The sequence below is a fragment of the Muscardinus avellanarius genome, assembly GCF_963383645.1.
Source record: "Muscardinus avellanarius genome assembly, chromosome: 3".
Taxonomy (NCBI): Eukaryota; Metazoa; Chordata; class Mammalia; order Rodentia; family Gliridae; genus Muscardinus; species Muscardinus avellanarius.
This window is the reverse complement of record NC_137788.1, coordinates 12,482,822-12,551,829: the sequence shown is the minus strand read 5'-3', so window position 1 is coordinate 12,551,829 and position 69,008 is coordinate 12,482,822. Positions and strand designations below refer to the sequence as shown.

General features: G+C 56.1%; 3 protein-coding genes across 10 annotated transcripts; 2 read left to right on the top strand and 1 right to left on the bottom strand.

The window, feature by feature from the left end:
• Window positions 1-19,107: 19,107 nt before the first annotated feature.
• FAM131C (family with sequence similarity 131 member C) lies at window positions 19,108-37,150 on the top strand (the record flags this gene model as incomplete). Its single annotated transcript, XM_080692844.1, has 7 exons — window positions 19,108-19,129; window positions 32,505-32,620; window positions 33,129-33,164; window positions 33,405-33,498; window positions 35,760-35,942; window positions 36,121-36,231; window positions 36,867-37,150. 7 exons carry the CDS (start codon window positions 19,108-19,110, stop codon window positions 37,148-37,150), a joined length of 846 nt encoding a protein of 281 aa, XP_080548970.1.
• Window positions 37,151-38,474: 1,324 nt separating this feature from the next.
• Window positions 38,475-51,252, bottom strand: LOC308261063 (chloride channel protein ClC-Ka-like; the record flags this gene model as incomplete). Of its 3 annotated transcripts, none has more annotated exons than XM_080692748.1 (19): window positions 38,475-38,522; window positions 38,825-38,911; window positions 39,413-39,496; window positions 39,626-39,714; window positions 43,509-43,642; window positions 45,284-45,497; window positions 45,715-45,825; window positions 45,996-46,065; window positions 46,198-46,371; window positions 46,584-46,668; window positions 47,143-47,244; window positions 47,320-47,404; window positions 47,641-47,766; window positions 48,132-48,210; window positions 48,283-48,360; window positions 48,629-48,768; window positions 49,917-50,045; window positions 50,519-50,647; window positions 51,153-51,252. In XM_080692748.1, 19 exons carry the CDS (start codon window positions 51,250-51,252, stop codon window positions 38,475-38,477), a joined length of 2,064 nt encoding a protein of 687 aa, XP_080548874.1. The 3 variants fall into 3 exon arrangements, with proteins under 3 accessions (XP_080548874.1, XP_080548875.1, XP_080548876.1); XM_080692749.1 differs by having other exon boundaries at window positions 39,413-39,493; XM_080692750.1 differs by lacking the exon at window positions 49,917-50,045.
• A 7,877-nt stretch (window positions 51,253-59,129) lies between these two features.
• HSPB7 (heat shock protein family B (small) member 7) lies at window positions 59,130-61,000 on the top strand (the record flags this gene model as incomplete). Of its 6 annotated transcripts, none has more annotated exons than XM_080690495.1 (3): window positions 59,130-59,313; window positions 59,778-59,896; window positions 60,821-61,000. In XM_080690495.1, 3 exons carry the CDS (start codon window positions 59,130-59,132, stop codon window positions 60,998-61,000), a joined length of 483 nt encoding a protein of 160 aa, XP_080546621.1. The 6 variants fall into 6 exon arrangements, with proteins under 6 accessions (XP_080546621.1, XP_080546623.1, XP_080546619.1 ...); XM_080690497.1 differs by having other exon boundaries at window positions 59,778-59,911; window positions 60,863-61,000; XM_080690493.1 differs by having other exon boundaries at window positions 59,778-59,911.
• Window positions 61,001-69,008: the final 8,008 nt, after the last annotated feature.

Genomic DNA, 69,008 nt, shown 5'->3' with positions numbered 1-69,008 from the left:
GTGCTGTACAGCTGGGTGAGCGCACATTTATGTGTCCATCTGTGATGACCCACCTCAGTGGCGGGTCTGGGTGTAGAACTCAAACTGGCCTGGACTGATTCCCAGCTGAACGCTCCGGCTGTGTGACCTTGGCCGGGCCCCTTTGCCCTCTCTGAGCCCTGAATGTTTACCCTGAGATACTGCTGTGTGCCAGGGTCACACACAGCAGAGAGTCCAAGTCTTCCTGCCACTGCTGGTCTAGCCTCAGTTTTTCCATCTTTAAAGTGGGGGTACCAGGGCATCTGCTTTCTTTCCCCTTTTGGAAACCTTGGAGCTGCACAGCTTTCTCCCAGGGACACAGTTGCCAGGGCTGGGAACAGGGAACAAGAGGCCCCGGGGGCAAGATCCAGCTCCCGCACTGCCCTGCTCTGCTCTGCCGGCTCTGCCAGCGGGGCCTGGAGTGTGGGGCCAGGCAGCTGAGTGGGGTGGCCTGGGCATCCCAAGAGCCCTGGCACTTCCTCAGCCCAGCCCGGGAGAGCAGGGAGGGGGCGGGTCTGGAGGACAAAGATTCTCTGTGGCCCCCGCCGGTCGCCCCCGCACACACCCAGTGCGGGCACAGGTGTGGGGTGCAAACTCCTTCAACAAGTCGGGACACCCTCTTTCCCCGGGGCGGGCGGGGCTCCCGGGGAGGGGGCTGGGGAGCTGGCAGAGGAGGCGCCTGCCAACTCCCCACTGGGCCGCTGTTTACACCCAAGCGATTAGCTGGCTCTTGGCTTTGCTGCCCGCCCACCTGGCCAGGTGTGCCAGGACAGGCTGCCTGGCTTTTGCCTGGCTTCAGTCGGCATTCAAGGCTCCGGCCCTGCTGAATCTGGAGGCCCCCCGTTATGGCTGGCAGAGGCTGACTCCGGCCCCCACTGGGAGCAGCTGTCTGATTGCCCCTTGGGCCCATGGTAACCCCTCTGAGCGGGGCCTGCGGCTTCCTCGCAGGGCGGAGAGGATGCTGTCTTGACCCAGGGGCTGGGAGCTCTGTTTTCACTAAAGGTGGCAGCCAGCTGCCAGCGCAGAGGCAGGTGTGCAGGAAATAGGCTGTGAATAAGGCAGAAAGGACCCAGGCCTGGCCCCAGACAGTCACTGCAGCCCTGGGACAGGTGCTGGAATCAGAAAGGGCGCTCTCTGGGTGCTGGCCCCATCCCGCCTGCTGTTGGTGGGAGTGGGGGTGGGAGGAGAGGATGAGAGAGATGGGGGGGGCTGGGGTCCTCTCCCTGGAGCCCAGTGAAGGGCCTGTGGATCTGGCATTTCCTTCTGTGTTGCCAAGAACCCAGCTTTGGGAGTTAGAATTACAGGGTGATCAGCTAGGAGCTGTGTCATAGGACTGTAATCCCAGTCAGTACTTGGGAAGCTGAGCTAGGAGGATCGCAGGTTCAAGGCTAGCATTAGCAACTTAGGAAGACTCTACCTAAAAAAAAAAAGAAAAAAAATCTAGAAGCTGGGCGTGGTGGCACACACCTGTAATCCCAGTACTTGGGAGGCTAAGACAAGAAGATTGAAGGTTTCAGGACAGCCTCAGCAAATAGTGAGATTCCATCAACCTGGTGAGACCATGTTTCAAAATAAAAATAAAATAGGGCTGGGAGGGTAGCTCTGAGGTAGTATGTCCCTGGGTTCCATCCCCAGTACAAATGCATACATACATACATACATACATACATACATACAAGGGTCAGGGTATAGCTCAGTAGTAGAATACCCCTGGGTTCAATCTCTAGTACACACACACACACACACACACAACAAAGACATCAGAATTATTATTGCAAGAGCGATCATGAGCCAGGCATGGTAGTGCATGCTTGTAATCCTAGTGGGAAGCTGAGACAGGAGAATCACAGTTTCAAGGCCAGCCTCAGCAATTTAGTGAGACTCTATTTCAAAATAAAGAATAAGCCGGGCATGGTGGCGCATGCTTATAATCCCAGCATTTGGAGGCTGAGACAGGAGGATCGCGGTTCGTGGACAGCCTCGGCTACTTAGTGAGGCCCATTGCAACTCAGTGAGACACTTTGAAAATAAAGAATAAAAAGTAGTGCTGGGGGTATAGCTCGGAGGTAGAACGCCCTGAGTCCAATCCCTGGTACAAAAAAAAAAAAAAAAGGAAAAAGCCGGGCGTGGTGGCGCACACTTGTAATCCCCGCGCTTGGGAGGCAGAGACAGGAGGATCGCGCAGGGTCGTAGCCAGCCACGCTGGCTTTAGAGACCCTGTTTCCAAATAAAAATATAAAAATAGGTCTGGGAGTGTAACCCGTCGGTAGAAGGACTTCCAGGAACCCCAGTACCATAAAAAGGAAAAAGAAAAGAGAAAAGAGAATGACCATGAGAAGTCCCTGTAACCTCTGTGACCCTGTTCCCAGTTCTACATGGTGGGTACAGAGTATCTGCCTCTCAGAGTTTGTGTGAGACCAGACAGTGTCCACCAATGGCCAGATGCACTGGACACTTCATATATCCCCTCACCCCACAGAGGCTTCCTCTCTCTCTGAGCCTCTCAGTACTGGGTCTGGACCCCCAGGCTTCCTGCATGCTGGTCAAGTGCTCTACCACTGAGCGACATCCCCAGCCATTTTTATTTCATTTTTTTATTTGTTTTTTTTTTTTTTTTCCAGTACTGGGTATAGAACTCAGGGGCATTCTACCTCCAAGCTACACCCCCCAACCCTATTTTTTATTCTTTATTTTTGAAACAGGGTCTCACTGAGTTGCAAAGGGCCTCACTAAGTAGCTGAGGCTGTCCTTGAACCACCGATCCTCCAGTCTCAGCCTCCCGAATGCTGGGATTACAAGTGTGCGCCACCACACCCGGCATCATTTCTTTTTATTCTTATGGTACCAGGGATGGAACCAAGGGGCATTCTACCTCCGAGCTACATCCCCAGCCCTGTCTTTTTTTAATTCTTTATTTTGAAACAGGGTCTCACTAAGTTGCGGAGGGCCTCACTAAGTTGTTGAGGCTGGCCACAAACCTGTGATCCTCCTGTTTCAGCCTCCCAAGTGCTGATGTGCACCACTGCCCCTGGATTTTATTTCATTTTTAGACAGGGTCTCATTAAGTTTCCCCAGGCTGGCCTCACACTATGACCCTTCTGTCTTATCCTCCCAAGTAACTGGGATTACAGGTGTGTACCACCACCCTCAGCTCTGTCTTGTGTCTATCAGTCCTCTGAAGCAGGCTCCATCAGAGCCCCATTGAACAAAACATCAAGGACTTAAGGAGCCCAAGGGAGCCCCTGGGTGAGCTTGGAGACATCAGTATCCAGGTCTCTGAGAGTGTCTCTCTCTCTCTCTCTCTCTCTCTCTCTCTCTCTCTCTCTCTCTCTCTCTCTCCTTCTCTGTCTCAGAGAGCAGGAAATTGATGTGAAGTCGTAGATGAGCCAGACATACTGGCACATACCTGTAATCCCAGTATTTGGGAGGCTAAGACAGGAGGATCGCGGGTTTGAGGACAGCCTCAGCAACATAGTGAGACCCTGTTTCAAAATAAATGAAGAGCCGGGTGCGGTGGCGCACGCTTGTAATCCCAGCATTTTGAAGGCTAAAACAGGACAATCTAGGTTTGCTGCCAGCCTCTGGTACTTAGTGAGGCCCTTTGCAACCCAGTAAAACCCTGTTTAAAAATAAAGAATAGAGCCGGGCATGGCGGTGCACGCTTGTAATCCCCGCGCTTGGGAGGCTGAGACAGGAGGATCCCGCAGGTTCGAAGCCAGCCTCAGCTACTTAGTGAGGCTCTCAGCAACTAAGTGAGACCCTGTTTCCAAATAAAATATAAAATAGGTCTGGGAGTATAGCCCGGAGGTAGAAAGTCCCTGGGTTCCACCCCAGTACCACCAAAAAAAATAAAATTAAAATTAAAAAATAAAAATAAAGAATAAAGCCAGGTGTGTTAGCATACTTGTAATCCTAGCATCTGGGAGGCTGAGAAAGGAGGATTGCGCAGGTTTGAAGTCAGCCTCAGCTACTTATTGAGGCCCTTTGCAACTCAGTGAGACCCTGTTTCAAAATAAAGAATAAAAAAAATAGGGCTGGGGGTATCGCTCTGAGATAGATTGCCCCTGAGTTCCATCCCCAGTACCATTAAAAATAAATAAATAAATAAATAAATAAATAAATAAATAAATAACTGGCAGGGGTTGGCGGTGGGATGATGTGGATTGTATCCTGCAGGGGAGCCTCGGCTAGCTAGCTAAGCTTAGGGTTGCGGCAGCCGCTCCGGGCGGTTCTTGTAATCTGGGCAGGGTGTTTTCTTCTGGTCTCCTTCCCAGGTTTCATTTCCTGAAGCAGTGGGTCACAGAGGCAGAGTCAGCCTCTGCTGATAAGGCGTAAGGACGTGGGAACTCAGGTGTCCAGGTTCCAGCCAGGCTCTGCTGACACCGCCATCCCAGCTCCCAGGGCTGGTCTCAGCCACTCCGATCTGCCCTGAGGGACAGGCCTCCTTGCTGGTCCCCCTGCAGCCCGGGCTAGAGCCCCAGCCCCCCCGTCCTGCGGCCCTTCCCTGCACCCCGTGCTCGCTGCCAGGCTTGGGGCAGGCTCTGCCCAGCACACACAGTGCTGGGGTATCCAGCGAGAGGCATGAGGGCCTCTTGGTTCTGACCCAGTTCCAACCTCTTTTTACTGGTACTGGGGATTGAACCAGCTATACCCCAGTCCTGTTTGTGTGTGTGTGTGTGTGTGTGTGTGTGTGTGTGTGTGTGTGTGTGTGTGTTTGTGTGTGTTTGCATGTGTGTGTGTGTTTGTGTGTGTGTGTATGTGTACGCATGTGATGCTAAGGATTGAATCCAGGAGCATTCTACCTCCAGCCCGATTTTATTCTTTCTTTTGAAACAGGGTCTTATTAAGTTTCCCAAGGCTTCACTAAGTAGCTGAGGCTGGCTTCGAACCTGTGCGATCCTCCTGTCTCAGCCTCCCAAGCGCGGGGATTACAAGCGTGTGTCATCACGCCCGGCCCTATTTTGATTTCGAAGCAGGGTCTTAGGTGTGGTGGAGCATGCCTGCAATCCCAGTACTTGGGAGGCAGAGACAGGAGAATCACAGGTTTGAGGCCAACATCGGTAACTTAGAGAGGCCTGCAGCAACTTAGCGAGTCCCTGTTTCAAAATCAAAAATAAAAAGAGCTAGGGGTATAGTTCAAAGGTAGAATGTACCCCCTAGGTCCCACCTCAAGTAATACACACACACACACACACACACACACACACACACACACACACACACGAGTAGGAAGAAGAGGAGAGAAGAAAGAAAGAAAAGAGAAATGAAATAAACAAAACAGGTTCTCACTAAGTTGCTGAGACTGGTCTCGAACCTGTGGTCCTCCTGTGTCAGCCTCCCAAGCACTGGTATTAGAGGTAAGTGCCACCACGCCCGCTTCACTTCGGTTTTATGTTCAGAAAACAAGATGGATGGGTTTACCGCAGGTACAAGGCGTGTTCGCAGCTGGGGCGAGGAGCCAGGCAGAGAGCCCCGGCAGTCTGAACCCAAGGGCCACATTTCCTGTGGCTTCTTCCTTTCCCACTGGGCCTCCATCAAGCCTTCGCCCCTCATCCCTCCTTCCAGCCCCTGCTTTTGACAAGTGCGGCCTCCGCCCTCTCCTGGGCCTTATCCACCCGCGGCTGGCTTCCCAGCCTCCAGCCTGGTTCTTTCTTGCAGCCTCATCTGACACCCTGTCTCAGCTGTGCGGCATCCTCCAGTGGCCCCCGCTCGCCTCCGGGAGGGTCTGGCGTTCAGGGCCCTCCTTGTGGTCGCAAGCTGCCTGCTCCTGGGCCTGCGGGGGGGCCTTCTCCTCCCTGCCAACTCCCGGGCCCCCATTCAGCCCTGTAAGTTCCAAGAGGCCCCGCGAGGGGCGGTGTCCTGCCCCAAGCCTCAGCAGGGAACTCTTACAGAGACTCAGCCCTTTGCCCTGGGTCCTGTGCCCGCAGGCCCCACGCCCCAGGAACTAAGCTGCCCACAGGTGGGCTGAGCCCTCCTCCCGACCTGGTTGACCATCCAGATCCCTAGAAACCATCCTGCACGATCCCCCAGGGGCCCACTGCTCCTCAGAGCGGCCTCGTGCCAGGGGAGCAGAGAGCCAGCCAGCCGCCCCCTCAAAGGCAGGTTTGGGGTCCAGAGCCCTGAGGCCTCCTCCCCGCCCCGGCCGGGGGAAGGCCGCCCCTCAGCCACTTCCCGCTCTCCACCCCGTGCCCACCCCTGCAGGTTGTTTTCCGGGCACTGGGCCTGGCTCGGCCTCCAGGGAGGGCCAGTCACGTAGCCAGACTCGTTCCTCTTCTCCGCTGCCCAGGCTGCTGAGCACAGCGGTTTCCTGCTGCGGAGAGCACAATGGAGCCGGCTCTGAGGGACCCACCCTGGGGAGGCGCCAGCCCCAGCCATCTCAGAGCGCTGTGTGACCCAGGACAGGGCCCACGCCCTCTCTGAGCCCGGAGTTGCCCTCATGAGAACTGAGGGGGTGAGACAGGTCCTGTGAGGCTGTCCTCCAAAATCAGCAGTGGCAAACTTTCCCTGAGCATGAAGCACCCGCCAGGTGCAGCCACTCGCGAGGTCGCGAGGTCGGGGACAGGAGGTTAACTCACTTGGCCACAGCTGAGGCCCCCTTTGGGGTCCATCTCGGAGCCTCTTCACTATCTCGGGGAGCTGCTCTCCCCGTCCTCACCAGCAGCTCCCTCCTCCTCTCAGGAGACACCAGATGGGCTGGGGTGGGTTAGAGAAGTAAGAAGATGCAGGAGGAGGTTCAAGTCGGTCCCTGAGGCACCGGGGCAGAGTGTTGGCCCCAGCTGGTGATGGAGAAGCCGGTTAGGAGCAGCGGCGAAGACATCAACCATGGGGGAGGCAGGAGAGGGTCCAGGAGCCGAAGATGGAAGCCAGTTCCACCCAGGAGGGAGCCAGCCGCATGGGAACCGAGCCCACCAGCCAGACCCCCAGCCAAGAGCCTCTGAGGCTGAGTCCAGGGCTGTGGAGTCCTGGTCCTGCTCATTTACAATTCAAACAGGGCTTTCCACCCAAAGCACAGGACCAGGGCCCAAGGATGGTTCCCCAGGATATATAAATAGGCAGTCCAGACCCCTACACCTGACTGATCATGGGCAAAGTCTATACAGGTGTGTCCTCAGAAAAGCCCCTCCCCCCAAGAAAAAGAGATTTCCAGGCAAAACGTTGGAGACAGGGAGAAATGATCCTTCCCTGGTCAAGGTGCTCCGTGGGGTCGGGGATAGAAGGAAGTGGCCGCCCCTCCTCATGTCCAGGGTTAGCCCCCCGACACCACTGCTCCCGACTCTCCTGGATCAGAAGGCCCTTCCGGCCCTTGCTCAGCCCGGACCTCCATCCCACCCCAATAGTCCCCAAGAATGCCACGGTCCTCAGAGGGACCAGTCCTAGGTGACCCCCCAGCTGACCCATCCTCCCCTCCTGTGCCCACCTCCTCCTGCATGGAACCAAGGTGGAGAGCCCTACTCTCCTGCTGTCGGGCAGATGGGATTTGGAATCCCAGCACTCGCTTCTCAGGGCCTCAGTTTCCCCATCTCCACAAGGGTCTTCAAAAGAATGTCCAACCAGGCAGGGCAGCACACCCGCGCGATCCCAGTGCTTGGGAAGCTGAGACAGGAAGATCGCAGGTTTGCGGCCAGCCTCAGAAACTTAGCACGGCCCCGTTTCAAAATAAAAAATAAAATTGGTCTGGAGGTGTAACTCAGAGGTAGAGCACCCTTGGGTTCCATCTCCACCAGAACCACACACAGACACACACACACACAGACACACACACACACACAGACACACACACACACACACACACACACACACACACACCCTGATTACGTAACAAGCCTCACTCAGTGAGGTGCAAAATCCTATGCGTTTTTATTTTCATTTTCTATTTATTTATTTATTTTGGTGCTTAGCTACCGCGGCTGGCTAAGTCAGAGGTTCTTATCAGATTTAGGGAACCTAGATCCTGGCGGTGGAGGGAGCCCAGGACTCCTGATTTGTTCATTTGTTAAGCAGCTCCCCATGGTCCCAGGCCCACTGTTATGCCCTCTGGGAAGAACTCACCCCTCAGGGAGTCTGGGGGCCCCGCTGCCACCCCTGCCAGCCTGCTGCCGCCTCCCATGCCCCTGCTGGAGAACTGCTTTCCTGGAGTGCTGGTTTCTCCCCTCCTGCCCTACCCACTCTGGGGCTGGGGGCAGGAGTCACCAGGCCAGGGCCGGGCAGCAAGGCTAGCTGGGCTCTGTTTGTTTTGAGGGGTTCCTTTTAATCTCTTTCTTTCTTTCTTTCTCTCTCTTTTTTTTTTTTTTTTTTTTTTTGTGGTACTAGGGATGGAACCCAGGGGCATTCTACCTCTGAGCTACATCTCCAGCTCTATTTTTTATTCTTTATTTTGAAACAGGACTCATTAAGTAGCAGAGGCGGTCCTTGAACCATGATCCTCCTGTCTAAACCTCCCAAATGCTGGGGTTATGAGCCATGTGCCACCACGCCCGGCCCACACCCGGCTTCTTAATTGGTTTCCTAAGCAAAAGGTCCGGTGGCTCTGGGGACAGAGCCAGCTCCGGTCCCTCATGGAGCCAAGAGGATCACGGTAGAAGATGCGGGGAGGCCTTTATATTCCTCTCAGAACCAGGCTGTCTTAGGGAATCCTTGAGGCTCGGCGAGGCCCACGGCGCATAGCAGAGTGGGACTCAGCAGGAGCCCGCATGGATGGCCACTCTCTCCTCCACACTCCCTCCCTCAGCCCTGTCCTGAGGGCATGAGCCCCTCATGGCTTCCACTAACTAACATTTGGACCCCTGTCACAAGGACATTTAAGGGGCCAGGCCCTGTTCCGAGAGCGGTTGCCAGGATCAGCTCTGTAATCCGCACCTCGGCTCTGGAAGGTGAGCGCTGTTATTACTACGGTTCCCCTTCTACAGATGAGGAAACAGAACAGAGAGGGGTAAGTTGTCCACAGAAGGCACAGCCGGAGCCTAGCCCCGGAGCCCACAGGCCTGACTTCCTCCGGTTCCCCTCCGGCTTCCCAGCGCAGACCTCTGGCCTGAGCCCCAGCTGGACACCTCTCCCCAACCTCTGTGGGCTCCCAGGACAAAGGGGTCACTGTACCTCTCTAGTGCCCACTCTAGCGCCCATCTTCCTCTGGGTTAAGGCCAGTTTGCTCCACATCTCCCCACTCTGCCCAACCCCACCACTAGACAGGGTCTTGGGTCCCTGTCATTCTCAACCATGTCCCCATGTTCTGCACAGCAGACTTGGTTCCCCCGAAGGCCCTCGGCAGGTGTTCTCGGAGGAACCCAGTAGACACGAGCTTAGGACCGGGCCGTGCGTTCCCACGGCGCCCTCTGCTGGTCAGACCAAACACTGCTGGGGCCTGAGGCCTTGACCCTGTGCAATGCCTGAGCTCGGATCTCTAGCCTAATAACCCCTTAGGTTTATAGAGCTCCTTTCTTCCACGAGCTCAAAGCACTTTCTCATCTGTGATCTCCCTGGCCTGGGACCAGTCCCAGGAGTGTAGGAGGGCCCAGCATTCATCTCCCATTTTACAGACACACACCAAGGCCTGGAGAGTGATGGGCGAGCCCCGGCTTGAGGCTGGCAGGCCTTACAGATCTATTTATCCCAATCCAGGGGGGCGCAGACTTGTCCACACGAATCCTGCCTAGAAACCCGGCGTCCTAAATACCATCGGGGCTTTCCCAGGACACAGAAACCTCTGCTGCGGAGACATGGAAACGGCTGTGGCCAAGTCATCAAAGTGAGGGGGCCATTTATAAGAGGAGGGTCCTTCCCCCCTGCCTCCCTCCCAGGAAGCCCCTCAGGGCTGCAAGGAGGGCACTTGGGGACGGGAGGGAGCACTCATGGCCGCTGGAAGGCCAGGTGAGGCAGTGCTGGAGACTGAGGGTTGATCCAGTAGGACCCCGGCGCAGCCTGACATCAGCACCAACCCGGAGGAGCCCCGGGCCCGGCTGGAGCCCTAGGAGGGCCAGGCGTCTGCGCTGCCCCACCCTGCCCTGGCCGGATGCTCAGGGTGTCAAGGGTGGGAGTGAGCAGATATGGTCTGCAATCCCACTGTGGCCCCCCTCCTGGCCCGTCTCATGGCCTGCCAGCTTATGGATGTCTTCTACTGTGTCTGTCTGTCTGTCCCCACTGCCAGATGCTGGCAAACTTTCTTCATAAAGGGCCAGAGAGTAAATATTTTCAGCTTTGATGGTTAGACAGCGCAGCCAGAAAAGAGAGGCAGACGGATGAGCCTGGGTGTGTTTATTTCATTTTTTATCCCAGGGGTGCTCTTCCTGAGCCACACCCCCAGCCCTTTTTATTTTTTATTATTTATATACTTACTTATTTAGCAGTACTGGGAATTGAACCCAGGGACATTCTATTCTTGGGCTATACCCCCAACCATATATATAGTGGGGGGGTCGTACTGGGGTGGAACCCAGGGGCTTTTCTACCTCTGGCTACACTCCCAGTCCTATTTTATATTTTATTTGGAAACAGGGTCTCACTAAGTTGCTGAGAGCCTCACTCAGTAGCTGAGGCTGGCTTCGAACCCGTGTGATCCTCCTGTCTCAGCCTCCCAAGCGCGGGGATTACAAGCGTGCGCCACCACGCCTGGCATATTCTTTATTTTCTTGAAACAGTCTCTCACTAAGTTGCAGAGAGCCTCACTCAGTAACTGAAGTCAGCCATGAACCTGCAATTCTCCTATCTCAGCCTCTCCAAATGCAGGGATTACAAGTGTGTGCCCCCACACACCACTTAGTTGTTTTTTTTTTTTTTTAACAGAGTCTCACTAGGTTGCTGAGGCTGTCCTCAAAGCTTTGATCCCTGTTTAACCCTCTAGTAACCCCAGGAGTTGGGTCTACACCCTGGGTGTGCTAGGGCAACTCTTTTTTTTTTTTTTGGTGGTACTGGGGGTGGAACCCAGAGGCTTTCCACCTCCGGGCTACACTCCCAGACACATTTTATACTTTATTTGGAAACAGGGTCTCACTAAGTTGATGAGAGCCTCTCTAAGTAGCTGAGGCTGGCTTCGAACCCGTGCGATCCTCCTGTCTCAGCCTCCCAAGCGTGGGGATTACAAGCGTGGCCACCGCGCCCGGCTGGGGCAACTCTTAAACTCCCCAAATCCTTTGTCTACACCTCTGGAGTGACTCCAAGCCTGATGACTCCTGGGTCCTAAGGACGGGGGGGGGGCATCTCTCTATTCTTTTGGACGTCCACATGAGGCGTGCACCCTCCTGTCCGTCCACACCACACATTCTGTCCTTCAAGTCTACCTAAGAGGTCTTGTCTGTCTTCCTCCCTCATCTACGGCTTCATTCTGCAAATACCAATGGAAGCCATGTCTGCGAGGCGCTCGCCCCCTAAAAGGCGAAATCCAGCTGAGAACAATCTCCAGCTGTCTTGGAGATTGAAGCTGGTGTCGGTGAACTATGGCCCGCCACCTGTCTTTGTAAATAGAGTTTTATTTAAACACACCCACCAGGCATGGTGGTGCATGGCTGTAGTCCCAGTACTTAGGAGGCTGAGACAGGAGGCTCACAGATTTGAGGACAGCTTCAGTAAGTAGTGAGACTCTCATCAACCTAGAGAAACCCTGTTTCAAAATAAAAATTAAGCTGGGTGTGGTGGCGCGCGCTTGTAATCCAGTATTTGGGAGGCTGAGACCGGAGGATCACACAGGTTCGAAGCCAGCCTCAGCTACTTAGTGAGGCTCTCAGCAACTTAGTGAGACCCTGTTTCCAAATAAAATATGAAAAAAAAAAAAATAGACCCGGGAGTGTGGCCTGGGGGTAGAAAGCCCTGGGTTCCATTCTCAGTATCACACACACACACACACACACACACACACACACACACACACACACACACCTTGGCCTCAAGTAGGATGATGCTTATTGCTATATATTTTTTTTTTACAGTACTAGGGATGGTACTCACTCTGGGGTACTCATTCTGCCTCTGAGCTATACCCCCAGCCCTATTTTTTATTCTCCTTTTTGAAACAGGATCTTACTAAATTGCAGAGGGCCTCACCAAGCAGCTGAGGCTGGCTGCAAACCTGCAATCCTCTTGCCTCAGCCTCCCAAACACAGGAATTATAAGCATGCTCTCCCACACTTGGCATTTATTGCTATTATTAACCTAAAACGGCCCCTCAAACTCCGGCCAAGAAACTCACCTGGGCACACAGGGCTCCCCCACTATGGATGGGCCGTGATAGTGCCCAGGGTCTCTGCGGGAGCTGGCAGTGTCTGTTGCAGGGCTGGGGCACGTGAGCACCTGGTTACTGGCAGGGCGGAGTAGGCTGGTCTCAGTCTCCAGTGCCCAGTGCTCCGGACAGGGCCTGGTGGAGTGGCCACATCTCCTCCGTCAGACCTGGAGCTCCTTGATGGCTCAGTTTCCCCACGTGAACTTGCGCTCTCTCGGTTCCTATCCTGCTCCATCCAGCTGCTTGTCTGGGGAGGATCCTGACCTGACACCCAGCTGCAGCAGGAAGCCCTCAATCCTGTTCCAAGGTCAGCCTGTGACTTTCTCAGCGTCCCCAGAGCCCCCAGGCAGGGCCAGGTCTCCAGAGGAGCTCCAGATTAGAGCAGGGAGTGCTACCAGCTGTGGGCTCCAGCTGCAGCTCTGTGCCTAACATCTGTAGGAGGGGCAGGATCAGATGATACCTGGGTTCAGGAGTGGGGCCAGTCTATACAGAGATTTGCTCTTTTCTTTTCTTTTCTTTCTTTCTTTCTTTCTTTCTTTCCTTCTTTTTTTTTTTTTTTTTTTTGGTAGTACTGGGGATTCTACCACCAAGCTACACCTTGAGTAATATTTTATTTTTTTATTTTTGAAACAAAGTTGCTTAAGGGCCTCACTAAATTGCTGAGGCCGCCCTCCACTCTGCAATCCTCCTACCTCAGCCTCCCAAAGTACTGGGATCACCAGCATGCAGCCTGGCCTTCTATCGAGGCTTCGTGCCAATTAGACAAAGACCTGCCTCTGGGTGGGTGCGGGCTTGCAAATCCACAGCACGGAGGAAATGCCACCTGGATGAGGCAGAAACGCAGCGGCTTTCTGGGGCGGTCACACCCTTGGGGGCACGTTAGAGCTCAGGACTTGGTGCCCAGAGCGCTGCAGGGTTTTGGCCCCCCGGCCTGGCCCTCGCTGGGCACCGTTGCTCAGGGCGCAGCTTGCACAACCTTGAGCCCTGGCTGGGTCTGAGCTGCGGGCAGGTACTTTCTGGGTCAGTTGGCCGGGGGAGGGGGAGAAAGGAAGCCTTTAAGAACGACGCTGTCTTGGGCTGCCCCCTGGTGGCCGTCTGCTGCACGACACCCACAGCTCCTTGGAGCCCGCTTTGCACCTTGGCTTCGGTCCTAGCAGGAAGCCAGCCTCCTGCTGCCTCTGATGAGATCCTTGGGGTCAGGACGCAGCCCCTGACTCCTGAGAAGGGATCCTGTCACCAAGCAGCCGCTATGAACCAGAGCAGGGCCAGGTATTTTAGAGACCGCTCCGTGCATCCCTGCTCCCCAGGCTGGAGGCTTCCCCATCTGACCCCATCTCTGGGGGCCTCATCCCCCTCCCTCTGCCTTCTCCAGCTGCAGAACCCAGCTGGTTACCAGGGCAAGGCCGAAAGGCCACCTCTCCTGCAAGACCAGCCCCAGCCCGGGGTGACCAGTCCTGAACTGGGTGGAGAGTGGCCAGTTCTGAGGTCAGCCTGGAGCTCCTCCCTCGGGCTTCCTGGAGAGGCCCCAAGCCCTGGCCCCCAGGGTCACCAGCCACCAGAGCAACAGAAGGCTCCGCTGGGAAACTCCTGCAGGCCTCTGCCCTGGAGACAGGTTCTCAGCCATGGAGACAGGACAGGGCTTCTGCGGCGCTGTTTTCTTTCTTTGTGGTACTGGGGATTGAACCCAGAGGTGTTCTATCTCCAAGCTACACTCCCAGGCTTTTTTATTTTGTTTTGAGACAGGGGTCCACTACATTGCTGCAAGTCTCACTAAACTGCTGAGGCTGGCCTCCAACCTGCGGTCTTCCTGTCCCAGCCTCCCAAGCACTGTGATTACAGGTGTGCACCACCACTCCCGGCTCTCCACTGCTCTTTGACAGAGGCCATAGTCCCCCCTCTGGGGCTCTTCCCTCGTCAGCACCGGGCTCTACCCCTCCTCCCACACCCAGCCTGCCACCTGAGCACTTTGCCTGGGAGTCCTTCCCGCTCGCTGGCTGCCCGGCCAAGTCCCACTCGTCCTTCAGCTGTGGGCCAGTCCTCACGGCCCTGGACGGTTCCCCAACCAGACCAGGGCCTGGCCCTACACGTCCAGGACCGTGGTCCTTATGCGGACTTGGGTCATTACTGGATTAATGCCATCCTTCCTCCATCAGAACTGCAGGCTCCGGCGAGCAGGGACCTGCCTCCTTTACACCTTAAAATCAGCACCAGACAGCGCTCGGCACGTGACCGGGGCTCGGTGATTATCGGCTGCGCGAAAGAAAGACAGACTCGGTCTTGGCCGTAACCACTTGCCGGATGTGGGACATGGGCAAGTCTACTTTCTTGCACTCGGTCAGCGGATAAACACCTGCTACGTGTCCTTTGGGCCACGGGATGCAAACCCAGGTCTGCCAGGCCCCTGGTTCTTTCTGCTTGTCCAGTTCTCCTTCTGGAGGGGGGATGCCTGAGGCTGGGAAGCGCAGCCCCGTCCTCAGCCTCACCCTCTCCCACTCGCCCCCATCCGTCACATCTGCCAGCACCCCGAGGGACCCCAAACGCCCCTGCCTTCAAACCTTTGTGCACAGAGAACCCCCGCCATCTCTGCCCACCAACGTTCTACCCAGTCGTCAAAATGCAAGTGGGGGGGGTCCTCAAAGCCCCAAGGCCCCAGCGGAGGTGACTCCTCTCACACACCCGGGGACACAGAGCCACCCGCCCCGACCCAGGGCTATTTACACTCTGCGCCCCAGGACTGATTCAGCACCATAGCGGCTCCGTTGATTAATCCCTCTCTGATGAAGACTGTCCTCTCCAACCCCAGTGCCCAGGCCAGGGCGGGGCTCTCCAGGCTGGCAAGCATCCGTTGATGAACAGGAACAAGTGGGGCAGCCCACGGGCGGGGCTCTGCTTGGATCCCCAAAATCACGACAGGAGGGTGGCGGCTGAGTTGTGAAGGGCATGGCCTGGCATTCCCTCCCCGGTCCCCGCCCCGTCCCCCAGCAGAGAGCCCCGGGGCGGGCATTGGAAGCTCACAGGGCAGATGGGCCGCGGGTGAGCCGGGAAGGGCAGGCGGCCCCGGGGAGGACGGCCACACATCTTGGAGCTGTCTGGACATCGTCTGCTTCAGCAGAATCCCAAGGACTGGCAAGGTGAACGTAGACCCGCTCAACCTCAGGCTGGTGCCGGCATGGACCGACAGGCAAAGGACCTGGGTTTTCCTTCCCAGGCTGCTGTCGTCGGTTTGCTGTGTGACCTTGGGAAAAGCCCTGGCTCTCTCTGAGAGCCGGTCAGTACAATGCGATGACTGAGTCAGCAGGAACGGACCAGCGAGAACGCTGGACCCTGGGGCAGCCAGGACAGTCAGAAGCACCCAGCCGCCCAGCTGCATCTCTGTGTGCCCTGCTCAGTCCCGAAGGGGGCACGGTGGGGTCCCCAGGCAACCTCTCCTGGGGGCCGCCCCTCTCCTGCCCCTTCTGCCCCGGAGCTGTCAGGCTGCCAGCTGAGAGCGTCACCGGCTACGAGCCTCCTGCGTCATGGTGAGTCGGAGCGCTCCCTCCAAGCCAGAGCCGCGACAGGAATAAGAAAAAGGACGCCTGTGCCTCCAGAGCCACGCAGGAGGGGACCCAGTCCGCCACAGGCGCGGCTGCCTTCCCTTCACACAAGGGCAGGAAGAGCCCTGGCATGGGCGAGGCACGGGCGTCCGTGGTGATGACTGTTCCTTCACAGCCACCTCAGCGAGGCCGGATTTGGACCCAGAGCGCGGGGACTCTGAAAGCGCTGAGGACAGAAGGGCGTGTCTGCTCACACGGCACGTAGTAGGCGCTTTATATATATGCGCTGCAGGCTTCCTGGTGGGTAGAGGAAGCTAGAAGGGGAGGCAGGTGTGCAGCAAGCTATTCTGGTCCTCCCTCGGTGTCCACGGGGGGTAAGGTCCCCAGACCTCCATCACCCCAGGACACCCAAATCTGAGGAGGTGCCAGTCCCTTTATAAAATGGTCAAATATTTACTTAGAACCTGTGTACATCTTCTCATATACTTTACATCAGATCATCTCTATCCGGGTGCCATGTGCATACCTGAAATCCCAGTACTTGGGAGGCTGATACCAGAGGAAGGCAGATTTGAGGCCAGCCTCAGCAACTTAGCAAGATCCTTTTTTCAAATAAAAAATAAAACAGGGCCGGGCGTGGTGGCACGCTTGTAATCCCCGCGCTTGGGAGGCTGAGACAGCAGGATCGCACAGGTTCGAAGCCAGCCTCAGCTACTTAGTGAGGCTCTCAGCAACTTAGTGAGACCCTGTTTCCAAATAAAAATATAAAACAGGTCTGGGAGTATAGCCCAGAGGTAAAAGTCTCCTGGGTTCCATCCTCAGTACCACAAAAAACAAACAAACAAACAAAAAAAAAAACAACAAAAACAGGGCTGGGAGTGTAGCTCAGGGGTAAATGCCCCTTGGTTCAGTCCCCAGGACCACACACACACACACACACACACAGCACCACCATCACCCTCTCGAGATTACAATTGTGTGTGTTCCTCACACAATGCAAACGCTGGGTACATGGTTGCTATACTGTATTGTGTAGGGAAGAATGGCAGGGGGGAGAGCCCCCACATATCCAGTACCAATGAAATTTTTGTTCTGGGATATTTTTAATCTGCAGTCGGGTGGACTCATGGAGACAGAGGGCCAACTACTTATTTTTGGCCTGAAGTGCCTACTGTGTGCCAGCCTTTTACCATATATTTAATTCACCCTCACAGCAATCCCACCAGGCGATATTTTTACCCCAAGTTAACAGATGAAGAAACTGAAGCTCTGGGAGGTGACGCGTTTGCCCGAGCTCCCCCGGCTTGTGTGAGCTGAGCCTGCGGACACCAGGCCCAGGCCCAGGCCCACTTCCCACCCGGACCTTGCTCAGCACAGGCGCCCGGCCTAGAGAAAGGGTGAGGTCACTGCGTGCCCGCACCCCGCTCCCATCCAGGACCCTGCGCCCAGCTCCTGCTCCGCAAGAGGCCCCTGCCGGACCCCGCCCCTGCCCAAGCGGGGCGTCTCAGTGAGCCGGCCAGGCTGGCCCGGAAGACTCAGGGACGCCCCCATGTGTGAGAGCTGGAGGATGTGTCCGTGTCTGAGAAATTGCCCCAGAAGACCCAGGCGAGGCGGCGCACACTTGTAATCCCAGCATTTGGGAGACTAAGACAGGAGGATCGCGGTTCGCAGACAGCCTCAGCTACTTAGCGAGGCCCTCCGCAACTCAGTGAGACCCTGCTTCAAATAAAGAATAAAAAATAGGGCAGGGGGTGTAGCTCAGAGGTAGAATTCCCCTGGGTTCCATCCCCAGTACTGCGAGAAAAGAAAAAGAAAAAGAAATCACCTCAAAAGAGACCTCCAGTCACCCTCCCCAGGAGCCAGTGTGTGGGTGTATGAATGTGTGCCGGTGTGATTGTGCACACAGCCTGTGGTGAGTAAGTTAGGGGGAGATGTACATTGGGGGGAGAGGTGTTCCTGTGTGTGTGTGTGTGTGTGTGTGTGTGTGTGTGAGAGAGGTGGGCTGTGTGTCATTAGAGCAGGGCCACTGCTTGCAGGGTGTGGTGGACATCTATGATCTCTACTTAGGAGGCTGACACAGGAGGATCCCAGGTTTGAGGTCAGCCTTAGCAACTTCATGAGACCCTGTTTCAAAATAAAAAAAATAAAAATAGGTTTGGGGGTGTAGTTCAGAGGTAAAATGCTCCTATACTGGGTTCGATCCTCAGGATCACCAAAAAAAAAAGAGAGCCCCCTTGTCCAGCCTGAGGCCGCTAGTGCGCTACCCCGGCCCTCGCCGCCCCCACCGCCAGTGTCCCCAGGAGGAGCCGAGGACCCGCGCCTCTGTGAGACTCCGTATCTCCCTCTGCAAACGGAGTGGGATGGAACCATTGGTAGCCTGCGCAGCTCCGCGGCGCCCGGGGCCTGGTCATTATTAAATCAGCGTTGAGCCCCACTTGCCTGAAGCCCCCTGCCCGCGCCCCTGCCCTACCCTCCGGGTGCAGACTCATGGCGAGGAGGCCCGGGCCCGCCCTGGCCCGACCCCGACCCCGATCCCGGCCCGGGCCCCGGCCCCGGCCCCGGCCCCGGCCCCGGCCCCGGCCTGCTGCGACTGCAGGTGCGGCTGGGGACAGGTGCGGTGGGGGCGGGGCCTGGCGGCGGGGGCGGGGCGGGATGCAGGCCTGGGGCGGGGCCTGACGACGGGGGCGGGGCGGGATGCAGGCCTGGGGGCGGGGCCAGGCGGCAGGGGCGGGGCGGCACGCAGGCCTGGGGGCGGGGCCTGGCGGCGGGGCGGGATGCAGGCCTGGGGGCGGGGCCTGGGCGGCACGCAGGCCTGGGGGCGGGGCGGGGGCGGGGGCGGGGCCTGGGGCGGGGCGGCACGCAGACATGGGGGCGGGGCCTGGCGGCGGGGCGGGGCGGCACGCAGGCATGGGGCGGGGCCTGGCGGCGGGGCGGGGCGGCACGCAGGCCTGGGGGCGGGGCCAGGCGGCGGGGGCGGGGCGGCACGCAGGCCTGGGGGCGGGGCCGGACGGCGGGGGCGTGGCGTCTGGGGCGGGGCGGCACGCAGGCCTGGGGGCGGGGCCAGGCGGCGGGGGCGGGGCGGCACGCAGGCCTGGGGGCGGGGCCTGGCGGGGGGGCGGGGGCCTGGGGCGGGGCGGGGCGGGACGCAGGCCTGGGGGCGGGGCTCCCGGGCCCCCCCGCGCTCCCCCCGCCCCGCCCGCCCGCCGAGCCCGGGCCGCAGCGGGAGCCGGGAGCGGAGGCCGACGCGGAGCCCGCGCCCCTGGCCGCCGTCCACTGCGCCAGCGCCGGAGACATGAGCGCCCTGCGGCCCGACGCACCCGAGGCGCAGCGGCCCGGCCCCGCGGCCCCGTGATGGGCTCCTGCGTGTCCCGAGGTGAGTGAGGGGCGGCCAGGGGCGGGGGCGGGGACCGCGCTCGGCGCCGGGGTCCGGGGTGGGGGCCCGCCCTTCCGGACCCGCCGCGCCCCAGAGGACACGGTGCCGGGGGGACATGGGGACAGTGTGGGGAGCAGGCGGAGGTCACACACCCCGGCCCACTGCGCACTGGCAGGTGGCCGGAGAGGGTCCCCCGGCCAGGCCTCCTTGCAGCAGCCACACACCCCCCGCGGTGCTGCTGGCGGAGGACGCTTCCCTCTCCCCGGCTCCCCTTTAGGGGCCTGGGGACGCCAGGAGAACAGGCAGACCCTCCCTCAAGACACAGGCCCACCCGGCCCGCCTCCCACACCAGCTCCTCCCCCTCCCTGTCTGTAGCCCCTGAACCCATCGGCAGAAGGAAAGGGTTAATGGCGAACAGGTTATAAAGAAGTTCCCCTTCCCCACCTCCTCATCCCCACCTCCACCCTTGGTCAGGGGCCGGAAGAGGACAGAGGACAGCGGATGTCCCCCGGAACCCCTGGGCCTGTCTGTGCCTCTGACCTGAAACCCTTGCTCCAAGGTGGTGCCAGGGAGCTGGGGTGACCTGGCCTGGCCTGGGGGGAGGGTGCAGAGGCTGGGGGAGGGGCGGGTTGGTCTTTGGAGCCCCCCTGCCCCACAGGCTGCCCCCACAGTGGGGAGGGCGGGGCTGGCCTTGGCTCAAGCTCTGCAGGCCAAATGCACTGACCTCCAGCAAGGGGCGGGGCTGAGACCCCACCCGCCACCCCCAGCTGCCTACTCAGTGCAGAGGGATGAAACGCCCTTGGGAAGGGGCTGGAGGGGAGCTCATCTCGGGGTGTTGAGGAGGGAGCACGAACCCCTCTCCCATCCTCTGGACCCCGAGGGGCTCTGCTCATGGGGACATTCAGGATGTCAGAGGTGGGCTCATGGGTGGAGCTGGGTGAGGCTGCGTGAGGTCCAGTTTTCCTTCACTAAGCTGGTACTAGCATGAGGCCTACTGTGTGCCAAGGCTGGTGGAGGGCATCCCTCTGAGGAGCCACAGCTCCTGTTCTGTGAGGCCCGTGGGGCAGCCGAGGGGCAGGCGGCCGCCCAGGCGGAGAGTGTCGAAGGTTCTCTAGGAGTCTCTGGTTTCAGCATCTAAAGAGTCTCCAGAGACCCAGAAGGCTCTGGCAGCCTCTAGTAGGACCAGTTCCAGGTGTAGGGGACCTCGGTGTTCCCTCTGGCCGTGGTCCTTCCCCATCACTTGGCCATCCAGCGCCAGGCACTTAGAGACTCTGCCCCAGACGAGCTGGTGTGTGAGCCGGGGGCTCGCCGAGCACAGGACGGTGGCCAGCGAGGAGCAGGAGGCACCGGCCACGGTCGGGCTACGGGACTGAGCCCAGATCCTCTGACCCCCAGCAATGCTCCCGCCACGGCACGCTGTGCCAGGGTTATTAGAGGTCACATGGCCGAGATGCACCCTCTCCAACCCTTTCCTTTTGTGGTGTAGACTCCCAAATGCTACTGCTATTTAGTTGTGTATCCAACCTTGTCCCCCTCCTGAGAGCAGAGAGCCATTTAGAATCTCGCCATGTACCCAGAAAGTTGGATAGAGGTAAAAGACAGCTCAGGGAGCTGTGTGGGCAGAGGATGACCATCGTTCCAGAGCCACCGAACGGAGGCCACCCGTTCACTAAGACTGTCCGAGGGCTTACAGCTTACCAGGTACCAGTGTAAAAATATTAGGCACAAAAAAAGCTAACCTGGGCCGGGAGCAGTGGCACAGGCCTGTAATCCCCGGTATTTGGAAGGCTGTTACAGTAGGGTTGCAGGTTCGAGGCCAGCCTCAGAAATATAGTGAGGCCCTATTTCAAAATAAGAAGTAGAAAATAGGGCTGGGGCTGTAATTCAAAATTCAAATGCCCACGAGTTCAATCCCCAGTACCCACTAAGAAAAAAGCTAACTTGGGCTATATACTATCGTAGTTCCCATTTTACAAATGGGGAAACTGAATGGCTGATTAGCCCAGGGCCACATAGGTAGGAAATAGCAAAGCCAGCTCCTTGTCACGCTGACGCCAGGCCTGAGTCCTTGGCCGCACTCAGCACCACACCGCCAGCCCTTGGCGTTGTTGCCTGTAACGGGGCTTATAGTCATCCATGGGCTCCTCAGCCCACGCCTGGTCTCCACACCTGCACCGGTCGCCAGTAACAGCTCCCGTGTGCCAAGGACTTCCGTGGGCCAGAGACCCTGAGCCCGGCACAGAGGCCCGCGCCCAGTTGGGCCAGCCCCACCTAACCCCACACCCCAAGTTTGAGCCGCTCCTGAGAGAGCTGTCCCATCTGGCAGTTAGCTTCTGCATGCTGGCTTGAGAGATTGGAGCACTAGCCGGCCTGGAGCTGGCCAGCCGGGGTTCAGATCCCCACTCTGACACTCATGGCTGCTTGGTCTTAGCAACTTAGCCTTGTATGTGTACCTCAGCGTTCTCATCCCTAAAATGGAAATAATAGCAGTGTTGGTGTTGCAGGAGGGATTCAGTGCTTATTCATATAAAGTACTCAGGCCAGCACCTGCCTCATTGGAGACAGCCATCCGTTTTAACTATTACTCGTGTGTGTGTGTGTGTGTGTGTGTGTGTGTGTGTGTGTGTGACTTGGGATTGAACCAAGGACATTCTACCTCTCATTTACACCCTTTTCATTTTGTTTGGGGGACTGGGGACTGAACCCAGGGGCGTCCTACCTCCAAGCTCTACCCCCCAGCCCTATTCTTGATTCTTTATTTGGAAACAGGGTCTCACCAAGTTGCAGAAGGCCTCACTAAGTAGCTGAGGTTGGTCACGAACCTGAGATCCTCCTGTCACAGCCTCCCGAGTGCTGGGATTACAAGTGTGCGCCACCACGCCCGGCTTGTTTTGTTTTGAAATAGGGTTTTTCTGTGCTGCTAAAGGTCTTACTAAGAAGCCGGGCGTGGTGGCGCACGCTTGTAATCCCCGCGCGCTTGGAAGGCTGAGACGGGAGGATCGCACGGGTTCGGAGCCAGCCTCAGCTACTTAGTGAGGCCTTCAGCAACTTAGGGAGACCATGTTTCCAAATAAAATAGAAAATAGGTCTGGGAGTATAGCCCGGAGGTAGAAAGCCTCTGGGTTCCACCCCCAGTACCACAAAAAATAAAAAATAAAAAATAAAGGTCTTACTAAGTTGCTGAGGCTGACCTTGAACCTTCAATCCTCCTGTCTCAGCCTCCCAAGTACTGGGCTTATAGGTGTGAGCCACCATGCCCGGCTATTGTTCTAATTTCTTAATGTATATTTTCTGTGCAGTGAGTCCAGACCTTCTTGGCTGGACAGGGAGCGCTAGAGACTTGAGCCCTCTCCTGCTCTTGGAGAGGAAGTGGGGGGGGCACTCGAGGTGCTGAGGACAGGGGAATGTGATCGGGCCCAGATTAAGGCAACAAACGCCGTTTCCAGGAGCTATTTTGTGTTCATTATCTATTTTTAAGCAGCCGATTGTCGGGCGCTTATCCTGAGCTAGGCTGAGCCTTTACTCTCCTGACCTATTTACACCTCCTTCAACCCTGGGAGGGAGAAGCGGGGCTCGGAGATGGGAAGAACCTCGCCTCAGGTCACCCAGCCGGGCACGGACCGGCAGATCCAGGGCCTGTGCCACCCCGGAGCTGAGCGGGGAGCCGGCCCTTTGCTCTCTCCTGTCCTCCCCATAGAGAACTTCGTGCGTGGCCAAGGCTTACACACAGCCTTCTGGGGTAACGCAAATGGCTCCTGTTTACTGGGGCTCCAGGTGGCAGGCCTGTGGAGCAGAGAGGGCGTGAGAGCTGTCTTCTCCAGCTGCGGGCCTCTCGGTGCCACCTTGGCCCCGTGCCCCCTCTGCCTTCCCCCTTCTCCCCCAGCCTGCTTCTTCCTGATCAGCCTCTCGGTCCCACGCTGGGGGTCCGCAGGGCACCGGGCACTGGAGAGGGGTTGTAAGAGCAGAAATTGGAGATGGGGGATTTTTTTTTTTCTGGAAGGTCAGAATTTATTATGTCTAGGAGAAGGTACAAGGTCTGGGAGGCCAGCCAGAGCCACCCAGTTGTGTATTCTAACCTTGGCTTGCATGGCTTACAACCCAAGCCCTGGCTTGCATGGCCCTGGCTGTCTGGGCACTATGGGGAAACTGAGGAAAGGGCAGATGGGCCTTAGTAGGAGCTCATGGTCTCGTGAGAGATGCAGCCCGCCTTTGGAGTGGTCTCATGGGGGAAGCAGGGCGCGTTTTTTCCAAGCTTGCACACACACACGCTTGGAAAAATGACTCCTCTCCCGTGATTAGCACTGGTTGATGGTTGGGACATACACTTTGGACTGGCCTAGGGTCGGTCTCTGCTGCTCACTAGCTGCTGACCTTGCAGGAGTGATGTGGCCTCTCAGAATCTCAGTTTCCCCATTTGTAGAGTAGACATAGTCCTGCTTTGTAGAATGGCTTTGAGAGCTGCATGAGAAGTAATGGGCCGGGTGTGGTGGCGCATGCTTGGAATCCCAAATTCCAGTACTTGGGAGGCTGAGCTAGGAGGATCCCAGGTTGGAGGTCAGCCTCAGCAGCCTAGCAAGACCCTGTTCCTAAACAAAAAGTAATTATATATATGATATATATTACATATATATATATATATATATATATATATATATAATTTTTTTTTGGTGGTACCGGGGTTCCTGGAAACCCTTCTACCTCCAGACTACACTCCCAGACCTATTTTATATTTTTATTTGGAAACAGGGTCTCTTAAGCCAGTGCGGCTGACTTCAAACCTACCTGATCCTCCTGTCTCCGCCTCCCAAGCGCGGGGATTACAAGCGTGCGCCACCATGCCCGAAAAAGTAATAATAATTTTAAAAAGGCATGTTGAGGGTATAGCTCCTGGGTTTAATCCTGTGTGTGTGTGTGTGTGTGTGTGTGTGTGTGTGTGTGTGTGAAAGAGAGAGAGAGAGACAGATAGACAGACAGATACAGAGGCAAGAAATAATGGGTGAAGGGCCCAGGCAGTGACTGACACATAGTATATTTGTTGTTGTTGTTGTTGTTGTTTGGGGTTATAGCACTAAGGACAGAGCCCAGGGGCATTCTACCTCTGAGCAATATCCCCAGCCCTATTTTTTTTCTTTCCTTTCTTCTTTCTTTCTTTCTTTCTTTCTTTCTTTCTTTCTTTCTTTCTTTCTTTCTTTTGGATCTGGGGATGGAACCCAGGGGCATTCAACCTCTGAGCTACACCCCTCCCTATTTTTTTTTTTATTCTTTATTTTAAAACAGGGTCTCACTAAGTTGCAGAGGGCCTCACTACGTAGCTGAGGCTGTCCTTGAACAGCAATCCTCCTGTCTCAGCCCCCCAAATGCTGAGATTACAAGCGTGCACCACCACCACGCCCAGCTCTAATTTTTATTTTGAAACAGGGTCTTGCTAGGTTGTTGAGTGTCTCACTACTTGCTGAGGCTGTCCTCGAACCTGCAGTCCTCCTGTCTCAGCCTCCCAGGTACTGGAATTACAAGCATGTGGCACCACACCCAGCTCATATAGATGTGTAATCAATGGACCAACCTTGGCCCATCAGGGCGAGTGGTGAGGGAGGAGTCACCTGATACAGTGAAGGCCATTTGCACTGAGAGAGGCTGGAGCAGGAGTTCAAAGGGCCAGAACCACTGGGTGGCAGGGTGGGTGGGAAGGAGTGGGGGTGTGGGAGCCCTTGGTTGGGGTGGAAGCGGACCCCCAGGAGCAGCTCTGAGCTGGACCAACTCAAGGACAGCTACTGTCCCAGCCCAGGTGACGTGAAAACAGATGCTCCTGGGAGCGGACAAGGCTGTCCTGGAGACCCCCCCCGGCAGCCAAGGTCCTGCCCTCCGCGGGCTCCTTCTGCAGGCCCCAGGGCCGGCTCCAGCCTAGAGACAGGACTGGAGAGGTGGTGATGGGAATGTGTCCCCTTGTCCAGAAGGGGAAGCTGAGGGGGATGGCCAGACAGAGGAGCGGCCCCTGAGCACAGCCGGGTGGCTGGAGGCCCACAGGCGCCCTGGGAGGCTGAGGGAGGAGCCCGTGGCTGGCCTGGGAGTGGCCGCACGAAGGGCTCGGGACCCAGCTTGCGGCTCGGTGGCTGTGTGGTTTCCAGAGGAGGTTTGCTCTCTCTGGGCTGCTGGGAAGGAGCAAGGTTAGGCCTGGGTGCTCCCTGCCCTCCGGGGTGCAGAGCCCCGGGAGACACGCAGGGAGCAGATGGCAGCCGCGGTGACTGATGGACTGGGACCCCGCGCCCCAAAGAACAGCTGCAGGGGCAGGATGACTACAAAGCCCACGAGAGGAGCCCGAGGGTTGTGCTCCAGATTGCACAGGGAACGAGGAGAGAGCCAGCATGGGGCTTACAGCAAGAGGGTTCAGGTTAGACGCCAGGAGGAGCTGCCTGGGTGGTTTGGCTATACGTCTGATGGAGAAGGAGCTCCTGTAGGAAGGAAGGAAGGAAGGAAGGAAGGAAGGAAGGAAGGAAGGAAGGAAGGAAGGAAGGGAGGGAGGGAGGGTGGGTCCCTGACAAGCAGAGAGGAAGCTCTGAGCTCAGGCAGAGTAGCTGGGGAGACATCTGGATGCCACCCCGTCCTTGCAGGATCTAGATGGCCCTCCCAGGTTGCTGTGGCAACCAGAGACCGGTCACTCCTGTGGCCAGGGGAGGCGGGGAAGGAGCAGGTCTGTGAAGGGGCCTCAGACCCTGAGGTTGAGGGAGCAGGGTGTGGACTTGGGAGGAAAGGGGTGCCCCCACAGCTCCCTGGGGACAGAGAGGCGGTCACAGAGGCACGAGCTAGCGTCCCTTGGGCTGACATGCAGCCCTGTGTTTTTCCAGTTGCCAGTGGTGGTGACGTGGCCGGGTCCCAGCTGGGCTAAGAGCAGCCTGTGATTTCACCCCAGGCTGCTTCATTACCTGACGTCTCCATGACAACCAGCCTGTGACATCACGGGGCCAGAGTCCTCAGGGAAGAAGGCGGCTTTGGCAGAGGCACCTGCACCCCAACCGAGGTGGGGGCAGGTGGGGAGGGGCCGGAGCTGGAGTCCCCAAGCCCACCACCACCTCAGCCAGTGACCTTGGTCCAGCAGCTTCTGCTGGCCTTGCTGTCACCCGCCACCTTTCTGTGCTCACCCCTCATCCCTTGTTCTGTAGCTTCAGGGACAGCCAGGGGTCCAGAAACATCCCAGCACCTCTCACGGTTCCCAGGGACAGCCCATAGCCAGCGCCCCCGTCTACAGCTTAGCCCATCCACCTTGCAGCAGCATGGAGAATTTCCAGAAAGTGGCTACTCTCAAACTTGGCTGGCTGGACCCGTAGGAATAAGTCTATTTCTTAGAAGAAGCAATTAATGAGAACCTACTATGTGTGGGCCCTTTGGCAGATGCTGGAGCTGTCATGGTGAATAAAACAGATGAACCCAGGGGCATCCTACCTCTCAACTATACCCCCGACCCTTTTAAAAACTTTTGTTTTGAAACAGGGTCTTGCTAAGTTGCTGAGGGGGGCCTCCAACCTGTGATCCTTCTGTCCCAGCCTCCCAAGTACTGAGATCACAGACGCCCACCACCGGGCCCAGCTAGGTCATAGTCTTTGAGCAGAGACCTGAATGGAGCAAGGGAGTTAAGCTGTGGCCATCTGGGAGGAGCGGGTTCCAGATGGAGGGCGGGGATGGTCAGTGCCAAGGCCCTGGGGCACTGCTGTGCTGGGCATGTCTGTAGAACACCCAGGATCATCAGGGCAGTGCTCAGCATGGCCAGAGTGGAGAAGGGGAGGTTGGTGGAGATGAGGTGAGACGGGCCATGGTTTTCAAGGTCGGCAGGGGTGAGTTCTCTGGGAGCCCTTTGGGGCCTCTCTGCCACTGGGCCCTATCGTAGCAGATCTACCCCAGTTCACCCTCTTTGTTCCTGACAACTCCTCTGTCCTTCATGGGCCAGCCTACATCCTGCTGGGCTGGGTCCCCTTGAGCTGCAGGTGGCCCTGTTGGGAACTCCAGCATGACCCAAACATGTCAACTTCCCCATCATCCACTCGGACCCCCAGAAGCTCCTAGTCCTTGCCATGCTGAGGGGGGAGGGTCGCTACTCCCCCGGCTGCCTGCCTGTCCCTGCTCAGCCGGTGTCTCTCACTGATTTTGCAGATACCCAGCAGGGCCCGTTCTTTGCAAGCGCCCCCACATTTATACAAGTGATCCTCTGGGAGCCCCTCCTTTTAGCATGTGGGAGAACGTGCAGTCTGTGTCTGGGGAGGGGGCAAGTGGCTGGGGCAGGGAGTTTGTTTCAGCACCTTGGAGAGGGCTCAGCTCCCCGACCCTGGTGGGAATGGCTTTCTTCAAGACATGGGGGCCTGGTGCCTCTCTGCTTCCAGTTTGGGATGTTACCAGTCAATTCCTGAAGAACAAGGGCAGCCTCTTCCTTCTGCCCACTCAACAGATAAGGAAACAGAGTCTTGGGAGATGGGCCGGCTCCTTCCTGGTCCAGGGCAGGCTGGGATTTGACTTGGCCAGTCTAGCTCCACACCCTTGCCCGGATTTCTCTGGGGAACTTCTTCAGAAGTAGACTCTGAGGTGAGAATTTGGGTGCAACTAGTGAATGAAGAAAGTCTCCCAGAAGGCTGGGCGTGGTGGCGCACGCTTGTAATCCCCACGCTTGGGAGGCTGAGACAGGAGGATCGCACGGGTTCGAAGCCAGCCTCAGCTACTGAGTGAGGCTCTCAAGCAACTTAGTGAGACCCTGTTTCCAAATAAAATATAAAATAGGTCTGGAAGTATAGCCCAGAGGTAGAAAGCCTCTGGGTTCCACCCCCAGTACCACCAAAAAAAAAAAAAAAAAAAAAAAAAAAAAAAAAAAAAGTCTCCAGAAGAAAAAGCATGGCGGTAGACTGGGGAGAGGAGACAGCCAAGCAGGGTGTTGTGTTAGGCCTGTCCTGCAGGGGGCACTGGAGAGTCAGTGGCGCTGAGAAGGAGGAGAAGCTGGGCTCTCGCAATTGCTGGCCATTGGCTAAGTAAGAGTCAACATCAATCCCTAGGTGCAGTCATGGGTCCGCAGAGCCTTTGATCAAGGACAGACCGCGCATGCCTGTAATCCCAGTACTTGGGAGATGGTAGCCTCAGCATTGTGTTAAGACTCTCAGCAACCTAGCAAGGCCCCGCTTCAAAACAAAAAATAAAAGGGGCTAGACGTATAGCTCAGAGGGAGAGGGCCCCTGGGTTCAATCCCTAGTACCAAGAAAAGGAGGGAGGGCGGTGTAGCTCGAGGCGGAATGTTCCTTGAACCATCCGTTCTCCTCTCTCAGCCTCCTGGGTCTCGGGATTACAGGTATGGGCTGCTATGCCCAGCCAGGTTAATTGACTTTTATTTTATTATTTTTAAACTTTTTTTTGGTCCTGGAGATTGAATCCAAGGGGAATTCTTCCTCTGAGGTACACCTCCAACCCGTTTTCTTTCTTTCTTTCTTTCTTTCTTTCTTTCTTTCTTTCTTTCTTTAGTGTGTGTGTGCGTGTGTGTGTGTGTGTGTGTGTGTTACTGGGGATGGAACCCAGGGGAATTCTACCTCCAAGCTACACCTCCAGCCCTATTTTATTATTTTCTTTTTTTAATTTTTTTCTTTTTAAGTTTTTTTCTAAACATTGTTTTTATTTATTTATTTTGGTGGTACTGGGGTTCCTGGTAGCCCTTCTACCTCCGGGCTACACTCCCAGACCTATTTTATATTTTTGAGACAGGGTCTCTTAAACCAGCGCGGCTGGCTTCGAACCTGCGTGATCCTCCTGTTTCCGCCTCCCAAGCGCGGGGATTACAAGCGTGCGCCACCACGCCCGGCATTATTCTTTTATTTTGAAATGGGGTCTCACTAAGTTGCAGGAGGCCTCACTAATTTGCTGAGGCTGGCTGAGATCCTGCACTCCTTCAGTTTCAATCTACTGGGATTACAAGCGTGTGCCACCACTATCAGCTCGTATTATTTATTTATTTTTATTTTTATTTTTATTTTTTTACAGGTCTGGGGATGGAACCCAGGGGCATTTGACCTCGGAGCTACACCCTCTGCCCTATTTTTATTTTTTATTTTGAAACAGGGTCTCACTAAGTTGTGGAGGGCCTCACTAAGTAGTTGAGGCTGTCTGCGAACTGCGATCCTCTGGTCTCAGCCTCTCAAATGCTGGGATTATTTTTTATTTTTATATTTATTCATTTATTTTGCAGTACTGGAGATTGAACCCAGGGGCATTCTACCCCTGAGCTACACTCCCAGCTTTATTTTTTATTCTTTATTTTGAAACAAGTTCTCACTAAGTTGCAGAGGGCCTCACTAAGTAGCTGAGGCTGGCCTTGAACCTATGATCCTCTTGTCTCAGCCTCCCAAATGCTGGGATTACAAGCATGAGCCACCACGCCTGGCTGCCTTTTTATTTTTAATTTTGAAAAAACACATCTCGCTCAGTTGATGCGAATCTTGCTAAGTTGCTGAGGCTGGTCTCAAACCTCTGATCCTCCTGTCTCAGCCTCTCAAGTACTGGGATTACAGACGTACACCCCCATACCTGGCCATTTCTTATGTCTTACACTACACTTTTTACTGCCCTTTCCTACATTTCGGTGTGCTTAGGTTCACAGACACTTATTGTGTTACAGTTGCCTATAATGTTGAGGATGGCCACTTGCTGTACAGGCTTGCACCCTGAGGGCAGCCAGGCTACACCACGAAGCCTCGGAGTGCAATAGGCGAGATCACTGAGGTTAGTGTAAGTCCACTCTGTGATATCCACAGGACAAAATCATCTAGCAACACATTTCTCAGAACATACTCCCATCCTTGAGTAATATAGGACCATATCTTAGGCCGTAACAGCCCAGCTGAAGCCCTCCAAGAAAGCCATCAAAGCTTCCATCGGAAGGAAAGCTCATCCCTGCCTGGTCCAGAATGTAACGGTCTGCGCTGCTGGGTGGAGAGATGGTGCCTGGCCCAGAATGTAAACGGTCTGCGCTGCTGGGTGGAGAGATGGTGGTATGTAGCAGCTGCTGCGTCCACATGAGAGAGGATGTTGGCCCACACCCAAGAACCACAGTGAGGACGGGGGATGGTCAAACCAGAGAGCCCAGAGGACTCACTCACTCACTGGAGGACACTGTGGGAGAATGGCGGTGGGGGAGGCAGGACTCAAGAAGCCAGGCATAGTGGAACATGTCTATAATCCCAGTACTTGAGTGGCTAAGACAGGAGGATCACAGGTTTGAGGACAGCCTCAGCAAGTTAGTGAGGCTCTCAGCAACCTAGTGGGACCCTGTTTCATAGCCCGGGGGTAGAAAAGCCCCTGGGTTCCACCCTCAGTACCACAAAAAAACAACAACACAAAACTGATAAATAGCCAGGCATGGTAGTGCACACTTGTAATCCTAGTGGTTGAGAGGCTGAGATAGGAGGATCACAGGTTTGAAGCCAGCCTCGACAGTTTAGTGTGGCCTTTTGAAACTTAGTGAGATCCTGTTTCCAAATAAGAAGTAAAATCAGGCCAGGCGTGGTGGCGCACGCTTGTAATCCCCGCACTTGGGAGGCAGAGACAGGAGGATTGCGCAGGTTCGAAGCCAGCTGTGGCTTAAGAGACCCTGTTTCCAAATAAAATATAAAATAGGTCTGGGAAATGTAACCCGGAGGTAGAAGGGTTCCATCCTCAGTACCACCAAAAAAAAAAGTAAAATCAGGTTGGGGATATAACTTGGAAGTAGAATGCCTCTGTGTTCAATCCCCAGTGCCAAGAAAAGAATCAAGAAAAGAAAAGGAAGCTGGGCGTGATGGCGCATGCATGTAATCCCAGCATTCGGGAGGCTAAGACCTGAGGATCACAGTTCGCGGACAGCCTCAGCTACTTAGTGAGGCCCTCTGCAACTCAATGAGACCCGGTTTCAAAAATAAAGAATAAAAAATAGGGCAGGGGGTATAGCTCAGAGGTCGAATACCCCTGGGTTCCATCCCCAGACCTGCAAAAAAAAAAAAAAAAAAGAAAGAAAGAAAGAAAGAAAGAAAGAAAGAAAGAAAGAAAAGAAAAGAAAAGGAGAAAGAACTCCATGAGAGGATTGGAAATTCAGTCCAGAGCTCAAATGAGAAGTCAGGGCTGGGGGTATGAACATGGGAATCTTTGGGAGTGTATTTTTTTTTCAAATTCTCTGAAGAATGTCACTAATGTTTTGTTAGTAATTTAATCTGTGGATTGCTTTGGGTAGTATAACATTTTAACAATATTAATTCTTCCAATCCATGAACATGGGATGTCTTCCCAGTTTTTTGTGTTCTCGTCAACTTTTTTTCCATTAGTATTTTGTAATTTTCATTTTAGAGATCATTTGCTTCCTTTGTTAAATTTATATCTAGGTCTTTTCTTCTTTTCTCCTTCTTTGTCGTCGTCGACGTCATCGTCGTCGTTGTAGTGGCAGTAGTAGTAGTAGTAGTAATAGTAGTAGCAGCAGCAGCAGCAGCTACTGTGAATAGGATTGCTTTCTTAATATCTTAATTTGGTATATAAAAAAACTACTGCTGATCTTGTATCCTGCAGCCTTATTGAATTTATTTATCAGTTTAACAATTTCTTGACAGAGTCTCTGTGTGTGTGTGCGCGCTATGGAGGATTGAACCCAGTAACATTCTGCCTCTGAACTGTACACCTAGCCCTATGTTTTTATTTCTTTTTTTTTTTATTTCTTTTTTCTTTTGGTGGTACTGGGGTTCCTGGAAGCCCTTCTACCTCCGGGCTACACTCCCAGACCTATTTTTATATTTTTATTTGGAAACGGTCTCTTAAGCCAGCAAGGCTGACTCCGAACCTGCGCGATCCTCCTGTCTCCGCCTCCTAAGCTCGGGGATTACAAGTGTGCGCCACCATGCCCGGCTTTAATTTCTTATTTTAAAACAGTGTCTCAGCTGGGCGTGGTGGTGCACACTTGTAATCCCCGCGCTTGGGAGGCAGAGACAGGAGGATCACGCAGGTTCAAAGCCAGCTGCGTGGGCTGGTTTAGGAGACCCTGTTTCCAAATAGAAATGTAAAAATAGGTCTGGGAGTGTAGCCCGGAGGTAGAAGGGCTTCCAGGAACCCCAGTACCACCAAAAAAAAAAAAAAAAGTGTCTCACTAAGTTACTGAGGCTGTCTTCAAATCTGTGACCTTCCTGTCTCAGCCTCCCAAGTACTGGGATTACAGGTGTGTGCCACCACACCTGGCCGGTGGAGTCCTAAATGTATAAAATCATGTCATCTGCAAATAGGAATTATTTGTCTTCCTCCTTTCCTACTTAGATGCCCTTTCTTTTTTTTCTCCTGCCTTATTTATTGCTCTGGCTAGGGCTGGGCTCTTCTGAGTTTCTTCTGTCCTCCTGATTTCCAGATCTGTTCACAAGTGCCCACAAAGACTGCCCTATGCCCCGGGGCATGGAGCCCCTGAACACAGAGCTGCCCTCCAGCCACCCACCCAGCATTGCCCCGGACCATGTCACTGGCAAGGTAACAGTCATTCATCCCTCCTCTGGCCTGTTCTCAAGTTTCCACCTGACCCCCACAGCTCCCCACAGAGGGGACAGGAACCATTCCAAACTCCTTTCTTCCCTACCAAACGCAGCGTGGGATCAGGGACCCTAAAGTTTGCTCTCCAGCCCGATGAGGGCCTCGATTGAACTGGATACCCTGGGACTGGGCCTAGTTGTTTAGAAAAGACAATCCCAGAGGGTCTTCCCACCCAGATTAACTCCCTAGCAGCCTCTACCGCCCTCTGGAGAATAAAGGAATGGAACGCTCCAGCCAGGTAAATTAGGAAGATGTTGCTAAGGGTCCCATGTCCTGGCGCCCGGGGATTGTGACAGGCTCTGGCCTTGTGGAGTGCCAGAGGCCAACCCACACCGCCCCTGGGGCGCCGGGACCCAGTGTGCCACACCGCCCTCAGAGTTCCAGGCCCCATCCACCCGCCAGCACAACATGCCCGCCCTGCCTCATCCTCTTTCTCCTCTGGCTTTAGGACAAACAGATGGATTTCTGTTGGGATCCTTGGCAGGTCAGTGTGCTCGCCATCCCCTAGCTCAGCCAGTCAGGGCTGACACCACTGCCCTTCCCCCGCCATGCCCAGCTCAGGCCCGCAGTCCTGCCATGGCGAGGCCCCCGGGGGAGGAGTGGGCCTGTGGGTGGGCAGGATCTCCCAGGCGCTGGGGTGGGTGGGAAGTGGTGACGGTAATGTGGGGGGGCACGTCCTCGGACACCCCGTCCTTCCTGCTCACCTCCTCTCCTCTTCCTACAGAGGTGCTTCCAGACCACCAACGGCTACCTGTCCGACTCCAGAGCCTGCTCCAGCAGCTACAGCGTGGCGGCCTTGGCCACCTCGTCCCTCGTGGGTAGGTTCAGCTGTCCCCTCCCTCCCTCGGAGCTTGCCCACTCCACCTGGACGCGCGCCACAGAGGCAGAGCTGACCCACAGTTGGGAGGGTGGGTGGCCACCCTGCTGGGCTGGGCATCTTCTAAGTGCCAGGCTTCAGGCTGGGCTCTAGGGGTGGCCAGGGCCGTGGGGTTCCTTTAAACTGTCAGGTTCTCAAGGCGCGCTGAGGGATGGCCCAGCTTTTTTCCGGTGTCTGTCAGTGGTGGTCTTCCTGCCTCTCTGCCACCCATATCACCCGGCGGGCATTTCCTAGAAGCAGAGCCTGAAATGGGAATTGTGTATTGAGGGGCAGCTCTCAAGAAGAACCTGGAAGAGCGAGGGGAGCCGTGGGGCTGCGGACGCTGCTCAGCTGAGACGGTGTCATTGTGAGAGGTCTCCTTGTGGGCCTGTGGAGCTCCCAGCGTGAAGCACCCCACAGAATTGGCAGTGCTCTGAAACAGGGCACTGGGCTGGGTGTCCCCCTGGTGATCAGTCCTTGGCTTCCCCAGAGACGGCCAGTTCTCAGACAAAGGTGCAGGTGTGAGCAGTGCCAGGAGAGCAGTGCCGGGAATGTGCACGCAGTCCCCAGAGGGCCTCGGCTGCTCCCGGCCTCTGCAGCGGGTGGCTCAGAGCACAGCATGGCCTCCCAGGCCCGCCCAGCCCGTAGCCTCTTCCTCATGGCTTGCCCTCAGGCACCCCAGTGCCCGATGCACCAGGTCCCTCACAGTTCCCCAGAGGGCCCTGCCACCCAGCCTGCCCACGGTGTGTGAAACACCCTCCGCCACCTCTCTGCCTTCACGCCCATGAAACACCGCCTCCCCCGAAAAACCTCTGGCTGCCCACACCCCACCTGGGGGTGCAGCTCCACCTTTCTTGCTCTCCCAGGTCCTTGTTTTCTTTGTGGCTACCTCATCTCTCCAGTATTGCCCTCCTCCTGGCTTCTCACCATCAGGGCTTCCGGAACCTGAGGGCTCCTGGGTCTGTGTCCCCAGCTGCAGTGAATGGGGATGCTGAACCCTTCCTGCCAAACTTCTCCACCACCTTCCACCCACAACTGGTCCACTCTAAGAGCCCCGCCCTCCTCTTGTCTGCATCTGCCCTGCAATAGCCCCTAATGGTTCCTGTCTCCACCCTTGACCCCGAACCCTCTAGTCAGGGCGCCCTTTCTAAACAGGTCTAAAATCTCACTTTCCTGGGAGCCGTGGTCCACGCCTGTAATCCCAGTACTTGGGAGGCTGAGACAGGAGGATTGGTTCGAGGACAGCTTCAGCAAGTAGTGACGCTCTCCTCAACCTAGCAAGACCCTGTTTCAAAATTAAAATGAGGTGTAACTTGGATGCAGAACGCCCCTGGGTTCAATCCCCAGTACCACCAAAAAAGTCAAACAAAAAAATCTCTCTCCAGCGCCGGGCGTGGTGGCGCACGCTTGTAATCCCCGCGCTTGGGAGGCGGAGACAGGAGGATCGCGCAGGTTCGAGGCCAGCCGCGCTGGCGTAAGAGACCCTGTTTCAAATATATAAAATAGGTCTGGGAGTGTAGCCCGGAGGTAGAAGGGCTTCCAGGAACCCCAGTACCACCAAAAAAAAAAAAAAAAAAAAAAAAAATCTCTCTCCAGCTATGGCTCCCAAGTGCCTTTAGGGGAACCTGTAAGCACTCAGCCTGGCTCGCGAGGCTCCCAGACCAGCCCCCCAGAGCTCCCAGATTCTTCTGCCACCTAGTCCTGGAGTTGACCCCATGTCTACCCACCCCCACGGTGCTGAAATCACAGCAGACTGTCCATCCTGCTCATCTCCGAAGCAGCCTTCCTTCTTACCTCCATCTTTCCAAATCTAACCAGTCTTCAGAGCCCAAATCCAGGCCCCTTTCTCCTGGAAGCCTTCCCTGCCTACACTCCCCATGCAGAGAGAACTGCTCAGGAGTGGACGGGCACTAATCAGAAAGGAAAGGAGGAGGTGGCCCCTGGGGAAGGGGTGCTCCGTGGGCAGGAGTGCTCACCCCGAGTAGGGCACTGGGAGGGGGTGGGTGCAATTGTGGGCAGGGGTATCTAAGGGAGATGGGGTTCATAAAGCTTGGGAGGGCATGGGGAGGATGAGGCCAGGCATTGGCCGGGCTTGGGGCATGGGCTGGGGCACTGAACGGATCTATGGATATGGGGTGCAGACCATGGGTGGGCCAAGGGCCAGGGGGTCCTGCGCTGGGCCTGGTGTTGAGGCTGTCATCCAGCTACCCTCCATGACCCCAGGGGTGGTACAGAGCATTAAAGACCACATCACCAAGCCCACAGCCATGGCGCGCGGCCGGGTGGCCCACCTCATCGAATGGAAGGGCTGGAGCGCCCAGCAGTCGGGCTGGGCGCTGCCCCCTGCCGAGGACGAGCACTACTGCTGCCTCCCCGACGAGCTGCGGGAGGCCCGCTTCGCTGCAGGTCAGCAGGGCCGGGAGGGGCTGGGCTCTGCGGGGCGAGGCTGGGTCACCGCAGGGGCGTTGCCTGGCAGGAAGATTAGCAGTATGGATGGGGAGAGCGGTGGACAGGCTTCCCGGGGCGCGGGTGGGTGGCTCGGACAGGCCTGCTCAGGCCCGAGCCAGGTCTCGCTGTCCCCCAGGGGTTGCTGAGCAGTTTGCCATCACGGAGGCCACCCTGAGCGCCTGGTCCTCGCTGGAGGATGAGGAGCTGCACCCTGAGAACAGCCCCCAGGACGCCATCCAGCTCCAGGGTACAGCCGCGGGCACCAGGGCGGGGTGGGGGGTGGCGGGGAGGCCGGCTGCCTGCCCTGCTGTGGCCCAGGGAGCGCCCTGAGCGGGGAGGAGAGTCCTCACCGCGGGTGGCAGGGACTCAGCACTGCAGCGCTAAGCGCTTCTTGTGCGGTGGTTCCAGGAATCAGTTCCTGTTGTCCCCATTTGCAAAAACGGAAACAAGGCACCAAGAGGTTCAGAACCGCACTTTTCTTTTCTTTTCTTTCATCCTTCCTTCCTTCCTTTCCTTCTTTCCTTCTTTCTTTCCTTCTTTCTTGGTACTGGGATGGAACCCAGGGACATTCTACCTCTGAGCTACAGCCCCAGCCCTATTTTAGTCTTATTCGGAAACAGGGTCTCACTACTTGCTGAGGCTGGTCTCAAACCTTTCATCCTCCTGTCTCAGCCTCCGAGTACTGGGATTACATGCGTGTGCCGCCGTGCCTGGCTCAGAGCCTCATCCTAACTGCTCTGCTCTTGCTAGAGTGGGGACACCGGGCTTAGAGAGGTTTGGTGATTTGCCCGAGTCACACAGCTTGGCAGTGACATGGCAGGACCAGGGCAAAGAGCAGCAGCAGGACTCCAGCCATTCCCCTTCCTGCTCTTGGTTTTCCAGACATGGAAGGCATCTACCTGCAGGACAGTCTTCTGAGCGGCCTCTCTCAGGACGACAGTCTTCTGGCCTTCTCCTCCCCCGGCCTCTCCCCGGACGGCTGGCCCTCCCCTGAAGAGCCTCCCATCACGGCTGTGGGCCCTCAGCCCCCCAGCCCCACACGGCAGCATGGGCTGCGGCTGCAGGAGCGCTCAGAGCCCAACAGCGGGGGCTGCCCACAGGGCTCGCTCTCCTCGGTGGACAGCGGCTCCCTCTCGGAGGAGGAAGATGAAGTGTTCTACAACTGAGGCTGGGCTGGCCAGCGCCTGCTTACCCTCCGCCATGCCCGGTGGGCATGCCAGGACCCGGGGTCAGGGTTGGCATGAGAAAGCGTGGTGGGGATGGCGGCCGGCGCTCCTTGTGGGCCGCCCTGTGCCTCCGTGGACCTGCCCTGGCACTGGGAGCCACTGCCCTCCTCGTCTTCACTGGCTCAGGTGGGCACCCTCCCTCCAGGGTCTCTGCCTCTGTGAGCTCAAGGACTCTCTGCAGACACCTGGACACGTGGCCCCGGGGTAGCCGACAGCCAGGCCCCCCCACAGACAACCATGGAAGACGCAGGGAGGCCACCTGGAGCGGGGCCTGGGGACCCTGTCTCAAGTCTGGCCCAGCCCTTCCCGCCCCCCCTGCATCTTTCCATCAGAGATGGAGTCGTCTCTTTCTGGTAGCTAAGCACCTGCTCCTCGGCTCCCCACCCCAGGGAGCCTGCCCCTCCAACACACACTCCCTTCCGTTTCACTCAAGGTTATCTAGTGGCATTAAAATGGTGGATTCACCCTGACTAAGCTTGGCCCGGTCTCTGGTAGGGAAGGCGTATTCTTGAGCCCCTGGGCAGGGGGCCTAGGGCTCAGGGAGGGCTCCAACCCTCCCAACACACGTACAGTTGGTCACCTGACTGCCACCCACGCTGGAGAGGCCCCACAGGGGATGCTGGAGGCTATGGACCCCCATGGAGCCATACTAACGACCCCCACTTTACCAGCCGTGGCTCAGTCAAGGGAACGAGGACCTAGTGGCAGTACTTTGCTGCAGAGTCTTGTTTATTCCGGGGGATAAGCATTATCAGAACTGGTGGGAGGCCCTCTGGCCCCGACATCTCCCTGGCCCAGGCCTGCACTCCCCAAGTGACCACTCGAGGTCCCCAGAGCTCACCTGGGCCAGCGCAGGTAAGGAGCTAAGGGGGCAAATGGGAGCCCTGGGAGGCAGAGACGAGGGAGGAGCAGCAGCTCTAGGGATCTGCTTCATTCATTCACTCATTCATTCATTCATTTTTCTATTCTGGTTGGGAATAGACAATCCCTAGAAGGCGTAGGTGCCCGCCCTTGCTGATGTCATACACCAGTCTCTTCCTTGGTGAATCCCACAGTCGTTCTCGGAGCACCTGCTGTATCCTGGTGTTCTGCCGTCTCCCTGAGGACCAGCAGCTGGTCCTTGAAGGCCGTGGCTGTCTTCGCGTTGAGCAAAGGCGCTGAGCCAGGCTGCAGGGCGGGGTGGGTGGTGGTGGGAATGCGGAGGGTCTCTGCCCACCCTCGGCTGCCAGGGCAGCTGGATGCCCGTGCATCCTGCCAAGCAGGCTCACTTCGGGGCTGGAGGATTTGTCAGGTGGGAAATCGCTTTCTTCAGCTATGACAGGGAAAATGGGTTTTAGGGAGAAAAGATGTGGAGATGGTTCAGAGTAGGGGCTCTGGAACTTCTCAGCTCCCCTGCTGGGGGTTCTGGGCTAAAAATTAGAGCTGGTGGCCTCACTACTACACAGATGGGGTCCCCGAAGCCCAGAGAGGGGCAGGTTGGCTATTGTGGGTAGCCAGGATGCTCTGGGGAAGGAAGTAGGGCCCGCCAGAATCCTCCGAGGCCCCCCAAACTTTTAACGGAAAGATGTTGGTGCCCGCACACCCTGCGTGGCCCCGCCCTGGAGACCCCGGTACCTCCACCCAGGTCACGAAGCCCACGGCTCTGCCCCGCGATGTCACGAAGAGTGATTGAAGGTTCAGCAGCTCAAAGAGGTTGTGTGTCTGCAGGGAAGGTTGTTAGGACATGCTGGAGGGCAGGGAGTACCTGCTGGCCTGCGAGCCCTTTGGGTACCAAGACCCAGACCCCCAAGGCAGGCAGAAAGAACAGCGCCCCAGCCTGCAATGTGTATGTGACCACTAGGAGTCGCCAGAGTCCGTACAAGGAGCCGTGGAGGAGGCGGGCGGTAAAATCCTTCACTAGCTTTAACCAGAATCCTGAGTTAGGACCACTCTCCCCAGCCCCGGCCTGCTCCTTCTCCTCCCTCACTCCACCTGCAGGTTCTGTCTTCAATAGCTAAGTAATCTGCCCAAGATCACCCAAGGAGGATGTGGTAGACTTAAAATTCAGGTCCATGCCTGCCCCATGCAGTGCTTTTAACTGGCTTCTTCATCCCATGCTCTGTGCTCCCCTGAGTAAGGGGAAAGCAGCCCAGTACAGGGGAGGAGCTGGGGCCCCAGTTTCTCCTCCAGCTGTGGCAGGGTCAGCCTGCACTATCGAATTACCTGATGCAGGGAGGTTTCTGGGGACAGCTGCAGGGTCACCGGCTCTGTGGGGCAGCCCCCAGTCAAGATGTCCTGGAGATAGCGCTGGGGATGGGGGAAGGGAGATGGAGCCTGGGCCAGCCTCCTTCTGCCCCGCCCACCACTGTCAGTCCACCTTCCCTACAGGGGACTAGCTGCCCCCCAACCCTGCTGACACCCCTCACAAGGACCCACCTGTTGTCCCAGAGCCCAGGAAGGCGGCTCAGCTTGAAGGCCTTGCACCAGTGGGGCCCTTCGCACAGTGCCCACCAGGATCTGAGACTCTTAGCGGGTGGAGAGGGAGGGGGCATGTTAAGAAGAGAACTCAAGCCAGGCGTGGTGGTGCACGCTTGTAATCTCAGCATTTGGGAGGCTGAGAAAGGAGGATCTGGGTTTGTGGATAGCCTCAGCTACTTACTTAATGAGGCCCTTTGCAACTCAGTGAGACCCTGTTTCAAAATAAAGAATAAAGCCGGGCATGGTGGTGCACGCTTGTAATCCCCGTGCTTGGGAAGCGGAGACAGGAGGATCACGCAGGTTCAAAGCCAGCTTTGCTGGCTTAAGAGACCCTGTTTCCAAACAAAAATATAAAATAGGTCTGGGAGTGTAACCCAGAGGTAGAAGGGCTTCCAGGAACCCCAGTACCACAAAAAAAAAAAAAAAAAAAAAGAATAAAGAATAGGGCTGGGGTGTAGCTCGGAGGTAGAATGCCCCTGGTTCTATCCCCAGTACCACAAAAAGAAGAGGAGGAGGAAGAGGAGGGGGAGGAGGAGGAGAGAACTCTCTGGGCATAGAGGTGCACACTTGTAAGCCCAGCATTTGGGAGACAGACAGGAGGATCACGGTTTGCAGACAACCTCAGCTACTTAGTGAGGCCCTTTGCAACTCAGTGAGACCCTGTTTCAAAATAAAGAATAAAAGCCAGGCGTGGTGGTGCACACTTGTAATCCCCACACTTGGGAGGCTGAGACAGGAAGATCACACAGGTTCAAAGCCAGCCACAGCTACTTAATGAGGCTCTCAGCAACTTAGTGAGACCCTGTTTCCAAATAAAATATATAATAGGTCTGGTAGTATAGCCCGATGGTAGAAAGCTCCTGGGTTCCACCACTAGTACCACAAGAAAGAAAGAAAGAAAGAAAGAAAGAAAGAAAGAAAGAAAGGAAGAAAGAAAGAAAGAAAGAAAATTAGAAAGAAAATTTAAAAAATAGGGCTAGGGGTATAGCTCAGAGGTAGAATATCCCTTGGGTTCCATCCTCAGTCCTGCAAAAGAGAGAGAGAGAGAGAGAGAGAGAGCGCGCGCGCTCACATTTACCAAGCACCTGCTATGTGACAAGGACAGCGCTGGGTGTCTGCATGGATCCAAGGAAACTGACAGCAGCCTGTCATAATACGCCTGTCTGTCATAATACACCTCACCCATTTTACAGAAGGGGAAACTGAGGCACAACTATCCTGCCGGGTCACTCAGCTTCAGAGGAGGTGTGGGAGCTGAGGGTGGCCAGGTGGCGCAGGCTGGGGCGTCTGCACCATGACCTCTGGGCCAGGGCTGGGCTCATTCTTTCTTTTTGGTAGGAGACCTCACGCTCAGCCGGTGAAGCTGGGACCCAGGAGGCCACCGTGTTCTGAGGTTCTACTGAGTGCTGGGGGCCCAGCAAGCCACACTCTAGCCCTGGGGTATCAGGGAGGGTTGCAAAAAATTGGTTTGGAGAAGCTAGCTTGTCCAGTAAAATAAAAACTCCAGGGTTGGGCTAGAGGGGTAGCTCAGCAGTAACACACGTGTCCAACCTGTGTGAGGCCCTGGGTTCCACCCATAAAACAAACAATTTGTCAACTAGACATATATAAAGCCCCCTCTCACCTTTCTGTGGTACAGGAGATTGAACCCATGGGCATTCTACCTCCCAGCTACACACCCAGCCCTATTTAATTTTTTATTATTATATTTTTTATGGTACTGGCCAGGAGCATTCTGCTTCTGAGCTACACCCCCCGCCTTTTTTTACTTTTTTATTTTGAAATGGATTTTTACTAAGTTGTAGAGGGCCTCACTAAGTTGCCAAGGCTGGCCTTGAACCTGTGGTCCTCCTGTCTCAGCCTCCCAAGTACTAAGATTACAAGTATATGCCACCATGCCGAGCTCTTTGTTTTTCTTCTTCTTTTTTTGGTGGTACTGGGGGGGGGGGGTGGAACCCAGGGGTTTTCTACCTCCGGGCTATACTCCCAGACCTATTTTATATTTTATTTGGAAACAGGGTCTCACTAAGTTGCTGAGAGCCTCACTAAGTAGCTGAGGCTGGCTTCGAACCTGCGCCACCCTGCTGTCTCAGCCTCCCAAGCGCTGGGATTACAAGCGTGCGCCACCACGCCAGGCTTTCCTAGCTTATTTTTCATTATTTTATTTTGGTACTGGGGATTGAACTTGGTGGCGTTCTACCTCTGAGTTACACCCCCAGCCCCGTTTTATTTTTTTATTTGAAACAGGATCTCGACAAATTGTTAAGGCTGGCCTCAAACCTGTGATCCTCCTATCTCAGCCTCCTAAGTACTGGAATTACAGGTGTGCACCATCATGCCCAGTTGAAGATTTGTCTGAACCTTCCCCCTTCCAATAAAGAGCTGTTTCTTGGGTAGGCCGTGGGCTCCCACAGCCTGGGCCTCTCTGGTTGGGAGCTTTGCTTCCTGTGGTCTAAGGGTAGAGGTAAACTTTGTCTTTAAAATTGATTCTTTGTCCTAGGAGATGAGGCTGGGTCATCCACACGCTAAATCTCTTAAAGAAACACGTGGCTTTTTTTTTTTTTTTTTTTTGTGGTACTAGGGATGGAACCCAGGGGCATTCTACTTCCGAGAGTGACGCCTCCAGCCCTATTTTTTATTATTTATTTATTTATTTATTTATTTATTTATTTATTTATTTATTTATGGTGGTACTGGGGGTGGAACCCAGGGGCTTTCTACCTCCGGGCTATGCTCCCAGACCTATTTTATATTTTATTTGGAAACAGGGTCTCACTAAGTTGCTGAGGCTGGCTTGGAACCCGCGCGATCCTCCTGTCTCGGCCTCCCAAGCGCAGGGATTACAAGCGTGCGCCACCACGCCCGGCTTATTCTTTATTTTGAAACAGGATCTCGCTGAGTTGCAGAGGGCAAGGAGCTGAGGCTGGCTGTGAACTGCGATCTTCCTGTCTCAGCCTCCCGAATGCTGGGCTTACAAGCGTGCGCCACCACGCCCGGCATGTGGCAAGTTTTATAGCATGACGCTAAAGGTGTCCTTCCAGGGTAAGGAGCGGTGCTTGATATTTGGGGAGAAACTTTGGCAACCCTATTTTAAGTGATCCCTGTGTCCCCAAAGAGAATGCGGCAGTTCATGGAGCTTGAGTGGGGGACCCTTAGTTCCCGAGTTCATATATGGCCTTTCCTCCTCTCTGGGGGGCACAGGGGTGCCCCGTATGATTGTGAAGGTTGCCCAAAGAGCAAGTGAGGCCTGCTCTCTCCTTTTTACAAGGGCCACATGGGCTGATAGCAGCGCTGACGGGGCAGGGCCAGCATCTTCACTCAGATACTGCCCTTGTTGAAATGGGAAAACGGAAGGAATGCTCTGGCAGATCCTTCCTGAGATTTAGTGTACTCGTCTTTTAAGAACTGCCATTCAGTTGTCTTTAAAAAAAAAAAAAATATATATATATATATATATATATATATATATATATATATATATGCTGGTGGCCATGTGTGGTGGTACACGCCTGTAATCCCAGTACTTGGGGGGCTGAGACAGGAGAATCACAGGTTCAAAGATAGCCTTAGCAAATAGTGAAACTCATACCAATCTAGGGAGACCTTATTTCAAAATAAAAATAAAATAGGGCTGAGGGTGTAGCTAGGAGGTAGAATGCCTCTCGGTTCAGAGAAAAATAGAAACTGACGCTCAGAGAGGTAAAGGGACTCACCCAGGGTCACACTGCCACCATTCTACAGAGCCTGGATTCAGATTTAGACTCCTGGCGCTATCTCAGCCCATGGAGGAAGGCAGAGGGATCCCCACCCGGCCTCCCCAGCCTCCCCCTGTGCTGGACACCTGTGCTCTCCACCAGGGGGTACTCGGGCAAGTCTGTGGAGCTCACGACCTTGACCACCTCGTCCAGCAGCGCATCCTTGGCCAGCGTGGTGAGTGTGCGGTTCATGAAGTCCTCCACGGTCACGGGGTGGGAGCTGAGGGCAGAGGCGCCCATCAGGTCCTGGGAGTCAGGGAGACAGACCAGGACGAGGCGGGAGCATCACACTGGCAGGCAGAGGGGGTCCTGGAGTGAGCCAGGGCCCCATGGGGAGAGGAACCTGTCGTCCATCTCACTGGGGACCCAGCTCTGAATCCCCAGACCCCCTGGACCTCGGTCTCCCCAGAACAGCTCCACTGTGGGGGGTTTTATCCAGCAGCCTTCCTGGAGAAATTCACTTGAAGAACAGTTATGTAGGAAAAGAAAAAAAATGCACACCTATAATCCTAATATATGGGAGGCTGAGACAGGAGAATCACAGGTTCAAGAACAGCCTCACTAAGTAGTGAGACTCTTGTCAACCTACTGACACCTCATTACAAAAATAAAAATAAAATAAGCTGGGCGTGGTGGCGCACGCTTGTAATCCTCGCGCTTGGGAGACAGAGACAGGAGGATCGCACAGGTTCAAAGCCAGTTTTGCTGGCTTAAGAGAACCTGTTTCCAAATTTTTAAAAAGTATAAAATAGGTCTGGGAGTGTAACCCCAAGGTAGAAGGGTTTCCAGGAACCCCAGTACCAAAAAATAAATAAATAAACAAATAAAAATAAAATAGGACCAGGCGTGGTGGCGCACACTTGTAATCCCTGTGCTTGGGAGGTTGAGACAGGAGGATCCTGCAGGTTCAAAGCCAGCCTCAGATGGTTAAAGAGACCCTATCTCCAAATAAAATATAAAATAGGTCTGGGATTATAGCCCGGAGGTAGAAGGCCCCTGGGTTCCATTCCCAGTACCACCAAAAATAAATAAATAAATAAATAAATAAATAAATAAATAAATAAAATAAAATAGGGCTATGGGTGTAGCTTGGAGGTAGAATGCTCCTGTTTTCAATCCCCAGTGCCACAAAAAAAAATTCTTTTAAAATAAAGTAGGTCTGGGGGTAAAGCTTGGAGGTAGACCACCTCTGGATTCAATTCCCAGTACCAAAAATGAATAAATAAATAAATACCACGTTAAAGTATGGAAACCGCTGGGCATGGTAGCCTATGCTTGTAATCCCAGCACTTGGGAGGCTGAGACAGGAGGATCGCACAGATTTGAAGCCAGCCTCAGCTACTTAGTGAGGCGCTCAGCAACTTAGTGAGACCCTGTTTCCAAATAAAATAGAAAATAGGTCTGGGAGTATAGCTCAGAGGTAGAAAGCCCCTGAGTTCCATCCCTAGTACCACAAAAAAATAAAAATAAAGTATAGGAACCACCGGAGGAGCCACCTCCATCTTCCAGATGGACAAGCTGAGGGTTAGACTCAGGAATGGCTTGCACATGTGTAGAGCTGGCCCTCGACCCAGGACCTGCCAAGCCTCTGAGCTCTGCTTCTCTGGGGACAGAAGCTGCTCTGGCCTGGTCAAGGGAGGACCTCAAAACCCGCCTCCATTTTGGCTTCGCCTCAAGCTCCCATCCCCGAGCAGGAGCCGCCGAAGCCGGGAGCAGGGAGACCTCTTGGGTCTGACCTGGAGCAAGACACACACCTGCCCTGGCCCTGGCACGTGGAGCCCTGGAGAGGGCGGCCCCAAGGGCAGCCGTGTGCCAGCCCTTCCTGGCCTTGTGCCGCTGCGGCATTTCTCTGGGGCCTCACCAGAGTTTGCGTCCCCGAATCCAGGGCAGATAGGGCAGCTTCTTGACGATGATGGTGCCATCATAGAAGGAGGGCTGGCAGCTCTGGGCGATGGCGTTGGCCATCAGCACAGACATCAGCACAGGCAGCGCGTGGACAATTTGGCCGGTCAGCTCGAAGGCCAGCAGCGCGGTGGAGATGGTGTGTGTCACCGCCCCCGAGAAGGCCGCAGCCCCTGCGGGGCAGAGCCAGGCGGGCGGCTCAGAGGGGAGGCTGGCCAGGGCCCCCGTCTGGCCAAGCGAGGATGTGGGATGGGATAAGATGGGAATTAAGAGAGGGCTAGGGAGGCTTAGAGGATGTTGGGGCACCATGGGGGTGGGGGGCAAGCCGGGCAACTCAGTGATCACCCCGTGCGCTATAGAGCCCCCACCGAGCCAGGCCTGGCAACTCACCTGCCAGTGCGTAGCCCCCAGGCATGATGGGGTAGACAGCCCCTCCAGAGACAATACCCTCCGGGAAGGCGACCGAGAGGGCCTCGCCCAACAGGCGCCCGATGGCGGCTCCTGGCCACAGACGCAGGTGAGACGGCAGCCGTGCTAGCCAGACCCCCACAGCCCTCTGTTCCTGGGCGCCAGCCTCAGCACTTCCCTGGGTGGGGGTGGGGGCTAGCCAGGAGCCAAGGCCCTGCCCCAGTACCCCTGGACCTCTCAGACCCTGGGGAACCCAGACTCACCAAAGATAAATATGGGCATAAAGTACCCCGCCGGGATGGGAATGGTGGTAGCCAGAATCAGCATCCAGAACTGGGGGGCAGAGGGTGGGTTGGTCACACAGGGCTGGGGGAGCTGGGCAGAAGGGACAGGCCCCAGGCTGCGTGAGGCGAGCCCATCCCTCCCCGCGCTGGTCTCGGCTCGGCGCATGCCCTGGGCACCCACCTTCATAGCCAGAAAGAAGGCGAGGGTCCCAAAGATGGTGAAGCTTGGGTGGTACCATTCCAACCACAGGTTCTGGGGGTCAGGTTCCGCAGGCCAGGGTGGGGACGAGTTCCGCGTCATCAAGGCCCAGGAGCTGTTGTCTAACAGCGACCTCAAAAGTCCTCCCATGGACAGCTAGAGCAGGGGAGGGCGGCAGTTCTGTGTCCCTGGCCACCTCTCTGCCGGGCCGGCCTCTACCCCACCCAGCCAGCTCCCATCGGGGGCCTTGGGGAACAGCTCCGACCTCCCTGGACCACAGTTCCTCATCCGCAAATGGACACCAAGCTCGACCCCCGGACCAAGTGAGGGGGGCCAGGAGTGGGGTTCCCCTCTCCTGCTGCCCTTACCCGAGAAGCCATAAAGCGGCCCAGGCTGGGCGGGTAGGTGATAGAGGCCAGAATCAGCGCCGCCAGGGCCGAGTACAGAGGCTTGCTGTGGGGTGGAGGTGGGGCTCCAGTGCCGGCTCCCCTCCCCCAGGGAGGGGAAATAGGGGCTTGTCCAGGCTGATGCCAAGGGGAGGGTGAAGATAGGAGCAGGGATGTGGGCCAGACCCCCCCCGGGAAGAAATAGAGGGGTCCTCCTCTCCCCCATGGTAAGGGATGGGGTTGACCGAAAGTTTGGGACCAAGGCAGGCTGGGAGGAGGGACAGACCAGGCCAGGAGGAGACAGACCTCTCCTCCTGTGGGGAGGAGGAGAGGGCTCCGTGAGGGAGTTGGGGTTCTGGGGGTGTGGCCTCAGGGAGGGGTGGGGTTAAATGAGGGGTGGATCTTGTAGTAAGGGGACTTGCAGACATCTGGGTGTTAGTGAGGGGACAGGGCTCCGTAATTGGGGTATGGGGCGGGGAAGGGTTTAGGGGTTCAGTTGGGGCTTAGGGGCTTCCGGCGAGGCCACCAGTCCAGGGCCCACCTGGTGGCCAGCAGTTTGGAGGTGAACCAGTTGGTCCTGACGAAGCCGAGGAAGAAACGCTGGCAGAAGAGGTAAGCGCAGCTCGCCACGCCGCAGATGGCCCTGGGGTGAGGCGGTGAGGCTGGAGCCTGCCCAGTTCCCACCCCGTGGCCCTCAGCGACCCAAGACCCCGCTTACCCCAGGGCCACAAAAAAGAAGATCTCTGGCAGGTCGAAAGGCACTTCCACACGGAAGCTGGTCTGGTAGAGGGAGGTGATGGTCTCTGGGGAAGGAGGTGTGGGCCCAAGTCACACCCTCCGCACCCACACCCGGTGTCAGAGTAGCCGGCGGGTGGGGGCAGGGCGGCCCGGGTCCCCAATGTCCCCGGCGTCCAGGGCTCCACGGCCTGGCCCCGGCCAGCTTCTTCCCCTCCCACCACATGGGCCACCGTCCATCGCCCTAGGGACAGCAGAAAGAGGGGAGGAAGGGAGGGGCGGAGGGGCACCAGGCCGGGCTCACCCTGCTCGCTGTTGAAGACGGCCAGGAGGCGGAACATGAAGGCCCCACAGGTGGCCGCAAAGAAGCCCCTCCAGTAATCCCAGACGGAGAAGTGGGAAGACATGACCTCGATGCTGAACAGGACCCCTGGGGTGGCAGGCGCTCAGGACCACGGCCCGTCCCCCTCCCCCACCCCCTGCAGGATCCCATCGCCAGGACCACCTGTGCCCTTGGGGCCTAACTGAAATGGAATATAAGGCTCAAGCCTGGGCAGAGAGGACTCCAGCTGGCCAGGGAGAACCCCAGGTGGGATGCCTGTGTGCCCCCCTCTCCTCACGTAGGACCATTGGGGTCCCCGTGACACAGCTGAAGGAACCGGCTCAGAGAAGTGGACTCCTGGGCCAGGGCCACAGAGCGTGCACTGGGTTCCAAACCCATTTCTGTCTTCTGCAACCCTGAGGCCACTCGCTAGACACCCCACCCCAGGGCAGGGGCTCCAGGGAGGCTCTCACCACTGAAGGGGGCGGCAAAGACAGTGGCCACCCCCACTGCCGCAGCCGCCACCAGCATCTCATTCCGCTTGTTCTTGTTCTGGGGGTGAGTCGGGGCTCAGTCGGGTGCCTGCCACCTGCCACCCCTCCCAGGGGCTCCCCAGGCCCTCACCTCAGGCTCTCCGAGGGTCTGCACGCGCACCCGGCCCAGGTAGGCAGCTATCATCACACTCAAGTGCACGAAGGGGCCCTGGCAAGATGGGGCGTGGGCAGGCGGGCGCCCCAGGGGACCTGGCTGCCCCCCCACCCGGGGCCCAAGGAGAGGCCACCCACAGAGCCTCACCCAAGACAGCGCGGTTCCCACTCACCCTCCCCCCGGGGCCACCTGAGCGGGTCTTGTCACATCTGGGACCTGGCTGTCTCTTCCACCAAAACTGACCCCCCAACCCCCGCTCTGGTGGGGGGAGAAGACGGGAGGGGAGGGGAGGAGAGGAAAGTGCTCTCAGGCCTGCGCGTACCACTTTGCCCAGGAAGATGGTGCTGCCGCAGGCCAGGGTGCAGGAGAGGCCCACCACCTTGGCCCCGAAGTTCTTGATGTCCAGGTAGTCCTCCAAGACCACGCCCGACAAGATGGTCTTCAGCTCCGGGATTCCAGAGCCTTGGCAGGGTGGGCGGGGGCAGGAGGGCCCAGCTTAAAACTTTTCTTTTTGTTTTTGTTTTTGTGTTGGTAATACTGGGGATTGAACCCAGGAAACTCTACCACGGAGCTACACACTTAACCCATTCATTCATTCACTCATTCATGTTGGTACTGGGGATCGAACCCTGGGGCGATCTATCTCTGGGCTATACCCCCCAACCCTATTTTATTTTCTATTTTAAGACAAGGTCTCGCTTAGTTGCAGAGGGTCCCACTAAGTTGCTGAGACTGGCCTCAAACCCGCGACCCTCCTGTCTCAGACTCCCAAGTACGGGAGTTACAGGTGTGCACCACCACTCCCAACTTTATTGTTTGTTCTGAGGCAGGGCCTCCCTAAGTTGCTACAGCTGGCCTTGAATGTGTCATCCTCCTGCTTCAGCCGCCTTAGTAGTTGGGATTACAGGTGTAATTCTTGCCCAGCTAGCTTAAAACACCCAATAGTGGACCTGCTTTGTTTGTTTGTTTGTTATAGTACTGTGGATTGAACCCAGGGGCATTCTACCTCTGAACTACATCCCCAGTCCTCTTTAATTTTTTATTTTTGAAACAGATCCCTCAAATTACTAAAGTTGGCCTCCAACCTGTGTTCCTCCTGTCTCAGCCTCACAAGTACTGGGATTTATAGACATGTGCCACCATGCCCAGCTTATTTTTTAGCTTTGAAACAGGTCTTCCTAAATTGCTGAGGCTGACCTCAAAGCTCCAATCTGCCTGTCCCAGCCTCCCAAGTACTGGGATGACAGGTGTGTGGCCCCACAGCCAGCCTGCAGTGTTTTCAAGTCAGATCTCATCAGAGCCTCGCACACCTCTGGGTTTAGGATTCATGACCTCACTTTGCAGAAGAGGAGGAGGAGGAGGGGGAGGAGGAGGAAGAGGAGGAGGAGGATGGTGGCAGGGAATATGAATTCTTTCTTCAGTGGGGGCCTGGCTGCCGACCTTTCTCAGGCGCCCTCTCCTGAGCCTGCCTCTCTGGCTGTGACCTTACCTCACAGTATCCTGTCTTTTCCCCCCTCCCTAAGCACCACGGGATCTGGAAAGGCTTGGGCCAGCGGGGACTGCAGGGCAGGGCACTATACGGGCAAACGGCTGGGTGACCACAGACTCACCTCCCGAGAAGGGCGTGATGCTCTGGGAGAAGCCGGATGAGAAGGAGAGAAGGGCCACTGGATACACGACCCAGGAGAGGTACCGGAGCAGGTGGCTGTCCCCGATCTCCTGGTACAGCCAACTGTGCGCTGAGGGCAGCTAGACGTCAGGAAGCCGTCACCGGAGGGGCAACCTGAGGGCACTTTCTCGCGGGGGGGGGGGGGGGGCAGGGAGGCCCAAGGCCACCCAGGTGTGGCAGACCCCCAGGAAGAGACTACTTCCTAGCTGAGTGACCTTGGGCAAGGGACTCAACCTCTCTGAGCCTTGTTTGGGACAGTGATGGCGCCTTCCACACACAGAGGACTGAAGACCTACTGAACTAAGTGGGACAGGAGGCTGTGAAGCCCCTTAGTGGTCAGCACGTTCTCGTTATAGTAGCAGAATCTCCAAAGAAAGTATCAAGGAAAGGACCAGCGGGCACTGAAGCCTCTTCCTTACTGTGCGGATGAGCGAGTCAGAGGGGCACAGCAAGGCAGAGGGAGGCCGGGATGAGGCCTTCCAGAGCCCGGCTGCTCCCGGCGCCCACGCGCCCTAGAGCTGGTGCGCATGCGCAGAGGGTTACCTCGGACCACGCGGCTGATGGCGAAGTTCATGGCGTAGCTGATCAGGGCCATGAGCACCCCGAGCGCCATCAGGAAGTACCAGTCCTCGCCCACGCGGAACAGCTGCCGCTTCAGCCACCGCAGGCCACCTGGCCGGTGGGCGAGGGGGTCTCAGCCGGGAGGGGCAGGGGCAGGGGCAGCCCTCCCGGAGGCCTGCTTGGGCTCTGGGCAGGGAGGGGCAGGGCACAGCGGAGGAGGATTTTGGCAGGTGACAGCGCAGTACATACCAGGCCTGTGGCCCCACCCCGCCCGTGATGAGGGGCCTCTGGAAGAATAGGGGGGTTCAGGGGGAGCTGGAGCTGTCAGAGCATCTCCGGGAGCCCTGGGGATACGCTGTGCCTCTTTGGGGCTGACGAGGGCAGAGGCCCAGGTGGAGAAGGCCACGGTGACCAGGCTGGGTCTCCCCACAGGAGGGCAGACACCTGGCACAGCGGACCTGGCACAGCGGACTCCTCCCTCCCTGCTGCCGAGGCCAGGCGGGGTTCCCCGGGAGAGACTGGCGGAGCGGGATGGCTCCTGGGCCTGGGCAGGGCAGGGCCTGGTAGGGGGCCCTGGGGTTCCTCCATGGGGAGGGGATGAGGACCCCGCTCTCACCTTGGATACCTCGTCGGATGCGGGGATAGGGGCCCCAAAGCTCCTGCAGAGTCACGGGGTTCCCGGAGGAGCCTGCGCGCAGCCCCACCAGCTCCTCCATTGAGCCTGGGTGAGCGGCTCCAGCGCCCTTCCTCGCCTCTGGGCTCTTCCACGGCTCTCTCTCCCAAGTAGAAAGGAGAGATCCTTTAATCCTGTAAATCCCAGGATTTGGGAGTCGGGACACAGGAGGATCACAGGTTCAAGGCTAGCCTCAGCAACTTAGCAAGACCCGGTTTCAAAATCAAAAATAAAAAGGGCTAGGAGTATAGCTTGGAGGTAGAATGTCCCTGGGGTCAATCCCCAGTAGAAAGAAAGAAAGGAAGGAAGGAAGGGAAGGAGGGAGAAGAAGGTCCTGTGTTCCTAAGTGTGTGTGTGTGTGTGTGTGTGTGTGTGTGTGTGTGTGTGTGTAAAGTTGTCACGCTTGTAATCCCAGCATTTGGGAGGCTGAGACAGGAGGATCACGGTTCGTGGACAGCCTCAGCTACTACTTATTGAGGCCCTCTGCAACTCAGTGAGACCCTGTTTCAAAATAAAGAATAAAAACACCGGGTGTGGTGGCGCACACTTGTAATCCCCCGCACTTGGGAGGCGGAGACAGGAGGATTGCGCTGGTTCAGAGCCAGCCGCGCTGGCTTAAGAGACCCTGTTTCCAAATAAAAAGTATAAAATAGGTCTGGGAGTGTAGCCCGGAGGTAGAAGGGCTTCCGGGAACCCCAGTACCACCAAAAAAAGAAAGAAAGAATAAAAGTCAGGGCTGGGGTGTAGCTTGGAAGAATGCCCCTGGGTTCTATCCCCAGTACCGTAAACACACACACACACACACACACACACACACACACACACTTGTCACGGAGGCTCTGTCACCGAGGCTGTGGCGCATGCATGTTTTATGCAGTGCAAGGGGTTCCTTGGCGTCCCCTCCGTGTCCTAGGCCCTGATCAGGCCCCCTCCCCTCCCCTGGTCCCTCTCCCAGCCTCCTGGGACAACCACTAGGCTGCTTTATCAGCTCCAAGCTGCTGTCCTGTCGCTGCACCCAGGAACTGTGCTCTCCCTGTGGGGTCCTGTGCTCGGCTCTGACTCCCCAAGCCCACCCTGAGCAGCTCCCCCCAGCTGAGGCCAGGCAGGCCCCAGGCCCAGCAGGAGATCCCCGAGGGTCACAGAGGAAGCCGCCCCCCACCCCTTGCCCTGGCAGGTCCCTGCTCCCGCCCAGCGGCCCTCACCTGCCAGTCCTCTGTGTCGATCTGACTGGCCCTCCTCTAACAGGGCCTCTTTGCTTCCAGCTCCGGTGCACCTGGACAGGTGTGCACTCCACCAATCAACAGCTGCCCCTCCCCCGCCCGGCTGGGGCTTACAGTGGCCATTAAGAATGTCCTTGACAAACCAACCAAAACCGCCCGGGGCCCACTGAGCCTGCTGGGTAGCGCCGCCAAGGCTTGGGAGGCAGGGAGCCGGTCCCCCACCAGAGCCAAGCCAGGGCGCCCCGACCCCTGCAGCCTCCTGCAGTGCTCCTGGGACATAGGGCTGCAGGGGAGGGGAGAAGTGGTTGAGCCTGCCACCCTGCTGAAAGCAGCTTGGGGTGACATGGCTGCACCCTCCCTGAGCACCAGGCACGATGCTCAGGCCTCCCCAGAATTGTCTGAGTGCTCACAGAAGCCGGAAGCCCAGCCAGGTGGGCAGTGTTACCCTATTTATTGATTGATTGATTGATTTGCAATACTGGGGATGGAACCCAGGAGCATTCTACCTCTGAGCTACACCCACAGCCCTATTTTTTATTCTTTATTTTGAAACGGTCTCACTGCGTTGTAAAGGGCCTAAGTGGCTAAGGCTGTCTGCAAACCACAATCCTCCTGTCTCAGCCTCCCGAGTTCTGGGATTACAAACGTGCGCCACCACACCTGGCTTGGTTTACCCTGTTTTAAAGAAATGGAGCCAGGCATGGTGGTGGCGGTGCGTGCCTGTAATCTCAGTACTTGGGAGGCTGAGACAGGAGGATCGCAGGTTCTAGGACAGCCTCAGCAAGTAATGAGACTCTCATCAATCTAGTGAGACCCTGTTCCGAAACAAAAAAAAATAAAAAAAATAGGGCTGGGAATGTAGCTCAGAGGTAGAGCGCCCCTGAATTCAATCCCCAGTGCCCTCAAATAAAATAATAAAATAAAAATTTAAGAAATGGCATCACCCAGAAGTGAGGCTTCTTGTCCTAGTTCAGAGGCTGATAAGGCTTTGTAGCAGATGCAAAAATAGTTCCAGGTCAGGCGTGGCGGCACACATCTGTAACCCCAGGACTTGGGAAGCTGAGATGGGGAACTGCGGGTTTAAGGCCAGACTGAGCCCCTCGGCGAAACCCTTAGCAACTTAGTAAGACCTTATTTCAAAATTTAAGAAAAAAGGGCTGAGGTTGTAGCTCAGAAGTAGAATGCCCCTGGGTTCAATACCCAGTCCCAAGATAAATAAAGCTAACACTGGCACCACCATCACCAAATAACAAGATCACCCAGGCCCGGGCAAAGCAGGATTCCCACCCTGGTTTGCCTGACACCAAGGCCTGCCCACCGTGCTCCACGGTCCTGCCTCGATGGTCCCATCTTATTCAGGGGTGGGGAAGAGCCCAGGGCAGTGAGCCGCGGTGGCCAGGGGCCCCCAAATCCTGGCGAGGAACTTGAATTTGATCTTTTTTTCTGGATCTTTCATCTCAGAAAAATGCCTCCCACAGCATCCCAGGGGCAGCGGCGCAGGCTGAGGGCTCTGGGTAAAAGCCGTAGACCTGTCTCTCTTCCAGAGGGGAGGAGCGCGGCGTGTGTTGGGGAGGATGGTGAGGGAGCAAACGTGCAGTGTCTCCACCAGCAACTCAGTTCATTCTCCCCAGATCCTGGTGAGTCAGCTGATAAACCGAGGATCAGAGAGGTGCAGTCAGTCATCCGAGGTCACTCTGCAGAGGCCAAAGTCAGACCCGGATGGAGCAGCTCTCCCCTTCTGAGGCTCCTCAGCCCCTAAGATCCCACCAGATCGATGGCTGGGTACAGAGTTGAGGGTTGGTGCCTCATGACGCTTTTAGAAGATTTGAGGAGATCTTGTCTCCCATCCCAAACAAACCACCCTGAAGATCATGAAGACCCTTCAGTGATTGATGAAAACCTGAAATTCTGGGCTGCCTCTGCCTTGGATGCTGGGCCAAGTCGATTTATTTTCTATTTTTTTGGTACTGGGAAGTGAAACCAGGGATACCACCTCCAAGCTACATTCCTAGCTAGCCCTTTTTACTTTTTATTTTGAAATAGGGTCTCACTAAGTTGCCTAGGCCAAGAACCTGCGAGCTTCCGGTCTCGGCCTCCCAAATACTGGGATCATCGGCGTGCGCCACCACGCCAGCCTCCAGGCCAAGTTGATTCTAAATAGGAGCAGAGCCGGGCGTGGTGGCGCACGCTTGGAATCCCTGAGCTTGGGAGGCAGAGACTGGAGGATCGCGCAGGTTCGAAGCCAGCCGCACACGCTGGCTTAGGAAACCCTGTTTCCAAATAAAAATGTAAAAATAGGTCTGGGAGTGTAGCCTGGAGGTAGAAGGGCTTCCAGGAACCCCAGTACCACCAAAATAAATAAATAAATAAATAGGAGCAGAAGTGTCACTCGCGATGTGGCAAGTACTTGCTGCAGGGCGCCACCCTGGGCCTACCCTCTACCTTGGCCACTGTCTTCTGTGTACGGTCACAGGACAGCTGACTGTTCTGTTGACATTGCAAACCCCAGTTCCCACGTCTCAGGCAGCTGCCGCTGCAGTCCTTCAGCCAACCTTGCACATCCTTAGTCCCTGACCCCGTGAGCACAGGAAACCAGAGGAGGAAGCAAGGGGCCACGGGGTCCAGGAAAGGTCCCTCCAAAGCCACTGTCCCACCCAGCTGCCCCCAGAGTCCCTCCTCCACATCAAGAGCCCGCTGGAGTGGAGGTGGCTCCGCAGGGCTCTAGCTGGTCTGAAGCAGCACCTCCGACTCTCCCCAGAGCAGCACCAAGTGGGACTGCAGTTTCCTCTTCTGGTCAGTGAGGAGAGCAGGGGCCTGCCTGTGCCTCATCCATCCGAGTCCCCCGGGCCTCAAGAACTGCCCAACACGTAGGTTCCCTCAGAGATTCCTGACACTGGTCTTGAGCTGGCTGTGTGAGGAGCTGAGGGTCACGGATTCCTGGTCCTTCCCAAGACCTAAAACAAAAATCTTTTTTTTTTTTTTAAATACTGGAGATTGAACCCAGGAGTGTTCTATCTCTGAACTACATTCCCAACCCTATATTATTATTTTTTGAGCCTTTGAATTTTTTATATTTTATTTATTTATTTTTATTTTTTGGCAGGTCTGGGAATGGAACCCAGGGGCATTCAACCTCCGAGCTACACCCCCAGCCCTATTTTTTTAATTTATTTTGAAACAGGGTCTCACTAAGTTGCAGAGGGCCTCACTAAGTATCTGAGGCTATCCGCTAACCATGATCCCCCTGTCTCAGCCTCCCAAATACTGGGGTTACAAGCGTGCGCCACCACGCCCGGCAAGCCTTTGAATTTTTTTAATGTGCATTTACTGGTGCATTATAATCTCACATCATAAGTCATGTTGACAATGACATCATGCACACAGCACTCGGTGCCCCCTCTTCCCACCTCCCCATCCCCCCTTCCCAACACAGAGTACTGAGACTGACCATGGCATATTCGCATATATACACATAGTCAATGGTAGTATTTCCATTAATGAACCTCAGTCGTCCTCCTCCCTTCCCTTAGACCTCCTCCCCATCCCCGTTCATTATGTGGAGTCCTTGTGTCTCATTACTCCCTGGCTTGCGCATATTAGAGAAAATGAATGGCTTTCACTTTCTGTGGCTAGCCAATCTCTCCTAACATAACTCCAAGTCCTTCCATTTTTTTGCAAATGACATAAGTTTGTTCTTTATTGTTGAGTAGAATTCCATTGATTTTGTGGGGGTATTTTTTGTGTTCCTTTTTTTTCTTCTTCTTCTTTGCAGTACAGGGGATGGAACCCAGGGGCATTCTATCTCTGAGCTACACCCAGCCCTATTTTTAGTCTATTATTTATTTATTTATTTATTTATTTATTTATTTATTTATTTTGGTGGTACTGGGGTTCCTGGAAGCCCTTCTACCTCCGGGCTACACTCCCAGACCTATTTTATATTTTTGAAACAGGGTCTCCTAAGCCAGCGCACGCGGCTGGCTTCAAACCTGCACGATCCTCCTGTCTCTGCTTCCCAACCGCGGGGATTACAAGCGTGCGCCACCATGCCCGGCTTAGTCTTTATTTTTGAAACAGGGTCTCACTGAGTTGCAAAGGGCCTCACTAAGTAGCTGAGGCCATCCATGAACAGCGATCCTTCTGTCTCAGCCTCCCAAATGCTGGGATTACAAGCGTGGGCCACCACGCCCGCCTCTGTGTTTTATTTTTTTTAATTTGGAAACAGGGTCTCACTAAATTGCCAAGGCTGCCCTCAAACCTGAGGTCCTCTTGTCTCAGCCTCCCGAGTACTGAGATTACAGGCGTGCGCCACCATGCTGGCCTCCAGATCAGAATCTTGGGAAACTGTGTCTATGAAAAGCTCCCGGCCAGTTGGGATGCTGCCCGGATTCACGGGACTGGATCAGCTTCGATGCTTCCCATCCATGTGATCCAAGGAAGAGGCACGCCAGAGTCGGGAAATGACCTCGATGACCTTTTCTGGTCTCTCCTGGCCACTGAAGCCAGAGAATTCAGTATTTGTGTGGATGACGCCTCGGAGATGGGGACGGGGGAGGAGGAAGGGTGGGCGGGCGGTGAAGGGATCTGACATCCAGGAGCCGTGACTCAGGTCCTCGGCACCATGACTGCGTATCTGCATTTAGCTACCGGCTCCTGTTTCCCTGGCGGGTGCCGGGCTCCTGGGCCCCCCACCCGCCCCCACCTCACCTCAGTGCCCACAACTCCCCTCGGGCCTCCCTGCCAGAACCTCCAGGATAGAGTGGCTGACGTGAGCCCCGGCAGTGAGCTGCAATGGCCGGGGACCTCCAAATCCTGGAGAGGAACTCGAACGGGGTACGAATCTCCAAAGCCAGAGAAAGACCCCTCCTGCTCCAGCCGCTCTTGCAGCCCCCATTCACAGCCCACCTGCACCAGAGACAGCCCAGGAACTGGGATGAGGGGTGGAGCTCCAGACCCCTCCAGGGCCCCCAGTCTAGTGGGGGGAAATGCCCAGTTAGATAGGAGAGAGAGGACACCGCGGGGAGGTCTCAGAACAGAAAGAGCAAGTCACATTGCCAGGTTCCCGGGGTGAACACACACAGGCCTGTGTGGACGGGGGCCTCTGTGAGCCAGCTGGGTAGCAAAGGTGGGCCTGGGGAGGAGAACAAAAGCCCCACACTGCAGCCTGGACAGAGCAGACGGCCAGTCCCAGGCCAGGTGACATCTGCCATGGCTCTGCTGAGCAGCGGGTGGGCAGAGAGGGGCTCCTGGGGCCTTCTGGACCAGCCTAGCTCCACACTTGTGTGTTCAAGAAGGCCTTTGACCCACAGGCCTCTGGGTTCCAACCCCAGCTCTGCCACTAGCTTGAGTCCAGCTCCGCCCTTCGTGTGAACCTCAGTCTTAGTCTCTAAAATGAACATGACGGGAGCGCACACGTTTTTTTTTTTTCCCCCAGGTCTGGGGATGGAACCCAGGGGCATTCGACCTCCAAACTACACCCCCTGCCCTATTTTTTATTCTTTATTTTGAAACAGGGTCTCACTGAGTTGCAAAGGGCTTTACTAAGTAGCTGAGGCTGTCCATGAACCACGATCCTCTGGTCTCAGCCTCCCAAATGTTGGGATTACAAGCGTGGCCCACCACGCCAGGTCGGGAGTGTACACCTTTACTTGAGAGGCCGAGACAAGAGGATTGCAGGTTTGAGGCCATCTCAGCAACATAGCCAGGCCCTCTGCAACTTAGCAAGGCCACGTTTCAAAGTAAGAAGGGCTAGAGGCATAACTCAAAGGCAGAGCACCTCTGGGTTCAATCCCCAACATGAAAAACAAAATAGGTATGATACCTCCTCCTCCGGAGCTGGGGGACCAAAGCCACGGTGCTGGGGGCTCACGGCTGCCCCCAGGAGGCAGAGCTAGAATGACCTGAGAAGTCTTTCCTGGAGTCTCCTTTACCTCTAACTGCAATCCTGCTGCCGGCCACTCCGGCATCTCCATGGATCCAGATCCGGCTCACGTGCTAGGAACTTAACCTCCAAGACCTTTAAGGACAGTTATCAAAGAAAGCTGCCTGCATTCTTCTCTTTGGTCCCCCAAATGTTGCGAGAGCAGGGGGTGCCATGGAATCCCAGTTCTGTGGGAGGTGGCAGGGGGTGAGCTGCCAGCTGCATGTCTACCCATCCCGGGGGAGGGGGGGAAAGGATCAGCCTTTCCTAAGAGATGGGCTGCAATGGAGCTTTCTGCAGCTCCCAGCAGGGGGTCCTTGCCCCCCCCCCTCCAGGAGTTTGAGCATTCTGATGCAGAGGAGCCCAGGCTGGGGGAACCATAGACTGAATGGGGAGGCGTAGTCCCTAGAGAGCCCCAGGCTGCTGGGGAAATGCCACCTCTATGAGGTGGCAAGGGGACAGGATCCCCCCCCACACACACACTGAGGCCCAGGGGACTGGAGCAATTGTCTGGAATGCAAGCCGTGAGCTCAGCCCTCCGGCCTGCGTGTGTGGGGCTGTCAGCAGCGCCGGTTCTCTGGAGAAGATGTCCAGCCCCCTCTGGGCCATGAAGAGGCCTAAATTTAGCTAGTAGACAAGGGGCTGGCCCCCAGCCCAGAGCCAGTTGGGCCTTATAAAGCGCTGGCGGTCGGGGGCCCGGCACACTCCCTGGACGCTGTGCCCGCGCCCTTCTCGTGTCCAGCTCCTGCCCCCCTGGACAGGGCCCGGTGCTGCCCCTGGATGAGCCACCGGACCTCCTCCTCCTTCAGAGCGGAGAGAAGTTTCCATTCCTCGTCCTCTTCCTCCTCCTCGGCCTCCCGCGCCCTCCCGGCCCAGGACCCGCCCATGGAGAAGGCCCTGAGCATGTTCTCTGAGGACTTTGGCAGCTTCATGCGGCCCCACTCGGAGCCCCTGGCCTTCCCAGGCAAGTGCTCGGGGCTCTGGGAGGGGGCACAGGCTGGGGACATCACTCCAGGGTACCGTGGGACACCCATTGGCCGCGCACCTGCCAGGAATAGGTGCTGCACACGCAGCTCACAGCCACGCGTGGCCACAAGACAGAGGTGGCCGTAAAAACAGGTGGGCTCCCCAGCAACAGTGATGGCCGGGTTGGGCCGGGGTGAGATACGGCCCCTTAGCCGCCCGTGGCCACACCTGTGGCCTGGCCCTAACTAGACCCTGCTGGCACCTGGTCTGCGGGCTGGGCTGCTACAGGCCGAGCGTCACATATGCACATGTGTAGGCACACACACAGGTACGCAGTGTTGGGCGAGATTTATCCCTGGCCCAGAAAAAGTGGGCAAGGGATGTGAGGAGGGGCTCAGGAAGGAGCCCAAGGAAAGAAAAGGACAGACACCCGTGCCCAGCTCACAGAGACCCTCCCCACAGCTCGCACCGGGGGCCCTGGCAACATCAAGACCCTCGGAGACACCTACGAGTTCGCCGTGGATGTGAGGGACTTCTCCCCCGAAGACATCATCGTCACCACCTCCAACAACCACATCGAGGTGCGGGCCGAGAAGGTGAGCCTGGCCCCACTCTAGCCCTGTCCTCTGCGTACCGCCATCGCCCATCTCCTCAGACCCGACCAGTGTCCTTCCTCACCTGGCCTCCCCCGGGACGAGCAGGAGAGCTTGCCCCACAGCTCACAGCCGGGACCACCCTGTGCCTCGCTCTGCCCCAAGGCTGTCGGATCCGGCTTTCAGCAGCTGAGGGGTCTTGGGGATGGGAGGGGGATGGAGGGATGTGGGCAGAGGGGCCCTGAGGGGGAGAGGCATGGGGGCGGTGGGGGAGGGGTGTACCCACACGTTACACCTTCAGCCTAATTCCATCCCGGAGCCAGAGGCCCAGGCCTCATCCTGGGACCCCAAATTGGGCCTACGGCTGAACAGAGGCCCTAAAGTTCAGGGTCACTCTCTCAGAGCCATACGCTTTTCTACCCATGGGTCTCGGGGTTACTGGGTCGCCGGGGGCCCTGAGCCTGAGATCCCAGGAGGCTCCGTCCTCTACTGCAGAGGAAGGCGTGGCTGGGCCTGGCAGGGCCAGCAGAGGCCTGCTAGAGGGGCTCTGCCCAGCTCCTCCTGATCCTGCTGGCAGCCGGCTTCCTTCCCAGTGCACCGGTGGACTCGGGGGGACCCCTGCCAGGACTGTGAGCTGGTGGCAGCACATGCCAGTCTTGCTGCCCTGACGGTGACTCAGCCGCCCAGACTCTTCTGGACACCGTGTGCTGGCTGAGCTGTGGGGGAGGGGCACGGCCCTGGCGGGTGGACACTCAGTCAGGGGTCCCCCTCGGGATGCCTGGAGCTCCAACCAGCCCCTCTGTGCCTGCCCCAGCTGTGGTCACCACCTCCCTCCCCATCCCGTGACGGTGGGACCGTCAGCATGCTGGCCCAGCTGGGGGCAGCCTGCCTGACCCATGGACCCTCCTCCAGCTGGCAGCCGATGGCACCGTCATGAACACCTTCGCTCATAAGTGCCAGCTGCCGGAGGACGTGGACCCAACCTCTGTGACCTCGGCCCTGCGGGAGGACGGCAGCCTCACCATCCGGGCGCGGCGTCACCCGCACACCGAGCACGTCCAGCAGACCTTCCGGACGGAGATAAAAATCTGAGGGTCTCCCCGGGCCCTGCCCTCCCCCACCTCCTCCCATGCTGGCCCGCCAGCCCAGGGTCCCCACCCCCTGACTACAGCCCCCAGGTGTCTCAGTACTGGCTCCAGTCTCTGGCACCCCCAGGCCCCAGGTGGGTCACCCTTCCAAATGAGGACCCTCCACGCTGCCCAGGGCAGGCCAGGGAACCCCTCGCCTCACCACAGACTCCCTAACTTAATTCAGAATAGAGCGCTGGGTGCAGTCAGGGAGGTCCCAAAGAGCCCACTTGGGAGAGGGGAGGAGGACAGGCAGGGCTTCTGGGCAAATGATCTGCAAGACAGACTGACAGATCCTTTGATCTGTGGGGTCTCTGCAGGGCAGGGCAGGGGCAGGAGGACGGGGATTGGGATACCCCTGGCCGGGAGAGAGGGAAGGTCATAGACAAAGGTGCCCATCCAGGTGGAATGGCGGGAGGGAGGGGCAGCCACATCGCCCTCCAGACCCCAAACCAGATGGCAGGCTGCCCGCCACCTGCGCCCAGCCAGCCAGCTGTGCCAGGGCAGGCCAGGTGTGCCTGCACACGGGCGGGGTTTTCCAATACCGCTGGAGGGGAATAACAGGGTGAAACCTCCCCCCTCCCCGTACCTCCTGTGCCTCCAGGTGAGGCTGTCTCTGCAGACAGGACCCCGGAGGTGGGGGTCGGTGCGGGTACACCAGGCTGGGCGCCGCTTCCTCCGGCCATCTGTCCCTCGTCTGGGTCTGTGAACCTATGGACCTGGTGTGTGCAACACACACATCACTGTCCTTCCAACCCTCGTGTTGACCACCAGTGGAAGCCAAACTCAGAGCTGGATTTATGTCTCCATTTTCGCCCATGGGGAAGCGGAGTCTCTGAGCTGTGTGGTGCCGGGAGCTTTGTCACCGAAGGCTGGATCTGAATCTGTGATGTCTCTGCTACTTGCACAGGGCTGGGGGGACGACACTCTAACATTGAGGAATGTTCCCCACACCCTCTGCCTCCCTGGGGCTATGCATCCCACCTCCCACTTCCTCCTGCTGGGGAGGGGATCTCCAGCCTCCAGCCTGTTCCCTCCTGGCCCCCAGTCTAGGGCAGGGACCACCCTCAGCCTTGGCCCTGGGGAACCCCAACCAACCCCATTGCCTCCGGCTTAGTCTCCATGTACAGAGGCAGGGGGAGCAGAGGGGGGGCTTCAGAGTTAGTTGGGGTCCCCAGGGCTCATGGCAGGACCCAGGGGAGGCTGGGCTGGGGACTGTGGGAGAGTCTGGGCACTGTAACCTGTACACAGAATAAACGACAGTATCACAGCTTTCCAGAGACCCCCTGCCTGAAGTTCTCAAACCTGGGGTTGGGCTGAGGAACCTCAGGATAAACAGACAAGTAAAAGCCCAAGACCTCACCGAAATGTGGGTGTCCCTGGGCCTCCTCTGGCTGCCGTGGGACTCCCAGGATTATTTCAGTGAACAACCTGGCAGTGCCCTGTTTTCCAACCGCCGGCTGCGTGTCTTCCCCCGTAACCCCAGTGCTGGGGAGGCTGAGACAGGAGGATCTCTAGTTCACAGCCAGCCTCAGTAATTTGTAAGACCCTCAGCTACTTCGTGAGAGCCTGTTTCAAAATAAGGAATAAAAAAACAGGGGGAAAAACAGGGCTGGGGGTGTAGCACAAAGGTAAAATACCCCTTAGTTTGATCTCCAGTAAAACACACACACACACACACACACACACACACACACACACAAAGATTTACTGTCCTGAGACTATATCTCTGGGCATGGTTGCGTTCTTTTATAATCTCGGCATTCGGGAGGCCGAGACAGGAAGATCATAGTTTGCAGACAGCCTCAGCTACTTAGTGAGTCCCTTTGCAACTCAGTGAGACCATGTTTCAAAATAAGGAATAAAAAAAATAGGGTTAGGGGTGTGGCTGGAGGTAGAATGTTCCTAGGTTCCACCCCCAGTACCGAAAAATAAATAAGAACTCGAGACTATATACCAAGCACTGTGCCCAGCTGGCACTGTCCCAGGTGAAGAGACACCCAGGTGGGCAGGCAGCACCAGGTCACCCGGCAGCTAGGAGCCCTTCTATGGGATGGGGGGCTCTGAGGCCCAGGGAGGCTGATAGATGGCCCAAGGTCGCACAGCTCCTGGCCGGTAGGAGCCTGGGGCCTGGGCCAGGGTGGGGAGCTGGCAGGCTCAGGAACCCTGGGGGCTCTCTGGGGGACCCCACCCCGCACTCCCCCAAGGCGCTGCTGAAACCAGAGCAGCAAGCAGAGCAGCAGGCCCTCCCAGGCAGCTCCCGCCGCGGTCAGAGGACAGGGTTGGAGGGAGATACGGTATTTCCAGCCTCAGTGACTCACTAATTCCGCTGCGCTATTTGCGGCTGGACACTCATCGGCGCGGGGCTGGGGGGTGGGGACCGGCAGAGCTGGCGCCCCGCGTCGCCCCCCGCCCGGGGTCAAGCCCGCCTCGGTGTGGGGGCCCGGCGCAGCTCCACAGGCCGGCGGCGCCTCCCGGGGTGGCATCCTGGGGACACGACAGCTCTGCTGGCTCCAGGTCTAAGCGAGCTTGGCCCCGGGTCCCGCCAAGGTGACCCCGCGGCGGGGGAGGGGGCGGGGTGGCCGCTGGCCTTGGCTGGCCCCGCCCCTGGGCGCCCGGGCTTTGTCTGGGACACCCCCAGCCCTTTCAGTCTAAACATAGGCCTGGCTGCGCGCCCGCGCCCCGCCCCCGCCCCAGAGAGTAATTATAGCAGTGGGTTCACTGCGCCCTAGTGGGTGCCAGGCGCCCGGCTCATCCCCGACGGCCCTGCAAGGTAGATACTGTTATCATCGCACCCCGGAGAATACGGAGGCTCAGAGAGGTGAAGCAACTGGCCCAAGGTCACCTTGGAGGTGGCTTGGCTGGGATTTGAATTCTCTGTGGCTCAGGGAAAGCCCTCTGCTGGGTTACCCCGATGAACCCCCATCCACCCTCAGCTCCTGCCAAGAAAGGGGACTCGCAGGTTCCAGTAATTTTGGGGGGATCCTGGGTGCTCAGAGTCGCAGATAAAGCACAGAGAGCCCTAGGCCCGAGGTGTTCAGACTCCCCGCCCCAACCCTGCTTTCAAAATCCCCACGCTTGGGAGGCTGAGACAGGAGGATCGTGCAGGTTCGAAGCCAGCCTCAGTTACTTAGTGAGGCCCTCAGCAACTTAGTGAGACCCTGTCTCCAAATAAAATATAAAATGGGTCTGGGAGTATAGCCCGGAGGTAGAAAGCCTCTGGGTTCCACCCCCAGTACCACCAAAAAAAAAATAAATAAATAAATAAATAAAAATAAAGGCCTTGCTGGGGGTCACACAGCAAGCCAGAGCCAGAGGAGAAATGAAGCCCTTAGAGCTCCCGCCATCCAGCCCCCTCTCCAGCCTCCAACCTGCATCCTCCACCAGCTCCCATCTCTACGTGCTGGGTGGTACCTTGTTCTGAGATAAGATAGAAGACATAAAAGAAGTATGTTGAAAGAAGACAGAAACGGAGAACAAAGATATTGGAATTTTAATATGAAAGGCTGTGGCAACATTCCCAGCACCTCTACTTCCCAGCCAGGCCTGTGAGTCCCAAGCTTCTGGGGAATTAACAAGTATTTTTCACCCAGTACTGGGGATGGAACCCAGGGGCTTTCTACCTCCGAGCTACACCCCAACCTTATTTTTTATTCTTTATTTTGAAACAGGGTCTCACTGAGTTGTGGAGGTCCTCATAAGTTGCTGAGACTATCTACAAACCGCAATCCTCCTGTCTCAGCCTCCTGAATGCTGGGATTACAAGTGTGTGCCACCATGCCTGTTTTTTTGTGTTTTTTTTTTGTTTTGTTTTTTTTAATAGTACTAGGGATTGAATCCAGGGGCATTCTACCTCCGAGGCTGTCCTTGAACCTGCAATTTTCCTGTCTCAGCCTCCTAAGTATTGGGGTTACAGGTATGCACCACCACACCCAGCTATAAATCTTTAATAATTACCCTGAGTACTGTTGATTGTCCTCAAAGGGGATTCTATTGATCAGACAACAGAAACCACACAAAAGATCTGGAAAGGTGACCAGACATCAGGCTAGAAATTCACCCACTTATAGAATGGGTGTGCCGGGCTTGATGGCGCACACTTGTAATCTCAGCGCTTGGGAGGCTGAGACAGGAGGATCGCACAGGTTCGAAGCCAGCCTCAGCTACTGAGTGAAGCTCTCAGAAACCTAGTGAGACCCTGTTTCCAAACAAAGTATAAAATAGGTCTGGGAGCATAGCCTGGATGTAGAAAAGTCTGTGGGTTTTACCCCTACTACCACAAAAAATAAAATAAAATAAAATAAAATGGGCTTGAGCGGTGCACCCTTAAAATCCCGTACTTAGGAGTCTCAGATAGGAGGATCTCGGGTTTGCAGCCAGCCTCAGCTTCTTTGTGAGGCCCTCCTCAACTTAAGGAGAACTTGTTTCAAAATAAAGAATAAAAAATAGGGCTGGGGTGTAGCTCAGAGGCAGAATGCTCCTGGGTTCCATCCCCAATACATAAATAAATAAATAAATAAATAAATAAATAAATAAATAAAACAAAATACCTTGTCCTAAGCCAGGCATGGTGGCGCACACTTGTAATCCCAGCATTTAGGAGGTTGAGACAGGAGGATCGTGGTTCACAGACAGCCTCAGCTACTTAGTGAGGCCCTCCGCAACTCAGTGAGACCCTGTTTCAAAATAAAGAAAAAATAATAGGACTGGGGGTGTAGCTCAAAGGTAGATTGTCCCTGGGTTCCATCCCCAGTACCAAAAATAAAATTAAATAAAAAGGTCTGGGAATGTAGCTCAGAGGTAGAATGTGCTTGGGTTCAATCCCCAATATGAGAGAGACAGAGAGAGAGAGAGACAGAGAGAGAGACAGAGAGAGAGAAAGAGAGAGGTGGGGAGAAGAAAGTCAAAGGCCCACTTACCCAGCTTTACCCTAAACAAGAGAGATGGAGAGGGCGCAGTGAGCTGTCTGGGCAGGGGCTCTGAGCAGGGAAAGGGCTGATGTTTACAGTTAGCACAGAAGGCCAGCCCAGAGCCTAGAGCCCAGAGCCCCGGTGCACCTTGCCAGCAGCTCCCAGGGCCAATATCAAGCTCTGGGATCTTCTGTGGAAGTCTGGGGGCTACTGGAAGGGGTGGGGTTCTCTGAGCCCCCCCCCCCGAAAGGCACAGAGTCCTCTTAGGGACTCCCTGAAGGGCTGATGGCCTAGGGAGCTGCAGACCAGAGGGCAGGGCTGCTGGGCTGTTGACTTCTTTTCTTCCTTCTCTCCTTCCTTGTGCCAGTCTCTCATCCCACCTGATCCTGTTTCCTCATCTGCGAAATTGGACAGCTTCTCACCGGGCAGTGGCGAAGACTGACCTAGAGCTGGGCGTGGCAGCACAAAGGTGTAATCCTAGGACTCGGGAGGCTGAGACAGGAGGATCACAGGTTGAGGTCAGCCTCAGCTACTTAGTGAGGCCCTCTGAGCTACCCCTCCAGTCCTATTTTATTATTTGTTTCCAAGGGCCCCTCCCTTCTTGCTCAGGCCTGGACCGGGTGCCCTCCAGTATGGCGTTAGAGCAACACCTGCTGGCGACAGTGTGGAAGTGTAGCCACAGGCCTCCCTTCCTGGAAAGGTCTCAAAGTGGCCTTTACAGCGTAACTTTGGGTCTTCCAGTCCAGTGATCCCAGGGGAGGGAAGACGGCAAGGGCATCTCCAGCTTTTCTAATAGACTTATGTCATCCGGATTCTTTTTCTTTTTCTTTTTTGCAGCGCTGAGGTTGTACTTAGGGCGTCCTGCTTGCTGGGCAAGTAGGTGCTCTACCACTGAGCTGCTGTCCAGTTTATACAGTCCTTCTCTAGTCCAGAGCATCGCTCCCCTTTGCACAGCCTCTTGGGCTTTATCCCCTGCCTGTCTACGTCCTGCCTACTTTCTCTCTGAAAGTGGATCTGAAGCCGGGCGTGGTGGCGCACGCTTGTAACCCCAGCATTCTGAAGGCTGAGACCAGGGGATTGTGGTTCACGACCAGCCTCAGCTACTTAGTGAAGCCCTTTGCAACCCAGTGAGACCCTGTTTCAAAATAAAGAATGAAAAATAGGACAGAGGGTGTAGCTCGGAGGTCGAATACCCCTGGGTTCCATCCCCAAAAAAAGATTAAAAAAAAAAAAAAGTGGATCTGAGCTGGGCGTGGTGGTGCAAGCTTGTAATCCTAGTACTTGGGAAGCTGAGACCAGAGAATTGCAGGTTTGCAGCCAGCCTCAACAACTTAGTAAGGCTCTCAGCAACTTAGCAAGACCCTGTCTACAAATAAAAAATAAAATAGGCCTGGGGGTATAGCATGGAGGTAGAATGACCCTGGGTTTAATCCCCAGCACACACACACACACACACACAAAAAAAAAAGGTGGATGGGTCTGGCCACAATCCTCCCTGCTCAGATATAGTGGGTGCCTAATGAATACTTACTGAATGAATGAATAAAGAACAGATGAATCAATGAATGACTGCTCTAGTCAGACTGGGTGACACCTTGCCCAACACTCTCTACCCTTCGTGGCCCCTCCGCAGTGACGCTGGCTGGTCAGATCTCAGCCTCGTGTCCTACAGGACACCTCCTGGGCTCCTTCCCTGGCTGGCTCAGCACCCTCCCTGTGCCCTACTTCTCCCTGTGTCTCTTGCTGTTGCACTATTTATTTATTTATTTATTTATTTTTGTATTGGGAATTGAACCCAGAGTGGTTCTACCTCTGAGCTATACCCCCAGCCCTTCATTATCATTATTATTATGTGTGTGTGTGTGTGTGTGTGTGTGTGTGTGTGTGTGTGTGTGGTACTGGGCCTTCTACCTCCTACCTATCTTACATTTAATTTGGAAACAGGGTCTCCACTGAGTTGCTGAGAGCCTCACTCAGTAGCTGAGGCTGGCTTCAAACCTGCCCGATCCTCCTGTCTCAGCCTCCCACGGGCGGGGATTACAAGCGTGTGCCACCATGACTGTCTTAATTATTATTTTTAAAGATGGTCTCCCTAAGTTGCTGCACTTCTCAGAAGCTCTGCTTCTTTTCTTCCTTTCTTTTTTCTTCCCGTCTTTTCTTGCCCAGCAGGCTGTGAGCTCCTTGAGGTCAGGTTTATGTCTAGGTTCTCGGGGTCCCCCGCTGCCCAGAAGAGGCCCTGCAGGACAAGAGGCCGCCTGCCCCACAGTGCGGAATAAGAACTTGGGCAGGAGGCATGCTTGCCTGTGTGTGTGTGTGTGTGTGTGTGTGTGTGTGTGTGTGTGTGTGTGTGTACTTGGGATTGACTCTAGGGGCGCTCTAGCACTGAGGTACACCAGTGTTTTTTCTTTTTCTTTACTTTTTTTTTTCTTTTTTTTTTGGTGGTACTAGGGAATCCAGGGGCTTTCAACCTCTGGCTACATTCCCAAACCTCTTTTATATTTTTTGTGGAAACAGGGTTTCCATATAAAATATAGTTGCTGAGGTTGGCTTTGAACCTGTGTGATCCTCCTGTCTCAGCCTCCCAAGTACTGGGATTACAAGCACGCGCCACCATGCCCAGCTTCTTTTTTTTTTTTTTTTTTTTTTTTGCCAGTCTGGGGATGGAACCCAGGGGCATTTGACCTCCAAGCTACACCCCCTGCCCTGTTTTTTTTTAATTCTTTATTTTGAAACAGGGTCTCACTGAGTTGCAGAGGGCCTCACTAAGTAGCTGAGGATGCCCGTCAACCGTGATCTTCAGGTCTCAGCCTCCTGAATGCTGGGATTACAAGCCTGTGCCACCACGCCCAGTTTTTTTTTTTTTTTTTAGACAGGGTCTTGCTAGGTTGCCCAGGCTGGCTTCAAACTTGCCATCCTCCCTGGGATTCCAGGTATAAGTCACTGCAGCCAGCAGGCTTAGGCTCTAATCTCACCCACACCAGACTGTGGGACCTTGCGTGAGTTCCTCCACCTCTCTGTGCCTTGGTTCCCCAACCTGTAAAATGCTTAAGAAAAGAGTGCTTC